We start from the raw sequence: 72089 nt of genomic DNA on the forward strand, positions 1-72089 counted from the left end.
TTATACATATGTTGATGATGCATACAAAACACATTTATTTTGCGTTTTTTTGTGCGTTTTGTATGCGTCATCAACATATGTATAAAGTAGATAATGTCGCCCACACTTTTTAGTTGAAAACAACAAAATTGACATACTCACCTTGATCCCGCTCCCGTGGCGTCCTGTGTCAATGCAGGCCTGCTCTCTTCTGAGCAGGTCTGCTGGGGCTGAGTGTCGCCATCGCGCCGCTTGCGTCGCTGAAAGGCGCTGATTGGCAGGGCAGAATGAGATGCCCCGTCAATCAGCTCCCTTCAACAATGGAAGCGGTGCGATGACGTCATCGTGCCGCTACCATCGTTGATTGGCAGGGCAGAATGACTTCCTCCGCGCCGATTGAAAGGCGCCGATTGGCGGGACAACTCATTCTCTCCTGCCAATCAGCGTCATTGTAAGGCGCTGAATGGTCGGGCACGGAATGTACCCGCCCATTCAGTGCTTATGCATGTAATTGTACCTGCCTTCTATAGACGCAGGTACAATTAGTGCAAGAGGGGATGGCGGCGGCTGGTTTCAGTTGCACCGCCGCCCCCTCAGAGAGGCAGCAGGGCGGACGGTGTGGCCCTATTCCCTCTCAGCCCGCCCCTCCGACCGAATTAGCGGCGCTAGCGCGCTGCAATGTGTTTTTTTTTAAAATGATGTGTGGTTCGGGCGGTCATGGGCCTAATCTCCGGCTTTTTTACTGGGCCCATATGTAGCACAAGGTCCCAAAATTGCATCATCTCTGCTGCCTCTACAGGGGACCACCTAGCAAATGATGACGTGGGGTTTTGGGCTAAAAAATTGCTGGGCGCATAAATTTGTCTGGGCCACCAGAAGTCTGCAGTCTGAAACCAAATTCCTGAGCTGCTTATGAAATTTTCATAATTCTCAGGGGATGGGTTCCACATGGTATCACTCATTTGAGAGGTTGACTCAGCTGATGTTCAGGGGTGCCTTTGCAGGGGTTCCTCATCACTGGATGAGGATGATGAGGAGGAGAACAAGAGGAATGGGGCAATATCCTCTTCTCTCTCGCTGGCCGAATCATTGTCAGAGGCCAGGATGGCGTATGCCTCCTGGGCTGAATAGACCCTTTGGGGTGATTGGAACATTTTTATTACGGGGGTATGTAGTGCTTCAACACGTGTAATACTCAATTTATTTTTATAGAGGTGGCTATGTGTGTTGTACTGTTACGTGTGTATATGAAATTTCAAAGGAAAAAAAAAAAGGAAAAGAAGAGAAGAAAAAGAAGAAAGGAATAAGATAAAAATTAGGAGAAAGAAATTTACTGAACGTCTTAATATAAAACTGTAAAAAATTCCTGACTACCTGACACTAACAAATTAACCCTAACACTGGAAAACAACTGTAAAAAAAAATCGTCACTACACTATAAAAAATTTAGTGGCCAATGTCCGTCACTAACTGACGCTAACTATAACTCAATTTATACTAAAACTGTCACTACGCTATAAAAAATGAAGTGACCGAACTTCAGTTAAAGAAAAACCTGAATGTCCGTCACTAACTGACACTAACTATAATGCTTTAAATTGACTCTAAAACTAGAAAAAATAGATAGCTAAAACTCCTGCTTTTTTTAGAAAATGGACATCAGTAAACAAACATCAGTAAACGTCCGCTACTCTAACGCCCACCTATGCAGGTACTAACTACACCTAAGTATACGTTTTTTTTATATTTTTTTTTACAGGTTTGAGGAAAAAAAAAAAAGGGCAAAAAAAACCTGCATCAACAAATTACCACTGAGGCTGATTATAGACTGAGCACTCAGTGGCCGCAGGGCTCACACAAAAAGATGGTGCTTAAAAAAAAAAAAGGGAAAAAAATAAAAAATCTGCGCCAAAAACTGAGCACAGATGCCAACAGTGATGTCGGTCACTGATCAGTGCTCAGCAGCCGCAGGGTGCACACAGTGAATTGGTGCAGTCAATTTAGGTACAAAACTAGTGCAACTGCTAAAAAAATATAAAAAATCAGCAGCAGTACAGAGGATGATGATGACGACACTCAGTGAGTGATTCCCCCGAACCCTGGACTGCTATGGACTCCAGCTTAGGATCCCGATGGACCGATTAAGGTTAGCACCCGGGGTTTGGGAACCTAAGGGATCTCTCCCGTGAGAGGTATTAGCTTAGGCATATTATAGGGTAAGAAGAAGTTTTAACTCCCCGATCTCGCCCCTTGCCTCCTTGTATTTTCCAGGAAGTGGAATTCTTCTCTCTGCACCTGGCCTCTGTAGGGACAGGAAGAACACTGGCGAGTGGGTGGTGGGAGGGGCCTTTTAACCTCTGTCTTCCTGTCCCTATAGAGGTTAGTAGGGCAACCTCCTGTCGTGCTGTCATGAGGGACGTCTTGGAAAAATTCTTTATCCTCAATATGGAGGTGAGGTGTGATCAAAATAAAATGAAAGTTGAGAAATCGCATGGCTGGTCACCTGTATATTTGTCTCAAGTGTACAGCACAATATACAATGTTCACTGTCTAAAAACAATGGGGAAAATGGTAGTTTCTTGAAATGTGTGTGCCTGAGCTAGGGGAACTTATTTTATTTTAAATCAGTATAAAGAAAAACATAACATTTAATTTGAGTCGATTTTATTCATTAAACAGTTGTCATTAGCATAGCAGTTGAAGTTAGCATATATTTCATAAGCTGTGTCTACCACCAGGTCTAGAAAACATGACACACCAATCAGATATAACAATGACTTTCCATATACAGAGTATTACTACTATATTATTAAAACAAAGCCAGAAATTCAACTGAAGAAGGAAGACACCGTAGTCTGGTTCAATATATCCGCTTGCAGTGTGATTAGAATATCACAATACTCCGAACCCTAAAGTAAAAAGATGGGAAAATAATTATAGATTGTACATCTATGTAACAATTGATGTTACTATTGTTAGAGGGGTTCTCTGGGTGTTTACCAATGAAGTTATTATTGAAGAGAGCATCTGATGTTTTAATACCGTATAATACATACAAGTGCTTCTCAATAAATTTGAATATCATGAAAAAGTTAATTTATTTCAGTAATTCTATTCAAAAAGTGGAGCTCTTATATTATATAGATTCATTACACACAGAGTGATCTATTTCCAGCATTTGTTTCTTTTAATGTTGAAGATTATGACTAACAGTTAATGAAAACCCAAAATTTAGTCTCTGAGAAAATTTCAATATTATATAAGCCCAATTTCAAAGCTATTTTTAATACTGAAATGCTGTCTTACTGAAAAGTCTGTACAGTATATGCACTCAATACTTGGTCAAGCTCCTTTTGCATGAATTACTGCATCAATGCAGTGTGGCATGGAGGCGATCATCCTGTGGGACTGCTGAGGGGTTATGGAAGCCCAGGTTGCTTTGATAGTGACCTTCAGCTCGTCTGCATTGTTGGGTCTGGTGTCTCTCATCTTCCTCTTGACAATACCCAATAGACCTAGGTTTAGGTCAGGTGAGTTTGCTGGCCAATCAAGCAGAGTGATACTGTGGTTATTAAACCAGGTATTTGTACTTTTGGCAGTGTGGGCAGGTGCCAAGTCCTGCTGGAAAATGCAATCAGCATCTCCATAAAGCTTGTCAGCAGAGGGAAGCATGAAGTGCTCTAAAATTCCTGGTAGACGGCTGCGTTGACTCTGGACTTGATGTAACACAGCGGACCAACACCAGCTCCCCAAACCATCACTGTCTGTGGAAACTTCACACTGGACCGCAAGCAACTTGGATTAATGCCTCTCCACTCTTCCTCCAGAATCTGGGACCTTGTTTTCCAAATGAAATGCAAAATTTACTTTCATCTGAAAACAGGACTTTGGACCGCTGAGCAACAGACCAGTCCTTTTTCTCCTTAGCCCAGGTAAGGCGCTTCTGACATTATTCTTGGGTTATGAGTGTCTCGACTGCGACAGTTGTAGCCCATGTCCTGCATACGTCTGTGTGTGGTGGCTCTTGAAGCACTGACTCAAGCCGCAGTCCACTCGCTGTGAATCTCCCCCAGATTCTTGAATGGCCTTTTCTTGATGATCCTGGCTGTGGTTATCCCTGTTGCTTGTGCACCTTTTCTACCACACTTTTTCCTTCCACTCAACTATCCATTAATATGCTTGGCTACAGCTGTTAGGGATCTGCCAGGTACTACGTCTAGGTATACTCCTGGGATTAATCAATCCACACCTGAGGCCAGACCTGTTCGACTGACACCATCTCCCACCAACCAGGGTGGCAGGCTCAGGAGTGGGAGAGCCTATCGCGGCCTGGCAGTCGGAGTTAGCTCCGCCCCCTGTCCTTTACTACCTGCCGTGTTCTCCTCCTCAGTGCTTGTAATTCTTTTGGATTCCTGGCCCCACTGCTGCTTGCTCCAGCCTGCTTCTGCCGTGCTTCTGCCTTGCTGCTGTTCTGCTTAACCTGCTTTGCTTTGCCTCTGGCTTGCTTCCTCCTCCGTGCTCACTTGGGTATACTCCACTTTATCCTGGCCCTGACTACTCATTCACCGCTCCGTTTCCTCGCGGCGTTCCGTGGGCTACTGCCCCTTCCCTTGCGTGTTCCCTGTTTATTCTCCCGTGCACTTAGACAGCGTAGGTACCGCCGCCCAGTTGTACCCCGTTGCCTAGGGCGGGTCGTTGCAAGTAGGCAGGGACAGGGCGGTGGGTAGATTAGGGCTCACTTTCCCTTCACCTCCTTCCTGCCATTACATAATTACAAGCCCATACCTAGTCTACCCTTGAGACCCTGACCCAGCAGATGCAGGGCCTCTCCCTACAGGTCCAGGCCCTGGCCCAGAGGGTCAACCAGGGTGACGCTGCCTTAGTAGTTCCCCTCACCTCACCTCTAGAACCCGACCTCAAGTTACCTGACCGGTTCTCAGGGGACCGTAAGACGTTTCTCTCCTTCCGGGAGAGTTGCAGACTGTATCTCCGCCTAAAACCCCACTCCTCAGGTTCCGAGAACCAGCGGGTGGGTATCATCATATCCCGACTCCAGGAAGGGCCCCAAGAGTGGGCCTTCTCCTTGGCTCCTGACGCCCCTGAACTTTCCTCTGTTGATCGTTTTTTCTCTGCCCTCTGACTCATTTACGACGAGACTGACAGGACTGCTTTAGCCGAGAGTCAGCTGGTGACCTTACGTCAGGGTAGGAGACCGGATGAGGAATACTGCTCTGATTTTAGAAAGTGGTGCGTAGCTTCTCGGTGGAACGATCCGGCCCTAAGGTGCCAGTTTAGGTTAGGATTATCTGACGCCCTGAAGGATCTGCTGGTTAGCTACCCCTCTTCTGACTCCCTTGACCAGGTTATGGCCCTAGCAGTACGACTTGACCGACGTCTCAGGGAACGTCAGCTTGAACGCTTCCATGTGCTCCCCTCTGACTTTTCTGCGATCCCCCCCGAGGTCCCGTCTCCTCGCCCCTCCACGGAGGACTTGGAGGTACCTATGCAACTCGGGGCCTCCATGTCCCCTCGACAACGTAGGGAGTTTCGCAGAATGAATGGTCTCTGCTTCTACTGTGGGGACGACAAGCATCTTCTGAACACCTGTCCCAGGCGCAAGAATAAAAAGCCGGAAAACTTCCGCGCCTAAGTGATCATCGGGGAGGTCACTTGGGCGCACAGGTATTTCCCGTTAATGTGAAACGCAATAAAATTTTGCTTCCCTTTCAGGTCTCGTTTGCTGGCCGGTCTGCCACGGGCAGTGCTTTCGTGGATTCTGGCTCATCTGCTAATATCATGTCTGTGGAATTTGCTATGTCTCTAAAGATGCCATTTATTGATTTACCTTATCCTATCCCTGTAGTAGGTATCGACTCAACTCCCCTTGCTAATGGTTATTTTACTCAGCATACTCCTGTTTTTGAACTCCTGGTTGGCTCCATGCATTTGGAGCAGTGCTCTGTACTGGTGATGCAGGGATTATCGTCTGATCTGGTATTAGGTCTTCCCTGGTTGCAGTTGCATAATCCCACGTTTGATTGGAATACTGGGGATCTCACCAAATGGGGTAGTGAATGTCTTATGTCATGTCTTTCTGTTAACTCTATTTCTCCCCGGGAGGAGGTAAACACGCTTCCTGAGTTTGTTCAGGACTTCGCCGATGTGTTTTCTAAGGAGGCCTCCGAGGTGTTGCCCCCCCATAGAGATTACGATTGCGCCATCGATTTGGTGCCTGGTGCCAAGCTTCCTAAGGGTAGGATATTTAATCTTTCATGTCCTGAACGTGAAGCTATGAGGGTGTATATCCAAGAATGCCTGGCCAAGGGTTTCATTCGCCCCTCGACTTCTCCTGTAGGTGCTGGCTTCTTCTTCGTGGGGAAGAAGGATGGTGGTCTTAGGCCGTGCATTGATTATCGTAACCTGAATAAGGTCACCGTAAGGAACCAGTACCCACTTCCTTTGATTCCGGATCTTTTTAATCAGGTTCAGGGAGCCCAATGGTTTTCTAAGTTCGATCTACGGGGGGCATATAACCTTATCCGCATCAAAGAGGGGGATGAGTGGAAAACTGCGTTCAACACACCCGAGGGTCATTTCGAATACCTGGTCATGCCCTTTGGGTTGTGTAATGCCCCTGCTGTCTTCCAGAATTTTATTAATGAAATCCTGAGAGATTACCTGGGTAATTTTCTTGTTGTGTACCTTGATGACATACTGGTGTTTTCCAAGGACTGGTCCTCCCACGTGGAGCATGTCAGGAAGGTGCTCCAGGTCCTTCGGGAGAATAATCTGTTTGCTAAGACTGAAAAATGTGTCTTTGGGGTACAGGAGATACCATTTTTAGGGCAAATCCTCACTCCTCATGAATTCCGCATGGACCCTGCCAAGGTTCAGGCTGTGGCGGAATGGGTCCAACCTGCGTCCCTTAAGGCGTTACAGTGTTTTTTAGGGTTCGCCAACTATTACAGGAGATTTATTGCCAACTTCTCGGTCGTCGCTAAGCCTCTTACGGACCTTACTCGCAAGGGTGATGATGTCCTCCGTTGGCCCCCTGAGGCCTTTGAGACCCTCAAGAAGTGCTTTATCTCGGCCCCCGTGCTGATTCAGCCCAACCAAGAGGAGCCATTTATTGTGGAGGTTGACGCATCCGAGGTGGGAGTGGGGGCCGTCTTGTCCCAGGGTACCAGCTCCCTCACCCATCTCCGCCCCTGTGCTTACTTCTCTAGGAAGTTTTCGCCCACGGAGAGTAACTATGATATTGGCAACCGCAAACTTCTAGCCATTAAATGGGCTTTTGAAGAGTGGCGGCACTTCCTGGAGGGGGCCAGACACCAGGTAATGGTCCTTACGGATCACAAAAATCTGGTTTTCCTAGAATCGGCCCGGAGGCTTAATCCTAGACAAGCTCGGTGGGCACTATTCTTTACCAGATTTAATTTCTTGGTTACCTATAGGGCTGGGTCCAAGAATATTAAGGCTGATGCCCTGTCACGTAGTTTCATGGCCAATCCTCCTTCCGAGAAGGATCCTGCTGGTATTTTACCCCCTGGTATAATCGTTTCTGCCACGGATTCTGATTTAGCTTCTGATATCGCGGCTGATCAGGGTGCAGCTCCCGGGAACGTCCCTGGGGACAAACTGTTTGTTCCCCTGCAATACCGGCAAAGGGTACTCAGGGAAAACCATGACTCCGCTCTATCTTGTCATCCTGGCATCTTGTGCACCAAACACCTCATTACCAGAAACTATTGGTGGCCTGGGTTGCCTAAAGACGTTAGGGCTTACGTCGCCGCTTGTGAGGTTTGCGCTAGGTCCAAAACCCCTAGGTCCCGACCTGCGGGCCTACTACGTTCCTTGCCCATTCCCCAGAGACCTTGGACCCATATCTCCATGGATTTTATCACCGATTTGCCTCCATCTCAGGGCAAGTCAGTGGTGTGGGTGGTAGTAGACCACTTCAGCAAGATGTGCCACTTTGTGCCCCTTAAGAAGCTACCTAACGCCAAGACGTTAGCTTCTTTGTTTGTGAAACACATCCTGCGTCTCCATGGGGCCCCAGTCAATATCGTTTCTGACAGAGGGGTACAATTTGTTTCCTTATTTTGGAGAGCCTTTTGTAAAAAGTTGGAGATTGATCCGTCCTTCTCCTCCGCCTTCCATCCCGAAACTTATGACCAAACGGAAAGGACTAACCAATCCCTGGAACAATATTTAAGGTGTTTCATCTCTGACTGTCAATTCGATTGGGTCTCATTCCTTCCCCTTGCTGAATTTTCCCTGAATAACCGGGTCAGTAACTCGTCAGGGGTCTCCCCGTTTTTCTGTAATTTCGGGTTTAACCCAAGGTTCTCCTCCGTTTCCCCTGGTTGTTCCAATAATCCTGAGGTAGAGGATGTTCATCGGGAACTGTGCACTGTCTGGGCCCAGGTTCAGAAGAACCTAGAGGCGTCCCAGAGCGCACAAAAGATTCAGGCGGATAGTAGACGTTCTGCTAACCCCCGGTTTGTCGTCGGGGATTTGGTCTGGTTGTCGTCCAGGAACTTGCGCCTTAAGGTCCCGTCCAGGAAGTTTGCTCCCCGATTTATTGGACCTTATAAGATCATTGAAGTCCTCAACCCTGTATCCTTCCGTCTGGAGCTGCCCCCATCCTTTCGCATACATGACGTCTTCCATGCCTCCCTCCTTAAACGCTGCTCCCCGTCCTGGTCCCCCTCGAGGAAAACCTCCTATTCCTGTTCTCACCCCTGAGGGGGTGGAATTCGAGGTGGCCAAGATTATGGACAGTAGGATGGTCCAGGGCTCCCTCCAGTACCTGGTCCATTGGAGAGGATACGGGCCGGAGGAGAGGACTTGGGTACCTGCCCGTGATGTTCACGCTGGGGTATTGATCAGGAGGTTCCACCTTCTCTTCCCTACTAAACCGGGTCCTCTTAGTAAGGGTCCGGTGGCCCCTCATAAAAGGGGGAGTACTGTTAGGGATCTGCCAGGTACTACGTCTAGGTATACTCCTGGGATTAATCAATCCACACCTGAGGCCAGACCTGTTCGACTGACACCATCTCCCACCAACCAGGGTGGCAGGCTCAGGAGTGGGAGAGCCTATCGCGGCCTGGTCAGTCGGAGTTAGCTCCGCCCCCTGTCCTTTATTACCTGCCGTGTTCTCCTCCTCAGTGCTTGTAATTCTTTTGGATTCCTGGCCCCACTGCTGCTTGCTCCAGCCTGCTTCTGCCGTGCTTCTGCCTTGCTGCTGTTCTGCTTAACCTGCTTTGCTTTGCCTCTGGCTTGCTTCCTCCTCCGTGCTCACTTGGGTATACTCCACTTTATCCTGGTCCTGACTACTCATTCACCGCTCCGTTTCCTTGCGGCGTTCCGTGGGCTACTGCCCCTTCCCTTGCGTGTTCCCTGTTTGTTCTCCCGTGCACTTAGACAGCGTAGGGACCGCCGCCCAGTTGTACCCCGTCGCCTAGGGCGGGTCGTTGCAAGTAGGCAGGGACAGGGCGGTGGGTAGATTAGGGCTCACTTTCCCTTCACCTCCTTCCTGCCATTACAACAGCGCTCTGTGAACAGCCAGCTTCTTTAGCAGTGTCCTTTTGTGGCTTACCCTCATTAACTGTTAGCCATAATCTTCAACATTAAAAGAAAAAAATGCTGGAAATAGATCACTGTGTGTAATGAATCTATATAATATATGATTTTCACTTTTTGAATTGAATTACTTAAAGAGGCTCTGTCACCAGATTTTGCAACCCCTATCTGCTATTACAGCAGATAGGCGCTGCAATGTAGATTACAGTAACGTTTTTATTTTTAAAAAACGAGCATTTTTGGCCAAGTTATGGCTATTTTTGTATTTATGCAAATGAGGCTTGCAAAAGTACAACTGGGCGTGTTGAAAAGTAAAAGTACAACTGGGCGTGTATTATGTGCGTACATCGGGGCGTGTTTACTACTTTTACTAGCTGGGCGTTCTGATGAGAAGTATCATCCACTTCTCTTCACAACGCCCAGCTTCTGGCAGTGCAGACACAGCCGTGTTCTCGAGAGATCACGCTGTGACGTCATTTCCCCAGGTCCTGCATCGTGTCAGACGAGCGAGGACACATCGGCACCAGAGGCTACAGATGATTCTGCAGCAGCATCGGCGTTTGCAGGTAAATCGATGTAGCTACTTACCTGCAAACGCTGATGCTGCTGCAGAATCAACTGTAGCCTCTGGTGCCGATGTGGCCGACACGATGCAGGACCTGGGAGTGACGTCACAGATCTGCACTGCCAGAAGCTGGGCGTTCTGAAGAGAAGTGGATGATACTTCTCATCAGAACGCCCAGCTAGTAAAAGTAGGAAACACGCCCCATGTACGCACATAATACACGCCCAGTTGTACTTTTACTTTTCAACACGCCCAGTTGTACTTTTGCAAGCCTCATTTGCATAAATACAAAAATGGCCATAACTTGGCCAAAAATGCTCGTTTTTTTAAAATGAAAAACGTTACTGTAATCTACATTGCAGCGCCTATCTGCTGCAATAGCAGATAGGGGTTGCAAAATCTGGTGACAGAGCCTCTTTAAATAAATTAACTTATTGATGATATTCAAATTCATTGAGAAGGACCTGTACACATTAGTTTGATCATCCATAAACAAGGAATGATATCTAGGTTTGTTGTATCTCGAGACACGCTCTTGGAAACTGACCAACGCAGGAGTTACAGTTAGGTCCACAATTATTTGGACAGTGACACAATCTTCATGATTTGGGCTCCGCATGCCACCACATTTGATTTGAAATGAAACAACTGAGATGCAATTGAAGTGTAGACTTTCAGGTTTAATTCAAGGGGTTGAACAAAAATATCCTGTGAAACATTTAGGCATTGCAACCATTTTTCTACACAGCCTCCTCACTTCAGGGGCTCAAAAGTAATTGGACAAATTAACATTACCATAAATAAAATGGTTTCTTTTAATACTTTGTAAAGAATCCTTTGCAGGCAATGACTGCCTGAAGTCTGGAACCCATGAACATCACCAAACGCTGGGTTTCCTCCTTTGTGATGCTTTGCCAGACCTTTACTGCAGCTGTCTTCAGTTGTTGCTTGTTTGTGGGTCTTTCTGCCTAAAGTATTGTCTTAAGCGAGTAAAATGCATGTTTGATTGAGATCTAGTGATTGACTTGGCCATTGCAGAATATTCCACTTCTTTGCCTTAAAAAACTCCTGGGATGCTTTCGCAGTATGTTTTGGGTCATTGTCCATCTGTACTGTGAAGCGACGGTCAATCAACCTTGCTGCATTTGGTTGAATCTGAGCAGAAAGTATATCCCTGAACACTTCAGAATTCATCCGGCTGCTTTTGTCTTCAGTCACATCATCAATAAACACTAGTGACTCAGTGCCTTTGGCAGCCATGCATGCCCATCAGGGGCGTAACTAGGAAAGACTGGGCCCCATAGCAAACTTTTGACTAGGGCCCCCCCTCTGCTGGGTATCACGCAACCCCCCCCCCTTTGTAGATAGTGCCTCCCTATAGATTCCACCACACAGCGCCCCCCTATAGATAGCACCATACACAGCCCCCTGCATATAACGCCATACAGCCCCCCTGTAGATAACGCCATACAGACCCCCTCTGTAGATAACGCCATACAGCCCCCCTGTAGATAACGCCATACAGTCCCCCCTATAGAGAATGCCATACAGCCCCCCCTTTAGAAAATGCCATACAGAACCCCTCTGTAGATAACGCAATGTACCCCCCCCTCCAAAAAAAACGGCCTATAGTTTGTCCTACAAAAGACATGCATCCCCTATCCACAGGATAGGGGATACATGTGTGATCGCTGGCAGCGATAAGGAGAATGGGGGACCGAAAGTCCCCCGAAGTTCTCCATGACTAACCTCGGACTTCCGGCGTCTGCGCAGTTCAATAAAAATGAAAGGAGCGCTAGTCACGCATGCGCACAAGCGCGACCGGCGCTCCATTCATTTCTACGGAGCTGCCGACACAGACCCCGGAAGTCCGAGGTTTGTCATGGAGAACTTAGGGGGGACTTTCGGTCCCCCGTTCTCCTCATCGCTGCCAGCGATCACACATGTATCCCCTATCCTGTGATTAGGGGATACATGTCTTATGTAGGAACAACCCCTTCAGTGGCGTCGTGCTGTAGCAGCCATAGCGGCTGCTAGCGGAGCCTGCTGCCATGGGAGGGGGCCGTGCCGGCGGGTGGCACGGGCCCCCTCATGCTGCAGGCCCTGTAGAAGTCGCTACGGCTGCTATAGCGGTAGTTACGCCACTGCGTATAGGTTTGTACGGCGTAAAACTACAGCTCCCAGCATGGCCTGAACAATGATAAGGATATGCTGGGAGATGCGGTTTCACAAAAAAAATCCTATCACCATCATCTCGCTGCAGATCATACAGTGACTACATTACTGATTAGAGGCAGAATAAACATTTACATTAAGTGACTCACCGGTGACGTCTCAGATTCTAGTTCTTTTCTTCTCCCTCCGGTTCAGACATCTATGATGGATTTCTACCGGCCATGACCCATTTCTGCAGTTTTCCGTTCAGATGTCTTCAGCTTCTCACTTTTAAAACATTTCTGCACCTGTAAACAAAGTTAAAATTCTCAACACATCTAAATATAACTGTCACAAACACACAACGTGGCCCCTGTAGATAGTGACCTACATAGAAGCCCCTATAGATAGTGCCCACATATGGACTCCAGAGCTGCAAGGCAATAGTGCTAACCACTGAGCCACGGTGCTGCCCTACATATAGCTTCCCCTATAGTTCTTGCTCCACGTATAGCCCACCTCTGTACATAGTGTCTCACATATAGCTCCCCCTGTATATAGTGTCCCACATATAGCCCACCCCTGTAGACTGTGCACTACATATAGCCACCCTGTTGCTAGTGCCCCACAGGTAACCCACCCCTGTATATAGTGGCCCACATATAGACCCCCCTGTATATAGTGGCCCACATATAGACCCCCCCCTGTATATAGTGGCCCACATATAGAGCCCCCTGTATATAATGGCTCACATATAGAGCCCCCTGTATATAGTGGCCAACATATAGACCCCCCCTGTATATAGTGGCCCACATATAGAGCCCCCTGTATATAATGGCCCACATATAGAGCCCCCTGTATATAGTGGCCCACACCCCCACATATAGACCCCCCCTGTAGCTACTGCCCCACATATAGACCCCCCTGTAGCTACTGCCCCACATATAGAACCCTATATATAATAGCCCACATAAAGATGACCCCCCCCCCCCCCCACTATAGATAATGCCATTCACATTTTTATGAGGGGGAAAAAACAAAAACTTGACATACTCACATTCTCCGGTTCCCACGCTGTTCACTGGCGATGCAGACATGCTCTCTTCTGAGCATGTCTGCAGGAGCTGAACGAGCGTCCTCCAATGACGCTGATTGGCGGGGCAGAATGACTTGCCCCGCCAATCAGCACCTTCTAAGCATGGAAGCGGCGCGATGATGTCATCGCGCCGCTAGCCAATCAGTGTCATTGTAAGGCACTGGATGGTCAGGCACGGAACATGCCCGGCCATTCAGTGCTAATACATGTATTTGGCTGCCGCTAGCACTGGGGCCCCCTCCGGTGCTAGCGACACCTACAGGCATGAGAGGGCCTGTGTAAGTCTCGGCGTCGCGGGCCCCACAGTAGCGACGCTACCGCTGTAGTAGCCATAACGGCTGCTAGCGGCGCCACCGGGCCCCCTCAAGCCCCGGGCCCCGTAGCAGCCGCTACTGCTGCTACCGCGGTAGTTACGCCACTGATGCCCATGCCATCACACTGCCTCCACCATGTTTTACAGAGGATGTGGTGTGCTTTGGATCATGAGCCGTTCCAAGCCCTCTTTATACTTTCTTTCTCCCATCATTCTGGTACAGGTTGATCTTAGTTTCATTTCTCCAAAAAATGCTGTTCGAGAACTGGGCTGGCTTCTTGATTAATGGTTTGCACCTTGTGGTGAACCCTTTTATATTTGCTTTCCTGAAGTCTTCTCTTTATGGTAGACTTAGATACTGATACACCTACTTCCAGGAGAGAGTTCTTTACTTGGGTAGTTGTTGTGAAGGGGTTTTTCTACACCATGGAAAGGATTCTGAGATCATCCACCACTGTTGTCTTCTGTGGATGTTCAGGCCTTTTGGAGTTCACAAGTTCACCAGTGCACTCTTTTTTTTTCAAGAATGTACCAAATTGTTGATTTGGCCACTCCTAACATTTGTGCTATCTCTCTGATGGATTTCTTCATTTTTTTCCAGCCTAATGATGGTCTGTTTCACTTGCATTGAGAGCTCCTTTAACCTCATGTTGTGGATTTACAGCAACAGCTTCCATACGCACACGCCACACCCGGAATCAACCCCAGACAATTTACCTGCTTAATTGATGATGGATTTGCCCATGCAGCCCATTAAATAGCTTTTGAGATAATTGTCCAATTACCTTTGGTCCCTTGAAAAAGAGGCAGCTACATATTAAAGAGCTGTAATTCCTAATCCCTTCCTCAAATTAGGATGTGAATACCCTCAAATTAAATCTGAGAGTATGCACTTTCAGCCCATATTGATTATATAACTGTATATTCAATATGTTTTGGTAAACCGCTAAAATGCCAAAACTTGTGTCACTGTCCAAATAATTCTATATATATATATATATATATATATATATATATATATATATATATATTTCAATATTTACAGCATATGCATGTACTTACCCTTTCCCACTGCGCAACAGTTCAAATGCTTCATTGATTTTGTCGAGGGTTAACTTCTTGCTAACCAAATAGTCAATATTGATTTTTTTATTCATATAATCTAGTACCAGTTCTGTGACATCGGGACCCTTATAGCCTAGGCAAAAAATATTGTTTTTAGTCATGTATTCTGGAGTAATGATTAACACTAGAATATATACGATTTATGCCTATTGCTACATTTTGAAGCTCCCACATAGGCATTTTTTTCCATGTAAAGGAAACTTGCATACCGCGATACTGGCAATAGCCAAATGTTTAAAAATGTTTTGGCGTTTTTTCCCCGCCTTCCAAGATCCATTTAATCTATTTTATTTCGACATAGCCGTATGAGGGCTTGGTTTTTTGTGGGCAATTTTTTTAAAATTTATTGGCCCCATTAATTATAGCTTAACCCCTTAACGCTCTATGACCTACTATTAGGTCACGCTAACTAGAGCGTTCACACTATGTGACCTAATAGTAGGTCTTGGGAATAACCGCCCTTCCGCTCCCCCTCTCTGCACTTTTATGAGCTGTGACAACTGTTGTCTCGTACAGCAGTTGCCGCAGCTCCTTCAGCGGGAACCGATCGTGGTGTCCCCGCTGATTAATCCCTTAGAAGCCGCGTTCAATAGCGATCGCGGCTTCTTAGGGGTTAAACCACCATCGACGTTCCGCTACATGACAGCGGGCGGCCATGGTTGCTACGGCATCCGGAGGCCTAACAATGGCCTCCGGCTATGCCATCTACGGAAGCCTAGTAAGTCCTGACAAAGTCAGGACCCACTATGCTTGCTGTCAGCGAGTAGCACTCGTAGCACAGTGTATTAGAATTGCAATCAGGGCCTACTGCCCTCAAGTCTCCTAGTGGGACAAAATAAAAAAAGTAAAAATAAGTTGTATAAAAATAAAAAAATAAAAGTTCCCTTAGCAGACCCTTTTTATTAAAAATATAAATAAAATAAATAAACTATACATAATTGGTATCCCTGCGTCCATAACAACCTGAACTACAAAAGTATTTCATTATTTATCCCGCACGGTGAATGCCGTAAAAAATAATAATAATAAACCATACCAGAATCACAATTTCTTGGTCACTTCACCTTCCAAAAAATGGAATAAAAAAGAGATTAAAAAGTTGCATGTACCTAAACATGGTACTGATCGAAACTACAGTTCTTAACGCAAAAAACCAAGCCATCACACGGCTTTCTTGATGGAAAAATAAAAAAGTTATGGCTCTTAGAATATGGCAACACCAAAAGTAAATGATTTTTTGTAAAAAGTATTTTATCGTGCAAACGCCATAAGACATAAAAAAACTATAAACATATGGTATCGCCATAATCGTATCGCCACGCAGAATAAAGTGAATATGTCATTTATAGTGCACAGTGAACGTTGTAAAAAAAAGGAATAAAAAACCATAGCATAATTGCTATTTTAAAGCCACCATGCCTCCTAAAAAATATAATAAATGCTCATAAAAAAGTCGCATGCACCCCATGAAAACTACATTGAATTCCTCAAGGGGTCTAGTTTCCAAAATGGTGTCACTTTTAAGGGGTTTCCCCTGTACTGGTACCTCAGAAGCTCTGCAAATGCGTCATGGCGCCCCGGAAACCAATCCAGCAAAATCTACATGCCAAATCGCGCTCCTGCCTTTCTGAGCCCTGCCGTTTGTCCAACCAGCAGTTTTTTTTTAACACATGTGGGTTATTGCCGTAATCGGAAGAAATTGCTTTTCAAATGTTGGGGTGTTTATTCTCCTGTATTCCTTGTAAAAATTTAAATTTTGTAACTTTTATCGTAAAAATATGTTATTTTCAATTTCACAGCCTAATTTCACAAAATGCAGCAAAAAAAAACAAAAAACGTATGGTCTAAATGCTCACGATACCCCTCGATAAATTCCTTGAGAGGTGTAGTTTGCCAAGTGGGGTCACTTTGGGGGTTTCCACTGTTTTGGCACCACAAGTCCTCTTCAAACCGGACATGGTCCTAAAATATAATCTAACAAAAAGGAGGCCTCAAAATCCACTAGGTGCTCCTTTGCTTTGGAGGCCGGTGCTTCAGTCCATTACCACACTAGAGCCACATGTGTGATATCTCTAAAAACTGAAGAATCTGGGAAATAAGTATTGAGATGAGTTTCTCTGGTAAACCCTTCTGTTTTACAGAAAAAAATGGAATAAATAGAATTTTCTGACAAAAAAAAAATTGAAATTTGTAAATTTCACCTCTACTCTGCTTAAATTCCTGTGAAACACCTAAAGGGGTGTTTTATGGGGGTTTCTAATATATAGGCCCCGCAAAGCCACTTCAGAACTGAACTGGTACCTAAAAGAAAGTGGCTTTTGAAATTTTATTCAAAATATGAGAAATTGCTGCTTATGTTATAAGCCTTGTAACATCCTAGAAAAATAAAGGAATGTTCAAAAAAATGATGCCAACATATAGTAGACATATGGGAAATGTGAACTAGTAACTATTTAGGGTGGCATAACCCTCTGTCTTAAAAGCAGATGCATTTAAATTCAGAAAAATTAAATTTTTTCCAAATTTTCTCAAAATTTTGCTATTTTTCACAAATAAACACTTAATATATTGACCAAATTTTACCACTAACATAAAGCCCAATGTCTGACGAGAAAACAATCTCAGAATCGCTTGGATAGGTTGTGTGGGGACCGAAAATTAATAGCAGCCTACTCACTGTAGTATGTGAGTATACTGCTAATATACATTCTGATCCCCCCGCACTGTACGCTATGTAATCGCTGTACTACTGCTACATAGCGTACAGAGGGGCCGGTCACATGACGACGAGTCGTGTCGTCATGAAGTTAGACTGTGCCACTAAATTTCTGGTCCGCGGCCAGCGCTGTAAAAATCTATTAACCCCTTAAGGACGCAGCCTAGTTTTGGCCTTAAGGCTCAGAGCCCATTTTTCAAATCTGACATATTTCACTTTATGTGGTAATAACGTCGGAATGCTTAAACCTATCCAAGCGATTCTGAGATTGTTTTCTCGTGACACTTTGGGCTTCATGTTCGTGGTAAAATTTGGTCGATATATTCAGTGTTTATTGGTGAAAAATTGCAAAATTTAGAGAAAATTTAGAAAAAATTGCATTTTTCAGAATTTAAATGCATCTGCTTGTAAAACAGACGGTTATACCACCCAAAATAGTTACTAGTTCACATTTCCCATATGTCTACTTTAGATTGGCATCGTTTTTTGAACATTCTTTTATTTTTCTTGGACGTTACAAGGCTTAGAACATAAACAGCAATTTCTCATATTTTTAAGAAAATTTCAAAAGCCTTTTTTTTAAGGTACCTCTTGAGTTCTGAAGTGGCTTTGAGGGGCCTATGTATTAGAAACCCCCATAAAACACCCCATTTTAAAAACTAGACCCCTCAAAGTATTCAAAACAGCATTTAGAAAGTTTTTTAACCCTTCAGGCATTTCACAGGAATTAAAGCAAAGTGGAGGTGAAATTTGCAAATTTCATTTTTCTTGCTGAATTTCAATATTATTCCATTTTTTTCTGTAACACAGAAGGTTTTACCAGAGAAATACTACTAAATATGTATTGTCCAGATTCTGCAGTTTTTAGAAATGTCCCACATGTGGCTCTAGTGCGCTCGTGGAATAAAACACAAGCCCCAGAAGCAAAGAAGCACCTAGTGCATTTTGAGGCCTCTTTTTTATTAGAATATATTTTAGGCAGCATGCCAGGTTTGAAGAGGTGTTGAGGTATGAAAGCAATGGAAACCCACCAGAAGTGACCCCATTTTGGAAACTAGACCCCTCAAGGAATTCATTTATGGTTGTTGTTATCATTTTGACCACACCGTTTTTTCACAGCACCTATTTGAATTGGGCTGTGAAATTAAAAAAATGATATTTTTTCTATTAAGATGTAATTTTTGTTCAAAATTTCTTATTTTCACAAGGAATAAAACACCCCATTTTGTTGCCCAATTTGTCCTTAGTGCGGCAATACCCCATTTGTGGTGATAAACTGCCGTTTGGGCCCATGGGAGGACTCAGAAGGAAAGGAGCGCTATGTGTTTGTTGGAGTCCAGATTTTGCTGGATTGGTTTTCGGGTTCCATGTCGCATTTGCAGAGCCCCAGAGGTATGAAAGCAATGGAAACCCACCAGAAGTGACCCCATTTTGGAAACTAGACCCCTCAAGGAATTCATTTATGGTTGTTGTTATCATTTTGACCACACCGTTTTTTCACAGCACCTATTTGAATTGGGCTGTGAAATTAAAAAAATGATATTTTTTCCATTAAGATGTAATTTTTGTTCAAAATTTCTTATTTTCACAAGGAATAAAACACCCCATTTTGTTGCCCAATTTGTCCTTAGTGCGGCAATACCCCATTTGTGGTGATAAACTGCCGTTTGGGCCCATGGGAGGACTCAGAAGGAAAGGAGCGCTATGTGTTTGTTGGAGTCCAGATTTTGCTGGATTGGTTTTCGGGTTCCATGTCGCATTTGCAGAGCCCCAGAGGTATGAAAGCAATGGAAACCCACCAGAAGTGACCCCATTTTGGAAACTAGACCCCTCAAGGAATTCATTTATGGTTGTTGTTATCATTTTGACCACACCGTTTTTTCACAGCACCTATTTGAATTGGGCTGTGAAATTAAAAAAATGATATTTTTTCCATTAAGATGTAATTTTTGTTCAAAATTTCTTATTTTCACAAGGAATAAAACACCCCATTTTGTTGCCCAATTTGTCCTTAGTGCGGCAATACCCCATTTGTGGTGATAAACTGCCGTTTGGGCCCATGGGAGGACTCAGAAGGAAAGGAGCGCTATGTGTTTGTTGGAGTCCAGATTTTGCTGGATTGGTTTTCGGGTTCCATGTCGCATTTGCAGAGCCCCAGAGGTATGAAAGCAATGGAAACACACCAAAAGTGACCCCATTTTGGAAACTAGACCCCTCAAGGAATTCATTTATGGTTGTTGTTATCATTTTGACCACACCGTTTTTTCACAGCACCTATTTGAATTGGGCTGTGAAATTAAAAAAATGATATTTTTTCCATTAAGATGTAATTTTTGTTCAAAATTTCTTATTTTCACAAGGAATAAAACACCCCATTTTGTTGCCCAATTTGTCCTTAGTGCGGCAATACCCCATTTGTGGTGATAAACTGTCGTTTGGGCCCATGGGAGGACTCAGAAGGAAAGGAGCGCTATGTGTTTGTTGGAGTCCAAATTTTGCTGGATTGGTTTTCGGGTTCCATGTCGCATTTGCAGAGCCCCAGAGGTATGAAAGCAATGGAAACCCACCAAAAGTGACCCCATTTTGGAAACTAGACCCCTCAAGGAATTCATTTATGGTTGTTGTTATCATTTTGACCACACCGTTTTTTCACAGCACCTATTTGAATTGGGCTGTGAAATTAAAAAAATGATATTTTTTCCATTAAGATGTAATTTTTGTTCAAAATTTCTTATTTTCACAAGGAATAAAACACCCCATTTTGTTGCCCAATTTGTCCTGAGTGCGGCAATACCCCATTTGTGGTGATAAACTGCCGTTTGGGCCCATGGGAGGACTCAGAAGGAAAGGAGCGCTATGTGTTTGTTGGAGTCCAGATTTTGCTGGATTGGTTTTCGGGTTCCATGTCGCATTTGCAGAGCCCCAGAGGTATGAAAGCAATGGAAACCCACCAAAAGTGACCCCATTTTGGAAACTAGACCCCTCAAGGAATTCATTTATGGTTGTTGTTAGCATTTTGACCACACCGTTTTTTCACAGCACCTATTTGAATTGGGCTGTGAATTAAAAAAATGATATTTTTTCCATTAAGATGTAATTTTTGTTCAAAATTTCTTATTTTCTCAAGGAATAAAACACCCCATTTTGTTGTCCAATTTGTCCTGAGTGCGGCAATACCCCATTTGTGGTGATAAACTGCCGTTTGGGCCCATGGGAGGACTCAGAAGGAAAGGAGCGCTATGTGTTTGTTGGAGTCCAGATTTTGCTGGATTGGTTTTCGGGTTCCATGTCGCATTTGCAGAGCCCCAGAGGTATGAAAGCAATGGAAACCCACCAAAAGTGACCCCATTTTGGAAACTAGACCCCTCAAGGAATTCATTTATGGTTGTTGTTAGCATTTTGACCACACCGTTTTTTCACAGCACCTATTTGAATTGGGCTGTGAATTAAAAAAATGATATTTTTTCCATTAAGATGTAATTTTTGTTCAAAATTTCTTATTTTCTCAAGGAATAAAACACCCCATTTTGTTGCCCAATTTGTCCTGAGTGCGGCAATACCCCATTTGTGGTGATAAACTGATGTTTGGGCCCATGGCAGGACTCAGAAGGAAAGGACCACCATTTGGCCTACTGGAGCTTTTCTTGTGCTAAGTCATGTATGCAGAAGCCCCTGAGGTACCAGTACAGTTGAAACCCCCGAGAAGTGACCCCATTTTAAAAACTACACCCCTTAAGACATTCATCTAGTGGTGTAGTGAGCATTTTGACCCCACAGTTATTGTGTAAAAGGTAATGCGCAGCAGATGGTGCAAAGTGAGATTTGCAATTTCCTATACATATATGCCATTTCAGTGTCTGATATATTGTGCCCAGCATGTGCCACTGGAGACATACACCCCATAAATTGTAATGTGGGTTCTCCCGGGTACGGCAATACCCTACATGTGGCTGTTATTAGCTGCCTGGGCACACGACAGGGCTCAGAAGGGAAGGACCACCATTTAGCCTACTGGAGCTTTTCTGGTGCTAAGTCATGTAGGCAGAACCCCTGAGGTACCAGTACAGTTGAAACCCCCGAGAAGTGACCCCATTTTAAAAACTACACCCCTTAAGACATTCATCTAGTGGTGTAGTGAGCATTTTGACCCCACAGTTATTGTGTAAAAGGTAATGCGCAGCAGATGGTGCAAAGTGAGATTTGCAATTTCCTATACATATATGCCATTTCAGTGTCTGATATATTGTGCCCAGCATGTGCCACTGGAGACATACACCCCATAAATTGTAATGTGGGTTCTCCCGGGTACGGCAATACCCTACATGTGGCTGTTATTAGCTGCCTGGGCACACGACAGGGCTCAGAAGGGAAGGACCACCATTTAGCCTACTGGAGCTTTTCTGGTGCTAAGTCATGTAGGCAGAAGCCCCTGAGGTACCAGTACAGTTGAAACCCCCGAGAAGTGACCCCATTTTAAAAACTACACCCCTTAAGACATTCATCTAGTGGTGTAGTGAGCATTTTGACCCCACAGTTATTGTGTAAAAGGTAATGCGCAGCAGATGGTGCAAAGTGAGATTTGCAATTTCCTATGCATATATGCCATTTCAGTGTCTGATATATTGTGCCCAGCATGTGCCACTGGAGACATACACCCCATAAATTGTAATGTGGGTTCTCCCGGGTACGGCAATACCCTACATGTGGCTGTTATTTGCTGCTTGGGCACATGGCAGGGCTCAAAAGGGAAAGATGAGGGGAATAAGCTGTGCGGAGTGCATCAGGGTAAATTAAAAATCAAGGGATGTATGGTAAATTTTAAAACAATCTTTCATACAGAGCCCTGGTTTTTCGGGACACGTGTCGCATTGGTATGTTGTGTCCTTCCTTATCCCCCTCTTATAGCACACTTTGCACCTCTTTTGACTTTTTCCCTTCTTGCCAGTTTGGGGAACTTCTCCTGGAAAGTGTTGCCCTGGTACGATGCGTGTGGCCCCGCTTCCAGAAGTACTGGGTGCCCCTCCTTCCTGGTCGCCAAAAATTAGGTTCTTTATAACCACCTCTTGAAATTCCAGGAAAGTTCCCCTCTGGCCTGCACATCGACGTAGCACGTACGCATTGTACAATGCCATCTGTATGATGTGCACGACCAGCTTCTTATACCACACCCTCGATTTCCGCGTAGCGCTGTAGGGCTTCAGGACTTGATCTGACAAGTCCACCCCTCCCATGTACCTATTGTAGTCCAGGATGCAATCTGGTTTGGGGGTCTCTGTACTGGTACCTCGTACAGGTACATGGGTACTGGTGTGGCCGTGTATTGTTGTCAATACAAGGACATCTCTCTTGTCCTTGTACTTGACACACAATATGTTGCTACTAGAATGTGCCCTGCTCTCACCCCTTCTGAGTGTTTGCCCAAGCAGTGTTTTAGGGAGGCCTCTAAGATTTTTTCTAGCAGTGCCGCATGCCGCAGTCCTTCTGGAAGCGAGGCACTTGAAGAGCGGGACGCTGGTATAAAAATTATCCAGGTAGAGGTGGTAACCCTGGTCCAGCAGTGGGTGCACCAAATCCCACACAATTTTTGCGTTAATTCCCAGTAAGGGGGGGCATTCTGGGGGCTGAATACTGCTGTCCTTCCCTTCATATATCCTGAATTTATATGTATACCCTGATGCACTCTCGCACAGCTTATACAACTTCACGCCATACCTTGCCCTCTTACTTGGCAGGTACTGGCGGAATTGAAGCCTCCCTTTAAAATGTACCAGGGACTCATCAATGGAAATACACTTCTCGGGGGTGTATGCTTGGGCAAACCGGGCACTGATATGGTCTAATAAGGGTCTCAGTTTATATAAACGGTCAAAACTGGGGTCATCTCGGGGTGGGCACTGCTCATTATCGGCATAATGTAGGAAGCGAAGTATTGCCTCATAACGCATCCTGGACATGGCCATACGGTACATCGGGGTGTGGTATAGGATGTCCGTGCTCCAGTAGGTCCTAATGGATGGCTTTTTTAGAAGCCCCATGTTCAAGAGCAGTCCCCAGAACTTGCCCAACTCTGCTGCGTCTACAGGAGTCCACCTCTGGGATTGGGCATAAAATGAGTTGGGGTTCTTGGTGATATACTGTTGGGCATATAAATTAGTCTGGGTGACCATTAGCTCTATAAAGTTATCAGTGAAGAAGAACTTGAAAAAGTCCATCTCACTGAACCCTGCCGTGTTAAATTTGATCCCTGGGCTGCCCGTGTACTCAGGGATTTGGGGTTCATAATGGTCTGGTGTGGGCGTCCAAATGGGGTCACTTCGCTCAGGGGTATCACTTGTTGTGGGGTCACTTCTCTCAGGGATTTCTACTATGGTGGTGGTCCTGGGGCGTCTCCTAGGGGGTCCCTCCTCTTCATCGCTGGATGAGGAGGTAGACAAATAAAATAGTGTATCGCCATCCGACGAGTCTGTGTCGGAGGCCAGAAATGCATACGCCTCTTCAGCAGTAAATGTCCGTTGGGACATGCTTGTTGTGCTAAGACAAAATTTATATACAGCAAAAAAATAAATCCCTAACTGGGAGCAATAGGATAGCACAAATGTGTTTTGTTTTTAGAGAGCAAGTGGACTTCCCTGACACTAAAGCTAACTAGGGCGAGGGTTCCTAACACTAAACCTAACTAAATTTTATGTGGACTTCCCTAACGCTAAACCTTACTACGGCGACGATTCCCTGACACTAAACCTATCTAGATTATTTCAAGCTTCCCTGACACTAAACCTAACTACGGTGACGGGTGCCTGACACTAAACCTATCTAATTATTCCGAGCTTCCCTGACGCTAAACCTAACTACGGTGATGGATCCCTAACGCTAAGCCTATCTACGGTGACCGATTCCTGACGCTAAATTCCCTGACACTATACCTAACTACGCTTTTTGACGGTTCCCTGACACTAACTAACCCTAATACTAAACTAACCAGTTAAATTTTCAAAATTGGCTAAACTAACTATTTTTTTTTGTTTCTTTTTTTTCTTTTTATATTTTTTTTTTTGTTTTATGTTTTATATAGAAAAAAATGAAAAAAAAATCCCCAGGGACCAAGAAATGTGGTCCTGAAGACTGAAAAGTGGTCAGTGATAGGAGATCACTGACCAAAAAACGTGGGTAGAACTCAAAGAGGAAGGGAACAGGAGTGGGTAGTGGATGGGGTGGTGGGAAGCAAAAAAAACGTTGTTTTAGAAACTTTTTTTCACTTTTTTTCACTTCTTTTCTCTCTGACTCTCTGCTCACAACCGATCTCAACGCCTCGCTAACTCCAACAGGGCGTTCAGGGCGGTTGCAGCAGGATGTGAGGTCAGAGAGAGGAAGTGACGAGAATGATCGCTGCTATTGGCTAGTTACTCACTGACTAGCCAATAGCGGCGATCGGCGAGGCGGGACCATAGTAAATGGTCCCGGCCCATTATGCTGTGATAGCCTGCTGTCAGAAACAGCAGCTATCACAGCTCATGAACGCGCCGAGCGCGCGCACCGCTGTGCTCAATGAGACCGATCGCTGATATTGGCTAGTTACTCACTGACTAGCCAATAGCGGCGATCGGCGAGGCGGGACCATAGTAAATGGTCCCGGCACATTATGCTGTGATAGCATGCTGTCAGAAACAGCAGCTTTCACAGCTCAGGAACGCCGGGCTCGAGCACTGCTGTGCTGAATGAGACCGATCGCTGCTATTGGCTAGTTACTCACTGACTAGCCAATAGCGGCGATCGGCGAGGCGGGACCATAGTAAATTGTCCCGTCCCATTATGCCGTGATAGCCTGCTGTCAGAAACAGCAGCTATCACAGCGCATGAACGCGCCGGGCGCGCGCACCGCTGTTCTAACTGCAAGACGTACTATTACGGCATGGAGCGCGAACGATAGAGCTGCCATGACGTAATAGTACGTCAAGGAGCGGGAAGGGGTTAAAATATCATAACCAGCGCAACATAATCAGAGCAACCCCTTTAAGTAGAATGGGAAAATAAACCAGCAATTTCCCTATAGTTCTTTGGTCTTTGATTTCATGGGGCCCCGTAGATAAATTACATGTTAACTTTATTCTGCAGGTCAATACGATTACGGTGATGTCAGTTTTTCATCGTCTTTTTTTATGCTTTATTACTTTTTTTAAATTATAACAATTTCTGGAGACCCTTCTTTATTTTTCCATCGATGGAGCGTTGTGAGGGCTTGTTTTTTGTGGGGCGAGCTGTAGCTTTTATTGGTACCATGTTAGGATAAATGCGATTTTATAACTTTCATTTTAGGGGAGATGAGATGACAAATAAATAATTTTTTTTTCACGCCATTCACATTGTGGGATAAATAACGTTATATTGTAATAGTTTGGACTTTTACGTAAGCAGCAAAAGTAATTATGTTTTTTTATTGTTTACATTATATTATGGAAAAATTGGAAATTGGGAGTTTTTAGAACCCTTCATATATTTTGTTTTGAATATAATAAAAACTTTATTAAATCTATTTTCCTTTTTTTTTAGTCCTGCTTGGGTATTTGAACATGTGATTCTTTTATCGCTGGTACGATATACTGCACTACTTATGCATGGCAGGGCTTAATAGGAGTACTAACATGGCAGACATGGCATGACAATTTATCAGGACAGATGGGATGACAGAGGGGGCCTCCCTTTCCCTAAAACCTTGCCATTGACCGCGTCATCGTGATCAAAGTAATCTCTGATCCTGGCGATTGGGGTGAGCTGCAGAAGTAATATACAGCTGATGCCCGCAGCGTATAGAGCAGCTTGTGAGCCCGCCCCATACTCCCCCCTCCTGCTATGATGTACATATACGTCATGGGGCTGTAAAGGGTTAAAAAGCATAGTTTACTGTGCTTTTTAATTTAGTTGAGGCAACGGTATTCTGAAGTATACCATCCAAGCATATGCTACAAGGTCGGTCTTTTGGCTATTAAAATCTATCGGTGTATATGTCAGGAGATTTTATTTATTCAATTTAGAAGCCGAACATAAACCACGGACGTGGTATGAATAGAAGAGAATAAGAAATAAAGCATAAAGAAGTTTCAACATTTAACAAATATTTATTTTGTAAATTGTTAAAAAAATGAATTTAGGAAGTCAAAATGCATTTAAAAATGTTTTAGTTCTGAAAAGGAAAATCTGGAAAATTCACAGTTATTGACTTGACAACACTTCCAACTTACATGTACATAACTAATGTGGGGAGAAATATGGATAAAAAAATCCCACCCTGCAATGAAGCTCATGTGTTTAACTTAAAGAAGTTTTGCCATCAAGGGCAAACGCAGGAGTTTTTAAGGAGGGTTTCCAAATGTGTACTTTTTAAAGTTTTTTTCGCCATGTTCTTTCTACCATATAGATTGCGACATATCCACTAGTCTAACCCTTTAAATTAGAGGCTCTAATATAAAGGGCTAGGCTAGTGGATATTTGCATGTAAGGTGCAGGTAGATGAATGACAAATGACTAGGCAGTTGTGATGAACTCTTTCTTTACTGAAGTGAATGCAGCAAACTTTAAGGCCTCATGCACACGACCGTAGTGTTTTTCTGGTCCGCAAATTCCAGGACCGTGTTCCGTGAAATGTCCTCCGCAGTTCATCCGTATGTAATCCGCAGTTCATCCGTATGTAATCCGCAAAATGCGGATAAAAAAAAAAGCCTCGGTAAAACAGGATGACGACAGAACTCATTCCCGGTCGTCGCATAGTAACACTTCCGCAAATCCGCAAACTGCGGTTGACACACGGAGGTGTACCCGCATTTTCCACGGGCCCATTGACTTCTATGGTCATGTCCGCATCGAATTTGCGGGCCGTAATAAGACATGTCCTGAGTTTCTGCGGCACGGATTTGCGGACATGCGGAGACCCGTGAAAACACGGATAGTGTGTATGGGCCCATAGAAATGAATGGGTCCGCAATTCTCCCGTGGATTTGCGGGGGAATTGCGGACGCAAAAACACGTTCGTGTGCATGGGGCCTAACAGTGCCGCAGCAACAGCTTGAATGTTTATTTAGTCAGTCCTTTGTTTCCAGAAATAGTGACAACCATAACACTGCAATGCTTTGGGAAGCCACTCTTTGTATCACAACGGTCTCTTTCAATTAAACTGAGGATAAATATCAGAATAGTTCAACAGGACAACTCAGGCCTCAGAATATAGTCTGGGAGTTGGCTCCCTTTACCTTCCTCTGTACTATGCTCTCAAGACACCAGGTGCTCTTTTCTGTATGAACTCCGGACATTTTGCGATGCAGCCCCTGTTTCGCTGGAGACCTCACTCTGGCACTGAATCCCGCTTCGATCCCATGGTGTCTGGCCGCCTCATTTCCTTAGTTCTTGGTCTGTTTCTACTTAGGGTTCTCACTGGCCTGCTCCTCTATAGAAAGCTTCTCTGCAGACAGCTCACATAGGCCAACTCTGGAACAAATCTCCCCACATATGCACTGACTGGAAACACTTCACACACCCCCTTTCTGTCTGGGCCAAATGTCCTTCCTCGGAAATAGCCTCTCCAATTACAGTGCCTTCTTCTGCAGGTTCCAGATGAATAGTTATTTGTCGCCCCTTGGGTTCACTGCGGGTTACATACATGCAGACCACTACTGGTGCATAAAAACCAGTGGGTAGCAGGGGCATGGTGAAAAAGGGGATTAAATATTGTCCCTACAGCAAAGCAGGGACTTGTCCCTGTAAGTGTCCCTAGTATATCCTATAGAGGAGGAGTAAAAATATTATTTAAAGGCAAGAAATATGTAGTACGTAAATAATAGCAGCACTTCTCCAATAAGGTTTAATTTTAATTTGGATGTGCTACTAGTAGTACACTGTTCCCCGCCACACCCTGACAAGCTGCTCAGCTGCCATGCACAGACATCGGCCACCACCGGACCACAACAAGAGGAAGAGGAGAGACACAGGCTGCGGCTCTATGCAGCGCTCAAAAACAACTCCCATCTTGAGTAATGGCTGTAGCATCCATCCAGGAGACCGCTACAGATGTCACTCAAAATCAGAGGGGAGTAGTTGTGAAGCACTTACTGCTAAGAGCCGAGGTGACTTAAGTGTTAGGGAACACCCAGATGGCACATGCCGGATTAAAACTTCTATTTCAAACTTATGCTGCTACTAAAAAGGCTAAACAAAGGTATTTATAGGCCGGGTTCCCAAGTAGCATAATCGCTGCAGAATTTCCGCAACGGAACTGTGTGCGGAAATTCTGCAGCATTTTAAATAGCAGCAAAGTGGATGAGACATGAAGGCTCACAGGTGCCTAACCGATGAGCCAGGGACTGTTGCTGGGAAGGGGTTAACCTTAGGGCGAGTCTCCCTCCCCTCCCCTTCTCTGTGGGGGGAGTGTTAGGGCAGGAAAGGGGGTGTGGTTATGGTAATAGGGTAGGGATATAGGTCCTCGTACCTAGGGTGCGGCCTCTTTGGCTGAAAATTCCCTCCCTCCCTCATGTTATGTTGGTGTTTTTTGTATAAGTTGATCGGCTGTGTACTGTCAAAATGTATATATGTATATGTTTATATGTCTCTTTTACGTTTATAAAAAAAAAAAAAGAAAAAAAACATTTAAAAAAAAGAAACCCAAAAGTATGATGAATATGCAAAAAAAAAAGATGGGTTACAAGTGAATGCAAAAGAGAGGAGACGTTTGGTTACTGTGTATGGCACGTTGGTGTCTTGGTGATGTATTTGGTGTTATGGTTGTTTTATGTCACAGCGGGCGGTATTAGAAGGGGAGTTACCTACATGTCCTTGGGATAGGCAGGCATACAGGTTGGTTATTGACCTTTGTTAAGGTCATTTAGAGTTATAATTGTTGAAAATTTTTATTTAATTTTATATTGTATTAATAAAGCTGTGGCCGACCCCCGGGTCAACCCCACTTTCAAAGAAATGTATGTGTCGGTGGTTAATTGATTCCGAGATAATGGGGAGGAGACTAGTAGGGGTACATTGGGGCTATATGCATACAGTCTTAGAAAATCTCATGTCCACGCTGCGTTTTTTTTAAATGTTAATAAATTGATCTGCGGTAAATTTAATTCCACAGCATGAAAATGTATGCTGCATTTTTGTTGATTTTCTGTTGCGGGTTTTCCCCATTGAATTCAATGGGGATGCAAAACCCGCAACAGAAAGCCAAGTGTAGCGACTTTTGTGGCTTAATTGCAGCGATTACGCTGCTAAAATTGCAACTCTACAAAAAAAATCATACTTACCCAGAACGCTCTCCTTCTTCCTGCAAACCAGCCTCCTGGGATGACGTTTCATCCTATGTGACCACTGCAGCCAATTACAAGCTGCAGCGTCACATGGCCTGCAACGTCATCCAAGGAGGCCGGACTACGCGCAGAGAAGAGGGAGGGGGAAAGCATCAACGTTTTTTTTTTATTTTCAAGCACTGCTGAAATTCCGTCCGAGAAACTGCACCACAATGTGGAGTGATTTTTCGGACGGAATGTACTGTGGGTTCCAGGTCGGATACGCTGACCAGTTTTTACACAGTGTATCCAACCCGTGGGAACCTGGCCTTAACAGCTTCCCAAGGCCCTATCAAGCACTGTCAGTATCCCTTCAAAAAATAATTATACAGTACCGAAGGTGACGGGTTACTGGGCAACTGAAACCCCCCCCCCCTCACATGCCCCTGCCTATATTAGCCAGAGAGGAGAGTGATTAACAAAAGCAGTGGCTCTGGCACTGGCAGACTCGGGCCACCCTCGTAATATTTGAATGGCTATTTAACTGTTTGCCGAGGGTCTTGAGAGCTAGATCTGCAGTATTCAGACAGTTGAAACAACTCCTTTAACTAACAAAATTAAATCTAAAAAAAAACATGACTTTTTGATGTCTTTGAATTTTGCAATATCCTACCTCCAAATATAGATCCTTTCAATGTCCGCCCTGTGAGAAGCAAACCCGGATGCAATGAAAGTTTTTCCTTTGGAGCTGCTACACCAAGCACTACAGTAACTCCATTGCTGCAGTAAGTACATTCAAGAGCAGTCATCTAAAAGAAAATGAGATTAGTGTAAGAATTGATTTGACCTTTAAGAAATAGTTGTTCTTATCTTGTAATGGCCCCTGAAAAGAGATGAGCGAATCAATTCTAAGCTATTCTGATTCTATCCAAATTTCCAAAAAGTTTAGAATGGGGCAAAATCCGAAACTTTTGGGGTTCACGGTGCACAAATTGGCAAAAATGACAATCAACTTTTTACAGGTTAAAAAAGGAAGAGGGGAGAAGAGAACACACAAAAAACCCACCATGCTCACCAGGTCTCCTGTAGTGATGCATCTTTGCCAGCCTACTGAGAGGACATTGTTTTGCCCCATATGACCGCTGATGCGACACTTCCCTGGCGGCCTCCTGAGATAAAGTTGTTTTGTCTCATGTGACCGCTGCACAGGGCCACCAGGTACACATTGCAGCAGCAGTTATCTAAAGAGTTCAGCAAGGACGTGACAACCATGGAAGACCAGGGGTGGTGAGTAAGCTATTTTTTATTTTATTTTAGGGGTTAAGTCACAAGTGCCCCGAATGCCCTGTTTGACTCCATTGATGTTTTTAGGACTGTATCCAAGATGTGTACAGTCCTAGTAGACAGAGTCCGACATGGCAATTGGGGAACTTGCGATTCATGGCAAGGTTATTTGCACTGAATCTAATTGAATAATAGAATTGGCCCCAAAACAAATTTCGGGAAATTCGCTCATCTCTATCCATGAGTACAGAACATAAATACAAAGTATTCCACAACTATAGTATTCACTTCCACGTCACATTATTATTCTCTTACCATGGTTTCAGTGCGTCCTGCACATTCAATGGAAAAATCCACTCCTCCATTAGTCATCTCACAAATTACCTCCTGAATGGGTTTATCATAGTCCTTTGGACATATGCACTCAGTGGCTCCCAGTTGTTTGGCTATTGGAAATTTATCTTTATGTGAACCTATTCCAATGATTCGTGAGGCTCCTGCATCTTTGCATCCTATTATTGCTGAAAAGCCAACACCACCCAAGCCAAAAACAGCACAGGTAGAACCCTTTGTCACCTGAGAAGAGGGAAATAAGTAGATACTTTTAAACACAATGGTATTAGAAATGGATATTAATCAGGAGACAAAGAGTAAGTGGGTTCATGTTTTCTTCTTATATCACTTTAAATTTCTCGCATTACATCTTCAAAAAAATGGGCACATGGGGGGGGGGGGGGAATTCCAAATTCAAATAATAAAAGAAGCATAACTTACCTGTTAAATCCCGGCCGCTTCGGTACTCACCGCCAGTCTATGTTTACCGAGTTGCAGCGATAATGTCGCGTCGACACAGGTTAACGCTACAGCCAATCTCTGACCTCAGCAGTGGCTGCAGCGGTCACGTGTGTCGACATCGCTGCAGCACAGTAAACAGATGGATGGGGAGCACCAGAGTGACCGGGGATTTAAACAGCTAACTTAAGTGCTAATTGGATGCGGGGCAAAACGATAGTTCCATTCGGCAAGTGTTGAAGGACCCAAATGTCATAGTGCTCATGCACACTGTAGAGTCATGTGTATGGCAGCACACATCTAGCACACATCTAGCTAAATTAACCAATTATCCAGAGAAATTTACTGTCATAATCTGCTGATGTACAGGGGAGGGGGTTGTATCATGTAGCCTTCCCCAGCCTTCTTCTTTTCTTTCCCTGGGTTTCCTCCATACAGATACACATTATACGCCTAAATGAAATAAACAAAAACAAGCACGCATCGAGACATATACTGTACGGGACCCATAGGCTTCTATAGGGCAGCAGTTGTATGCTAAAAGAGTGCCCTGTTGGCATGTTTGTCCGGTTCACGCAGCTTACAAACCTTTTTATGAACCAACAATAATATATGAAAATTCCTACCCCAGCAGTGTTTACAGCTGCACCATATCCAGTTGCAAATCCACAGCCTATAAGACAAACTTCAGCAGGGGCGCGAGAATCCACTTTGGCAATACAAATGTCACTCACAACGGTGTATTCAGAAAATGTACTTGTGCTTGCAAAATGATAAATTTGTTTGCCTTTACAGGTGAACCTGCTTGTTCCATCAAACATCATTCCTGTTTTGGCAGCAAACCTATTAGGTAAGAACATAAAACATAGACAAATAACTAATAATTGGCTGAAAAATTTATATTTAAAAAGGGGTATTCAGGTTTCATCAAATGAAGCTTATTTATTGTACAATGAAAAAAGTTATAAAATGTTCTAATATACTTTCTATATCAATTCACCACGGTTCTCAAAATTTCTGCTTGTATTCATCAAATAAGATGCTTTATTGTTTATTTCAAAAGGATGAAAATCTTTCCTGCTCATGTAATGATCACTTGAGGTTCTTCAATCTTTGGAAGTAAATAACGCAGCTTCTCATTCAATAACAGGTTGTGAAAACCATGGAAAATTAAAACTTTATTTGCTGAAACCCTAATACCCCTTTAACAAAGTCCTAATATTTTAAAACCTTGTGAGAGCTCTAGAATCGCCTCAAGCATCTTTTTTTAATGCTTTTCTTAGGCTGGAATCACATATCTAGTTTTCACGGCCGTTTTTTGAGCCAAACAAAGGAGTGGATAAAATAGAAAGAAGCTTCTTTTATACTTATCCTTTCTCTTGGATCCGCTCCTGGCTGTGGCACAAACTTTAACAGAAACTGTGATTCCAGACATACTGTATGATTCTAATAGGTGGTGCCCCCCCCCCCCCTTGGGATTCATGGATACAAACAGGGGACAATGGAGCATTTGGACACTATTTCTTACTTTTTATAGAAAAAAGAGGGCTCAGCATTTCATCATAGAGATATAGTGGGTATTTGGACCACCAGATTATAAATCTTATTAGGGATGAAACAATGGTTCATGAATCTTTCTCCTAATTCTCTAATTATCTAAGAGCTCTGTTAAATGGCCGTTCCTGTATTTTAGCCAAGTCTGCACAACCAGTATATTATACTATTTTAAATCATACAGTAGCTTTTCACAGTATATATAAGGGCACAGCCAAAGTGCTTCGGTCTTCAGTCATCAAAAGACATAAATCAAGAAGAGTAAGGAACATTTATTAAAAAGCTAACATCAAGTGAACGTTGTATAAACATCTTATATAAAATAGACTTACTCATTTTTTTCACACAGGTTACCGTTTGGGCTTTTGCAAGCTCTGCACAATCCACATTGCGGGACAAACAGTGGGATAACTTTATCACCTATCAAAAAATAAAAAGGAAGTCTTATCATTTTCAGTCATTCTTAAATGGGTTTTCTAGTCAAACTCAGTTTTTGCATAAATTGCAACATGTAGAGTGCGTAATAAATTCCCCCCACAGAAATGCTGGCGCAAAACCTGCTGCCATCGGGAATTTCTGGGCCCCATACAGCCAAGTAGTCTGGGACTCCAAATTACCAATGGGGGCAATGGAAAGTATGGCACGTATGTTTATACGTGGTAACTGTTTTGGCACGGATGTCGACTACACTGAATGGACTATGGAGCAGGTAGTGACCGGCTGATGCCTTTGATTCAGCTAAAATAAATTGGCTGAATTGAAGAAAAAAGATGTACTCAGATTTTTGTTATGGTTGCGCAAACCTTATTCACATGCATTGGATGTGCATGGTCGACGGAATCCATGTCAAATTCGACACGTGTGGGGCTTAGGGTAAATTCAGATTTTGCAGCTGTTTAACCCTTTGCAATGTAATGGGTGAAATGTGCCCCGATTCCATAACCTCATAGGCATGCTGCAGATTTAAAAAACAAACAAAAAAACCAAAACAAACAGTAGAATGCTAAATTCCATGAAGGTTTTATTCTGCTGCATATGCATGGGGTTTTGAAAACCCCACTCACATGAATTGTAGTGTAATTTGCAGTGGATTTGCATTGCGCAATTTGCACTGAAAATCTGAGACAAATTAGCCATTTCTAAAGTGCCTAAGGGTCTATTCACACAATGCGATCCAATTTTTGCAAGAGTCGTTGAAAAAAAAACAACAAAACCTTCAATTGACTGTACTGTGAGAATATAGCCTGACGCTGTTTTCTTGTGTTGTACCATATATTTTATGCGATTTTCATAGTAACGGCACAAATGTGGCGCTCTTGCCTCAATTTTTAAGACTGCGCAAGTTTTGCTCCAATTATGATGGCAAGAAAACGTAAGGAAATTGAAAAAAGGGGTAAGGAAAGATGTGATGGAGCATGGAGAAGACCCACCCACCAGCCTGAAGGGTTCAACCGTCTATGTAGATGGACCTGACTGGTGGGTGGGCTTTCAGGCAGTGTCTGCTTTAATGCTGCTAATGCAGCATCTTTACCAACTCCTCTCACATAGATGTGATATGAGGGCCCGGCCCCTATACATCACCTACTGTACTCCACTATGCAGAATCTTTACCAACTCCTCTCACATAGATGTGATATGAGGGCCCGGCCCCTATACATCACCTACTGTACTCCACTATGCAGCATCTTTACCAACTCCTCTCACATAGATGTGATATGAGGGCCCGGCCCCTATACATCACCTACTGTACTCCACTATGCAGCATCTTTACCAACTCCTCTCACATAGATGTGATATGAGGGCCCGGCCCCTATACATCACCTACTGTACTCCACTATGCAGCATCTTTACCAACTCCTCTCACAAAGATGTGATATGGGGGCCCGGCCCCTATACATCACCTACTGTACTCCACTATGCAGCATCTTTACCAACTCCTCTCACATAGATGTGATATGAGGGCCCGACCCCTATACATCACCTACTGTACTCCACTATGCAGCATCTTTACCAACTCCTCTCACATAGATGTGATATGAGGGCCCGGCCCCTATACATCACCTACTGTACTCCACTATGCAGCATCTTTACCAACTCCTCTCACAAAGATGTGATATGGGGGCCCGGCCCCTATACATCACCTACTGTACTCCACTATGCAGCATCTTTACCCACTGCTCTCACTTAGATATGATATGGGAGGCCCGGCCCCTATACATCACCTACTGTACTCCACTATGCAGCATCTTTACCAACTCCTCTCACATAGATGTGATATGAGGGCCCGGCCACTATACATCACCTACTGTACTGCACTATGCAGCATCTTTACCAACTCCTCTCACATAGATATGTTATGGGGGGCCCGGCCCCTATACATCACCTACTGTACTCCACTATGACCAGCATTAGGAATTTGTAAACAGGGCCCATGCGTTCATTAATTCAAAGAAAGAAACGTGCCCCATTACATTGTAGGGCCTGTTCCTTTCTCCAAGCAACTAACGCTGAGGTCCTGAGTCGGGAGGGCCCCTTTTCAGCATTGTGGCCGGGCCCCTGACGGAAGTACCAGCCATGTCCTCACGGTCTAATTCAAAGGCCATACCACAATACAATTGTGTTTTGCACCGTAACCGCATAAAAAAACGCACCAAATTGTGGTAAAAACACATGCATGTAAATGAACCCTTAGCTATAATACAATGATTCCGATTACTTCAGACTCACCTGGTTTAACTTGTGTGACTCCATCACCTATACTTTCAACAATTCCAACAGCTTCATGACCCAAAATCACTGGGAACTTGGTTTCTACTATTCCATTAAGTGCACTGCTATCAGATCCGCAAATGCCAGAAGAAATAATCTGTGTAAAATGAGAAATACAAAATATTTCACAATGCTTAAAACCCTTTAGCACAGACTGGCCAAATACAGAAAAATGTTTGTTTGACATCACACTTTACAATATCTGAATCTTATTTGTAAAACTGTAAAATGAACGCACACCCTTAGGCCTCATGCACACGACTGTAGCGATGTGCACGGTCGTGATTTTCGGGTCGGCCGGCTGCAGACTGTCAGCCGCAAGCTGCCCGTAAATCGTGGGCCGTGCACATGGCCACGGCCATTATTTTTAATGAGCCCGGACCGCAGAACACGGCCGTAATAAGACACGTCCGTTCTTTCTGCGGAGCGGGCTCCCGGGCCGTGCACGGACCATAAAAACTACGGTCGTGTGCATGGCCCCATAGAAATGAATGGGGCCGCAATTCTCCCGTGGATTTTTGGGAGAATTGCGGCCGCAAAAGCACGTTCGTTTGCATGGGGCCTTAGGCCCCATGCACACGACCGTATCCGCAAATACTGACCGTAAATACGGTTCCGTATTGCTTTATAGTCATCAGCAAATCATCAGCAACGTATCCATTTCTGCTGAATGGTATCCGCAAATATGGTCCTTAGTGCATCCGTATTACATCCGTATATACGGATCCGCAAAAAAAGAGGCCTGGTTGATGGGAGATCCCCTTTGTGTCGCTTAGCAACACTTCTGTATTCGCGGATGGCTATCCATATTTGCGGACACACCTCCGAAGCCATCCGCAATTTTGGCTTCCACCATAGATTTCTATGGAAGAGTCCGTGCCGCAATTGCGGACCAAGAACGGGCATGCTCCATAATTTCCGGCACAGTTCTGCGGAACGGACACTCATCCGTAGCGATAGGGAAAGGTGTCCACGTTCAATGGAAGTGAATGGGTACGCAAAAACTGAGGTTTTTTACGGTCGTGTGCATGGGGCCTTAAAGAGTAACTAAATGTTTGAGAAACTTCTGACATGTCATAGTGATCTGTCAGATGTTTTGATTGGTGGGGGTTCGTGCACTGAGACCTCCACAATTTAGCTAAAACGAAGCTGCAGAAGCGCTCGTGTGAGCGCTCAGCCGCTTCGTGTCTGTTCGGCTTTTTCTTGAAAATCAATGTATCGGGGCAAAGGCTCAACAGAAAGTCTATGAGCCCGTACTCCGATACATCGGCTTTCCGGAAAAAGCTGAACAGAAACGAAGCGGCTGAACGGTCATACGAGCGCTTCTGGTGCTTCATTTTACCGATTATTGGGGGTCTCAGTGCTCAGACCCCTACCAATTAAAACTTCTGACGTAACTATGACATGTCAGAAGTTTGTCAAACGTTTAGTTACCCTTTAAATACTTTTTTTTTTACTCTATATACAAAATTCAGTACCGATTATTCTCTACATATAATAAAACTGTAACGTTTGCGTGTCTGTACATTTGCACAAAAAAATAATTGGGGGGGATGAAGGATAAGTGATAGAATGCATTAAGATCATTTTTGGAATTTTTGTCTGTTTGTTTGTGCACGCATCACGTAAAAACTACTGACCCAATTCGGATGGAGTTTTTAGAAAAACATAGGGGTCAACTTGAAGTAACATTTAGTTTTTATTTCTTCGCAATCGGTTGACTCAATCAGAAGAAATGCAAATTTAATATTTTCAAAAATTTATTTATATTGCATTAGTACAACAACAACAACAACAACAACAACAGCAAACACATGGAAACCATGGCAACCAATCACATTTTTACTTTCATTTTGTATTGTCTTGGAAAAATAGACACCAGTAGGTTGCTATGGGCAACTGCTCCAAATTTCATCTATACTGATTGTTATATAAGGGAGGTTGCAATCAATCAGATTGCTGCAAATTTTTCAAGCTGCCTCAGACAAATTACAGATGTGATCTGATTGGTTGCTAAGGACAACAACTCCAACTTTCGTCTATATTATTTTTTTTATGCATCGGAGGCACATATAACTACCAATCAGGTTTCTGCTTTCATTGTCCAAGCTGCCTCAGAAAAAAAGAACTGTAATCTGATTGGTTGTTATGGACAACAGCTCCAACATTTCTCTACATTGATGTTTACACATAGTAAGGAGATATAGCAACCAATCAGATCGCTGCCATCATTCACCTGCTGCCTCACAAGAATGGAAACTACAATCTGATTGGTTGCTATGGACAAAAGTTCCAACATTTGTTTATTTTAGTTCTTACACATAGAAGGGAGATAAAAATAGCCAATCAGGTTGCTGCTTTCATTCTCCTAGCTGCCTCACAAGAATCTAAACTATAATCTGATTGGTTGCTATGGACAACAGTTCCAACATTTGTCGGTATTGGATATTACATAGTTACATAGTTACATAGTTAGTACGGCTGAAAAAAGACACATGTCCATCAAGTTCAACCAAGGGAAGGGAAAAGGGAAGGAAAAATTTCTACACATAGGAGCTAATATTTTTTTGTGCTAGGAAATTATCTAACCCTTTTTTAAAGCCATCTACTGTCCCTGCTGTGACCAGCTCCTGCGGTAGACTATTCCATAGATTCACAGTTCTCACTGTAAAGAAGCCTTGTCGCCTCTGCAGCTTGAACCTTTTTTTTCTCCAGACGGAGGGAGTGCCCCCTTGTTTTTTGAGGGGGTTTTACAAGGAACAGGATTTCACCATATTTTTTGTATGTGCCATTAATATATTTATATAAGTTAATCATGTCCCCCCTTAGTCGTCTTTTTTCAAGGCTAAAAAGGTTTAATTCTTTCAATCTTTCCTCATAACTTAAATTCTCCATGCCCCTAATTAGCTTCGTTGCTCTTCTTTGTATTTTTTCCAACTCCAGGGCATCCTTTCTATGAACTGGAGCCAAGAACTGAACTGCATATTCTAGATGAGGCCTCACTAATGCTTTGTAAAGTGGTAATATTACATCCCTGTCCCGCGAGTCCATGCCTCTTTTAATACACGACAATATCCTGCTGGCCTTTGAAGCAGCTGATTGACACTGCATGCTGTTATTGAGTTTATGATTTACAAGTACACCCAGATCCTTCTCAACAAGTGAATCCGCCAGTGTAGCTCCCCCTAGGACATATGATGCATGCAGGTTGTTGGTACCCAGATGCATAACTTTACATTTATCTACATTAAACTTCATCTGCCAAGTGGACGCCCAAACACTTAGTTTGTTTAAATCTGCCTGTAATTCATGAACATCTTCCATAGACTGAACTATATTACATAGCTTGGTGTCATCTGCAAAAATAGAAATAGTGCTATTAATCCCATCCTCTATATCATTAATAAATAAGTTGAATAATAGTGGTCCCAGCACTGAACCCTGGGGTACACCACTTATAACTGGGGACCATTCAGAGTAGGAATCATTGACCACAACTCTCTGGATACGGTCCTTAAGCCAATTCTCAATCCAATTACAAACTATATTTTCTAAACCTATAGTCCTTAATTTACCCATTAGGCGTCTATGGGGGACAGTGTCAAATGCCTTTGCAAAGTCCAAAAACACTAAATCCACAGCGGCCCCTCTGTCTAGACTTCTGCTCACCTCTTCATAAAAACAGATTAGGTTAGTTTGACAACTTCTGTCCTTAGTAAAACCGTGCTGGCTGTCACTTATAATGCTATTTATTGTCACATAATCCTGTATATTACACATAGAAGAAAGATAAAGCAACCAATCCGCTCGCTGATTTCATGCACCTAGCTGCCTCAAAAACTGTAATCTGATTGGTTGTCTCAAAGGGCTCGGACAGCTGCCTCTCGGTCTCAAGAGAGTAAATGCCTTCCAGAAAAAGATCACATTTTTCTCAATATTGCAGACTACTTAGGTCTCAAGAATCTGAGGAAGATCATGAGGCGACACTTACTGCAGCTCAAGAACGTCAGGCCAGAACTCGCGCATCAGAAACTTCTACCCAGTGTGAGTCTCGGCTAAGTACACAGCGTGCTCGCATGGCGGCCTCTCAGTCTCTGGAGAGTAACGAGGAACGTGAAGCGCGACTATCTTCTGACCGGGAGCGAAAATGCATCGTCATGCGAGTCTGAAACTTTCACCAACAGAGAATCTCGCTTGCGTTGTCAGAGAGCTCACACAGCGGCCTCTCGAGAGCTTGAAAGTAGTGAAGAACGTGAAGCGCGATTAACCGCTGATCGCAAATGTCACAACTATGCCAGAGCTCTCGAAAACGAAGACCAATATCAACGACGATTGGAATCAGCTAGAGAGAATTATGAATGCATGCGCCAAGATAATGAAAGTTATTTATTGACTGAAAGGGAAAGAGTAGATGAAATACGGCAGGCAGAAACAGCAGAACAACGTCAATCATGCTTAGGCTGGGTTCACACGACCTATTTTCAGACGTAAACGAGGCGTATTATGCCTCGTTTTACGTCTGAAAATAGGGCTCCAATACGTCGGCAAACATCTGCCCATTCATTTGAATGGGTTTGCCGACGTACTGTGCCGACGACCTGTCATTTACGCGTCGTCGTTTGACAGCTGTAAATAGGGCGTGTGAACATACCTTAGGGCCAAACACGCAGCATCTCCGCACAGAACACGCAGCATAAATTGACATGCTGCGGAATTGAAAAACTCACCGCAGAACACTTTCCGCACTACTTTTGTGAATTTTTTTTGCAGCGTGGACATTTCTAAATCTCATTCACTTTGCTGCTATTGTAAATGCTGCGGAATTTCCGCACATAATTCCGTTGCAGAAATTCCGCAGCATTTACGCTACATGGGAACCCAGCCTAAGGCCTTGTTCACACAGTGCAGACTTGCTGCAGTTTTTGCATGCATTTTTTTAACTAAAGCCAGAATTGGATCAAGGAGAGCAGACCTATAAGGCCTAAGGCAGTGCAGACAATCCGTGATTTTCACGCAGCGTATGTCCGCTGCGTAAAACTCACGACATGTCCTATACTTGAGCGTTTTTCGCGCTTCACGCACCCATTGAAGTCAATGGGTGCGTGAAAATCGCGCACAGCACACGGAAGCACTTCCATGTGTCGCGCATGATTTGCGCTACAGTTGTTAAATAAATGAAGGAAAAAATAAAAGCACCTCTTGCATTGCAGTTTCTAAACCTCAAAACTGCGTGTCATAAGGATGGCATATGCGCGAAAATCACGCAGCCACGCACCAAACACTTATGACACACGGAACTGCAACGCGAGCAAAACGCTGCGTTTTTTGTGCGCGCAAAACGTACACGTTCGTGTGAATCTCGTCTAAAAGTGATCAAAAAGTTGAATGTACGTACCTAAAATCAATAAAATCTATGGCTTGCCCTGCCAAAAATAAGCCCTCACACGGCCCAATTGACCAAAAAATTTAAAGGTTATGACTTTTTAACAATTTTTTAACAAATATTTTTTTCTTTGTAAAAGTAGTAAAATATATTAAAAAAAACCTATATAAATTTGGTATCACCGTAATTATATTGAGCCACGGAATAAGTTGTCGTTTTTACCACATGGTGAGAGCCATAAAAACGAAACCTAAAAAACAATGGAGGAATCAGTTTTTTCCAATTTCAGCATGCAAATAATTTTATTTTCAGTTTCCCAGTACATGCTATGGTAATTTAAATGTAGTCAATAGAAACTTCAAATCCTCCCGCAAAAAATAAGCCCTCACACCACTATTGATAGAAAAATAAAAAAGTTATGAAAACGCAAAAAATTGAACAGTCCTGAAAGGGTTAATTAATTTCTAATGAAAAAACGTGTAACCACATATGGGGTATTGCTGTACTAGGAAGAAATTGCTTTACAAATGTTGGGGTGTTTTTTCTCCTTTATCACTTGGGAAAATGAAAAAATGTAACATTTTAGTGAAAATGTTGGTTTTCATTTTCACGGCCTAACTCCACTAAATTCTGCAAAAAAACCTGTGGGGTTAAAATGCTAACTATACCCCTAAAAAAAAATCCTTGAGGGGTGTAGTTTTCAAAATGGAGTCACTTTTGGGGGGTTTCCACTGTTTTGGCAACACAAGACCTCTTCGAACCTGACATGGTGCCTAAAATATATTCTAAAAAAAAAGAATGCCCCAAAATCCACTAGGTGCTCCTTTTTCTTCGGAAGCCTGTTTTTCAGTCTAATAGGACACTATGGCAACGTGTGGGATATTTCTGAAAACTGGGCAATAATTATTGAGTTGTGTTTCTCTGGTAAAACTTCCTGTGTTACTGAAAAAAAATTATTACAAATTAATTTTGCCCAAAAAAATTTAATTTGTAAATTTCACCTAGCTTTTTTCACCCAGGGTTTTTATCCATCTTATTTTAAATGTGTTATCAATAAAGCAAAAGTGATTTTACTACATCATGTGCCGGACCCATTTCACTTCTATAAATTTCACCTCTACTTTGCTTTAATTCCTGTGAAATGCCTAAAGGTTTAAGACACTTTCTGAATGCTGTTTTGAATACTTTGAGGGTGCAGTTTTTAAAATTGGATGATTTACGGGGATTTTATAACCTATAAGGCCCTAAAAAGCCACTTCAGAACTGAACTGGTCCCTGTAAAAATAGCCTTTTGAAATTTTCTTGAAAATGTAAGAAATTGCTGCTAAAGTTCTAAGCCTTGTAACGTCCTAGAAAAATAAAAGGACGTTCATAAAACGATACCAACATAAAGTAGACATATGGGAAATGTTATCTAGTAACTATTTTGTTTGCTATTACTATCTGTTTTACAGGAAATACATTTACATTTAAATGTTTGCACATTTTCTCCAAATTTTGGTGTTTTTCTTCAAATAAATATAGAATTTATCAACCAAATTTTTTCACTAACAAAGTACAATATGTCACGAGAAAAAAGTTCAGAATCGCTTGGATAAGTAAAAGTATTCCAAAGTTATTACCACATAAAGTAAACGCTGCATAATTTCTGTATGGAAATTCAGAAGTGTTTATTCTACGAGTAAACATGGCCTAAGGGTGTAGTCACACGTGGCAAAAATTTTCTGTGACTGATAATCAGTTCCATAAGGGGTTATTCACAAGAACGATTGCAAACTCGGACGTGAAAAGGAAAGTTTTTCATGTCCAAGATGCACTCGTGCGGGACCAATTTTCACGGATCCCTCATAGACTTGAGTCTATTGAGGGATCTGTAAAAATAGAAGAAAATAGGACATGTTCTATCCTTCAATGGACCCTTCACACGGTCCATTAAAACAACAGCTGTGTGAACGGCCCCATTGAAATACATGCATCCTTGTGAAGGCCATTGTTTTAACGGCCGTCACACTAACGTATACAACGTTCGTGTGAATAAGCCCTAAGTCTGAATTGACTTGCAGAAATCCATGCTGCAGAAACGACCCCATTCAGAAGTATGAAACGGATTTTCATTCGCAGATATTTCTGCCGCGTTTGACAGCGTGTGATTCCGCAGCATTTACATTAGCAGCAAAGTTTAATGGACGGAATGTGCTGCAGGTTCCAGGTCGGGTACGCTGCATAGTTTTACGCAGCATATCTAACCCGTGGGAACCCGACCTTAAGGCCTCATTTACACGAGCGTATTATACGCGCGTGCGACGCGCGTGCTTTTCACGCGTGTCGTACGCACCTATAATAGTCTATGGGGCTGTTTAGACGATGCGTGAATTTTGCGCAGCGTGAGTGCGTTGCGTAAAACTCACGACATGTTCTATATTCTTGCGTTTTTCACGCAACACGCACCCATTGACTTCAATGGGTGCGTGAAAACAACGCATGCCACACTGACGGTCCTGCGTTGCATGCGCGAAAATCACGCAAGAGCTGTCAAAAGGATGAATGTAAACAGAAAAGCACCACGTGCTTTTCTGGTTACAAACATCCAAACGGAGTGTCAAATTAGAGATGAGCGCACCGAACTTCACCGGGTTCGGCCGAACTCGTTTTAACCGAACCCGGCAAAAAATGTTCGGGTACGCGACGTCAGGAGACAGTCACTGCCCACGGTGCTGAAAGACTTAAACTGTTTCAGCACCATGGACAGTGACTTTCGATCACAATATACATATACGTGTAAAAAAAAAAAGAAGTTCTGACTTACCGATAACTCCCGGCTTCTTCCTCCAGTCCGACCTCCCGGGATGACAATTCAGGCCAAGTGACAGCTGCAGCCAATCACAGGCCAAGCACAGGCTGCAGCCAATCACAGGCTGCAGCGGTCTCATGGCCTGCCGCGTCATCCTGGGAGGTGGGGCCGGATGACAAGAGAGGGACGCGTCACCAAGGCAACGGCCGGGAGACCGGACTGGAGGAAGCAGGCAGTTCATGGTAAGTGTGAACGTCTTTTTTTATTCACAGGTTGGTGTAGATTGTGATCGGCATTCACTGTCGAGGGTGCTGAAAGAGTTACTGCCGATCAGTTAGCTCTTTCAGCACCTTGGACAGTGACGGCCGTCGACTACCTCATCTCTATGATGGCGGCTGCGCGAAAATCACGCAGCCGCGCATCATACACGGATGACACACGGAGCTGTCAATTGCCTTTTGCGCACGCAAAACGCAGCGTTTTTTTGCGTGCGCAAAACGCACACGCTCGTGTAAATGAGGCCTCAAAGGAATTATACTGCAGTTATTTTAAATTCACATCAGTATCTCATCAACAAAATGCAAATGGACAGTATGGCAATTACACCATAGCATGGTTACTACTATTGATATCAGGATTGCTGATCGTACAATAAGCAAAGTAAATATGTGCATTGTGTAAAGTCATTTATCAGAATATATTCGAAATCCTAAATTTGCACCATTTCATAGTCAATTACCCTTTAAAAAACGCTCAGCAGCAGGAAAAAAAAAATCTGGCACAATTCAATATTTGCCATTTCAGTTAGCTTCAGTTCATTTGAGGACACATCACATGAATCACTCTTTGTGTGCTGTTTTCAGGCTCTGTTTATGTTTAAAACTTCACTGTAGAAGCTAAAAGTCATTACTCTTCCATAATGTACAGCGAAAAGTAGATTTTACCCAGAGACGTGACTTGAAGTTCCTGGGTCCCAATGCAAAATCTGTAACAGACCACTCCCGACTACCATGCACCATTTATAAATACAGGTGTCTTACATATGTGGCAGAGGTTTTGAGCCTCTTCAGGTCCCATGGCCTTGTTACAACTACTACCTGTAATGTCCGTGGCTGCGGGCTGTGAGCTCCAACCTCCCCCTGACAGTCGCAAGCCACGAGTCGGCAAGCGCTGGACGCCAGCGCTCGTGTCCACTCTGCCGGATCCCGAAGGGCGCGTGCGCACGCTCGTGCCCGCTCTTAAAGGGGCAGCGTGCGCACCGGACCTCATGGACGAACTCTGACCCGTGAGTACCCTGGACTATAAGAGGGGTCCAGCCCCCTAGTTCTATGCCTGAGCGTTCTTGTGTTCCCTATAGTTTGTCTATGCAAATGGTCCCCTAGTGTTTCCTGCTCCCAGTGATTCTTGTTCCTGTTCCTGTAACCTGTATCCTGATCTAGTGCCGTGCTTAGCTGTAGTCGTGCTGTGCTGGATACCACGCCTGTCCTGCTTCTCCACACCTGACGTCTAACTGCTGCCTAATTCCTGCCAAGCTACTGTCCGTGCTGCCACGGGTACCCTATATAACTATAGACTCTGACCTGCGCCCTGTTGGCCAGCTGCCTTACCGCCAAGGCGGCACAGCCCAGTGGGTCCACAGACCCTTCGTGACACTACCTCTGTGTCACTGTACCCTGTAAGCTGTGCGGCCATGTGGCATAAAAGCCCTCCCCACTCAGCGAAAGTCTGCTGCCGTGCAGACTCACTGGGCTCCCCATTAACCCGTTCCCGACATTTGACGTATCCATACGCCAAAGTCGGGTAGGGGAAGTATGGAGCGGGCTCACGCAGTGAGCTCGCTCCATACGATGACGGTGTCGGCTGTATGTTACAGCCGACACTTCAGAGTAACTAGCGGTTTAGTTTAACTCGTTAAATGCTGCGGTCAATACTGACCGCAGCATTTATATCATCAGAAAGAGGGGGGCGATCCCCTCTAACAGCTCATCGCGCCCCCCGCAACGCAATTGCGGGGGGGGGGGGAGATGGTTGCTATGGCTGCCTGGGGGCTTAATGAACGCCCCAAGGTCGGCCATCTTTGCACACCTATTAAGCCCTGCCTCTTGACGGGCTTAATAGATGACTTTCAGAATCACGATATACTGCAATACATTAGTATTGCAGTATATCATACAAGCGATCTAACGATCGCTGGTTGAAGTCCCCTAGGGGGACCAATAAAAAAAGTAAAAATGAGTTAAATAAAAAAAATTTTGGTGTAAAAAAAAATAAAAAATATTAAAAGTTCCAAAAACCCCCCTTTTCCCATTTCCCCCATAGAGCATAGTAAAAAAAAAAAATACACATAATTGGTATCGCCGCGTCCGCAAAAGTCTGAACTATTACAATATATCATTATTTAACCCGCACGGTGAGCGCCGTAAAAAAAAAAAAATTGTAAACGCCAGAATCTCTATTTTTTTGTCACCTCATCTACCACAAAAAATTAAATAAAAAGCGATCAAACTGTCGCATGTACACCAAAATGGTATTATTAAAACTACAGCTTATGCCGCAAAAAATATGCCCTCATACAACTTAATCGATGGAAAAATAAAAAAGTTGGGGCTCTCATTTGGCGACACAGAATAAATTTTCTTTTTTACACTTAGGTTTTTACATGTAAAAGTAGTAAAATATAGAAAAAACTATATATATTTGGTATCGCCGTAATCGTATTGACCCACAGAATAAAGTTAACATGTTGTTTTAATTGCACAGTGAATTCCGTAAAAACGGCGTGCAAAAAAACATGGATGAATCGCTGTTTTTTTCATTTTCCACCCCACAAATATTTTTTTTCCCGTTTCCTAGTACGTTATATGGCAAAATAAATGGTGCTACGAAAAACTACAACTTGTCCTGCAAAAATCAAGCCCTCATAGTACTAAATCGATGGAAAAATAAAGACGCTATGGCTTCTGGAATGTGGAGAGGAAAAAACGAAAATGAAAATCTGAAAGCTGTTTACGACGGGAAGGGGTTAATGGATTATACCCACCTTAGACATTTATGACATATCCACGGGATATATAAATGTCTGATAGATGGGGGTCACAGCTCTGGTATACGACCAGAGGCTTTAATTTAAGGTCCTGGGCCCCAATTAAAATTTTGGAAAAGGGCCGTTTATCTGACATTTGCCATTTATAATACTGGTACTACTTATGGGGCAGAGCGCCATTTGGGGTTCTTCAGGAACCAGGGCCCGGCTGCAACTGCTACATCCTACCCCTATAGCTATGCCTGTGCATACGACTACAGTAGTTTACATCATCAAGGGGGTCCCATTGAGAGAAAACATATACCACGTAGTGTATATTTTTCTACTGTATGCGATAGCACAGTTAAAGGGTTATTCCCAATATATACTTTTATGTCCAAGTGTCTTGAAGCGTAAATTTATTAATATCTCTAAATATCTTCTTTCTGTAGCGCAGCGTTTTGCAGCTATGGACCCTACTCCGTCTTGTTTGTTACGGTGGTCATTCCTATGGAAACGACCACCTCCACAGTTTACAATCTCCTGTTGCGCTTGCGCAGTTCCCCCTGCCTCTGGTGGCTAGATTCCCAGATTCCCTTTGAGGCTGCAATCCCCTGCTGGTCATATTATTTGTAAAAGATGGCTCCAGGGCTTGCACAGTAGCCGTTTACAATCAGCACAGAGGTCGTTGTGAGCCCGATGATGCTATCAGAAGTTTATGATAGCAGCATCTGGAGCGAGCACAGAGATGTTGGCGAAGAGTGAGATGGGTAAGCAACATGCCCACATTTCAGGAAATGCCTGGGTACGAATTGCAGGGAAAACAAAAGGTGCCATGAGAAGTATTGAGAGGTGAATGACTACAAAGGGTGCAAAATACTACTTTTTTCATATATAAATTAATTGCCTAAATAAATAATTAATTAATAAAGGAGTTGGGAATAACCCTTTAACTTCGCTATTCTATACAGTAAAATAAATTTAAAAAAAGTATACTAACATACCTTCCCGAAATATGCTAAAAGGACACTTTGTACACGTCGGGTCAATGGGGCTCTATGGATACGTTCAGCACATGTGCCAGCCCTTTTCCCGGTGTATATCGCTTTCAAACCGCTTACATAGTGTTTAAATGTGGTGTGAACTCACTGTGTGGGAAAAGAACCCAGCTCTCTAACTCAGATCTATTCTTGTTTTATCCATAAATGACAACTGAAAAGCCATACTTCCTTCTACTGACATAATAGAAAACTTGTTTTTTAATATATATTGGAGTATAAATATATTTCTTCAACTGGTTGCTGACATCCACTGTATTTATACAGCCTATATTTGGAGGTTCAGATAGCATCAGCTCGGGGTGGTGCACGGATGGAGGCCCAACCCAATTCCGAATTAGAAAAAAGTATCCGGCACACAAACTGAAGTTGAGATTTTTAATTTTTATTTATCTTAATGCCAGTGGTGGAGTGCCCTTGACTGCCGGCTGTATAAATACAGAAAAAAGTATCTGGCACGTAAACGGTAGTTGAGATTTTTTAATTTATCTTAATGGCAGTGGCGGAGTGTAACGTTTCAGACTTAATGACCTTCTTCCGGCATTGAGTTGTTCTGGGGACTGTTGTGTGAGCGCTAGGTCTAGTGAAAGTGGCTGGCCGCTGATTATGGCGCCAGCCGCTTTCACTAGACCTAGCGCTCACACAACAGTCCCCAGCACAACTCAGTGGCTGAAGAAGGTCATTAAGACCGAAATGTTACACTCCGCCACTGGCATTAAGATAAATAAAAAAATCTCAACTACCGTTTGTGTGGCGGATACTTTTTTCTGTATTTATACAGCCGGAAGTCAAGGGCCTTAAAACCCGCACCATAGTGTATCGATGGTGCGGATTTTAGCCGACTGCCCTAGCGATCGGGCAGCTAAATGTTGGGTGCCCAGCAGTCAGTATTTTTTTACTATTATTTTCAAACTACAAGCCTAAAAATGCTAAAATAGCAAAAAGGATGTGTATAAACATGATAAAAAAAGAAACCTGCATAGTCTATGAAAAAGATTTGCAAAAATCACGTTGCTAATCTAACAAATTAAAAAATGATAGCCATGTAACTAACGCATGCTAAAAAATGGCTAAACGATGTCTAGTCCTGAACAAGTTTATACAGATTTACATAAAACGTTTGTTTTATCCATAAAGGGTAACTGAAAAGCCATACTTCCTTCTACTGACATAATAGAAAACTTGTTTTTTAATATATATTGGAGTATAAATATATTTCTTTAACTGGTTGTTAAGGGGTGTAATAAATTGTGAAATAAATGGTGCTCAAGACAAAAAAAAATCCTGAAATATAAGCAGAATTATTAAAATTCTTTTAGACCCCTCTTGTCTCCCATACCACCAGTTTTGGTGCCATTTTCAGGGTAAAGAGGGACAGATCTACACAGCTCAGCCAGTGTGTACGTTAATGTGCTACAACAGGATTAGACTGCCTGAATCTAATTATATCTCTTCCTAAATTGGAGCCTGGGGGTCTGAATGTTACTCTACCAGGAGGAGTGAAACGACAAGTACCAGCATATTGTGCACTACTCGGGAGCAGTTATTTGTTTACGTAAGTTTGATGGTTATGTCACTGTTGTGTGCAAAAACTCCAGCGTGAACTTGCTTTTTCCACCTGCGCATCCTGCAAGTCTGTACTACTGAGTGCATAATGGGGGGGAATATGGCATCCAAAAAGAGTGCAGCTGGGCGACACCTCATCCTTTACAAAATTTCAGCCCATCGCCAAGAAGCCTGTTGGGGCAGGGTTTGGGATAAAAGCAACAGCATACATTAATACGTGATCTACTCAGAGCTTATGTACACGGTAGAGCCCTGTGCAACACCTTTAGCAATGCCAAATCGAGAATATTTTAGTACGTATAGAGTACGATGAAGCATGCCACGTATGACATTGAAGGCATACAGAGATACAGGCCCCATGCACACGACCGTATTTTTATTTATCCAGAAATACTGTCCGTAAATACGGATCCGTAGGCATCCATATTTCATCCATGTATACGGAAGTTTGTCTATAAATACGGTCCGTATTGCTTCCGTATTCCATCCGTATATACGGATGGGTAAAGCAGAGGGAGGATGCAAATTATGTAATCAGCATGTTGCATAGCAACGCTTCCGTAAATACGGACGGCATACGGATGCACATCCATATACTGTCCATATTTACGGAAGCTCCCATAGACTTCTTGACGTAATTACTGACAAGAATAGGACAGATTCTATAATTTTTTCAGCACGAACACACATCAGTAAAAATACTGTAAGGTGTTCGTGACCAATAGAAATGAATGGGTCCGTAATTACACTAGAAGCCTGCCATTCTACGGAAGCCCTATTATAGTTTCTTCCAAAATGGAGATGTGATACAGCCGTGTACATGATACCTTACCCATAGAATGCTACAATTTGTCCATGTCTATGAGAATACTGAACTTTTTCAAGGGGAGGCGAAAGTATAGTACATATGCGCTTATTATACACTGATTCCTCTCAGTATCAACCACTGTTGAAACACTGTGTGAGAAGTTTATACAGATTTTTTACGGGATGTTTCCCATTAAAATGTTCAGAGAACTACGAAATATTTTTTTTTTAAAAATACTACAAATCCTTTTTATGCAACACATTTTATGCACATAAAAAAAGGGTATTTATATATACATATACCACATATACACACTTAATTGAAAGACAAATATAAACACAAAAAAAGTCTCAGAATGCAATGAGGCAAAAACTAAAATTCTCTGTGTCCTCAAGGTCAGAATGAGCTGCGTCCTAAGGTGGTTATTAATGTTATTAATATGTAATTTGTTTGCACAATTAGATACTGTTGATTTTCGAAGTAATGGATCGCTGCTCTACTAAACAACTCTTTATCGTGTCCAATTTAAATAATTGATACCAGCATGAAATTATGGAAAGATCTGGAATATCAAATATGTGCACTGTACTGTTTTTGCTTCATTTAGAGACTGTGTCAGTTACCAGTTTGTTTTATTATTATTTTTCTTTTGTTAACCATAAGTGCATGTTCCAATATATCCTTAGGCCAGGATAACACAGTTTTGAAACAGTTTTTGGCTCAATTTTCTCAGCCAAAACCAGAAGTGGATCCAATAGGAAGGAAATGTATAAAGAAAAGACTGATGCATCTCCTTTCTTTTGCGTCCACTCTTGTGTTTGGCTGAAAAACAAACTGAGACAAAAACTGCACCAAAACTATGTGTGTGATCTTGGCCTTAAACCAGTTTCACCTGAGATACTTAAATACTTAAAAGTACATCCACATATTTGCATAATGTACATTACAGCATTTTCCCAGCAAGACATATGAGACATTTGAATTTTAGTTCTGTTACCTTTACTCTAACTTCATGAGCCTTTGGTGGAGCCACTTCAATATCTTCAATGCTTAGGGGCTTATAAGGTTCCCAAGCAACAGCAGCCTTGCATTTAATAACCTTCAAAACACAACCATTATTTTAGATGATGTTTCATATAATTATCTTAATGTTATGATGTACATGGACAATGCCCATAAATTAATGACTAGTTATGTCAGCACAGAAATCTTATGTAACCGTTTTCCCTGTGGACATTTTCGTAAATACGCGGCTGCCACTATTAGCAGTATAAGATCTTATCCACCAGTTACAACTCTCAGCATGCTCTAGCAGCTTCTACCTGTCCGGGCACATTGGGAGTTCTAGTTTTGTCAAAAACTTACATTTAATGTTATTCACAAGTATTTATGAAGATATCATATTATTTGAAAATATATACGGTAAGTAAATCCAAAAGTAATATTTCACTTACAAATAATTGACAAAAAAAAATAACAACGCTTTCCTATATTTTATCCATGTCATATCATAAATGTAATATATTGTGCATACCAAACAAGTTTCTTTCTATTTAGTCTTTTATTCATTAGCATAACGCAAAGTACAACATTAGCATAGCCCTCAGAATGGGCAGAATTATGGAATTAATTCGGCAAGCTCTATAAAGCGGCCTTGAAGCTGGTAATAAATAAAGTATATTAGGTTACAGCATTTACAAACGCCTGATTAAAACAATGTTATTTCCTACATCAAGGCTATATTTTTTCTTCCAGACTTGTAAATCTGGCAATTCTCTCTTTCTCTATATATGTAATTTTAAAATGTTTATACATGGGAAAGTTTTAAATTAGTGTTACCTCGAACCTAACAATTCAATTATCTGCATGTAACCCATATAATAAAAAATATATATATATTATTAAAAGGCAAATAACTATCCTAGGAAAGAGCAGCATGCCAGACAGTATAGCAGTAATAAAATGGCGATGGTATACCTTTCCGGCAGTGTTCATGGTGATGCCAGTTGCAGTGTTTGTTATTTCTGCGTAATGTTCTGCACTCTGATTCTGTTCAGTTTTATGCTTGCAGTTTCCCGTGTGAGTACGTGCCACTCCCCAAACTTTTACCTCAACCCCAAGTACTGTGTCCTAGGCAGCCTTTTAATTTCCTCTGCTTGTTTAATATTTTGGCAATGTTCATTTCCACTGTACGCAAAGTGTGTCATTCTGGGCTTCATGCTGATAATACATTGTTTGCCAAGAATATTTCATCAGCTGCATTATTATTATTTGAAGGGTAAATTAGTGAATATAACATTTGACATAAGGCTTGTAGCAGTGGGCATGTAAGGTGGACCTGGGTGGCTTACAGTCCCCTGTTCTGGCGATGGTATGAAGCAGGAGATTGGTTGCCAACTGAACTTTACTTTGCCGGAATTTCAGCACAACCGTCTAAAGCAGGGAAAATACAGACAGTTTGTCTCAAAATGAGAGGAACCAGCCTTAGACATGATTTAGGCACGTAGATAATTGCTGAATAGTTGGCTTGCTTGTCCTGGACAGTGCCAAGCGCGGTCATCCCTGATAAAGGCCTGACAATTTGGAAGGCTGTACCCACCGCCACTCACACAAATATTACATACAACCATGGGCTCCTGTCCATCACCAGCAACTCACTCCAGGTCCAAAGACCGCACAGCTTGCCACACAGGTCTCCAACTCTCTACAGCAGCTCTCTCTCAGTATAGCACAGTCCAGGTTCACTCCCAATCTTCCACTTAAACACTGAACTCTGGCTTGGCGGTAACACCACCAATTTTGTAGCACAAGCACCTTCCCCAGCGTCAGAACGCAACATAGCCATGCTACATCGTTATAGCGCAAAAACACAGACCTCTCTTGCCTTTGATCCTCCTGTCCGAAACAGGAGCAACAGTAGCAGCGGCAGCTCCCGCTTCCTCCCTAGCATCCCACAGCACCTTTGTTGGAAAAGCGGGCCTCTAACTCGTAAAAACGTCGGGCTGAACCTCTGACTCCACTGGCCACTAGGCCCTAGTAATACAGGCACCCCAAGTCCCCTTTGGTCCATGATCAGGGTGAACTTGGTTAGCTCCCCAGCCTGCAAGTACTCAAGGCATTCAGACATGCCAGGCCATAGCAGGGATCATCAGTGTATAAATATTACCTGAACGATCTTGTTCACGGAGTCGATGCCAAAACCTCTCAATTTGTCAAAACACGGCACAGTGTATTTCACTCTCTGCTCCATTTCATCTTGATTTTCATCAACACAGCTTGTCACACAGCTCTCCAACGAGCCACACACATTACAGCAGCTTTTAGTATAGCGCAGTCCAGATTTACTCCCAATCTTCCCCCTGAACACTGACTTGGTAGCAGTGTCGGACTGGAGTACCTTGGGCCCACCAGAGGAAATTTATTTTGGGGCCCACCATTAAGCTATATAGAACTAATGCAAGACCACTCTTAATTGTGTAGTAGAACAAAGACCAATGTGTTACAGATTGGCAAATGCAGCCTTTAAAATGGCATCTGGTCCATATATCCTGGCACAAAAAGAGCACCTGTTTGAAAACAGTCAATAAACGCAACAATATGAAATATGTACACAACGCCTTCAGTGGACAGATCAACTAGCCAAGTGCCACCTAGTAGAGGGATAAAGAAGACAGAAGCAACACCACAACATATAAGTTCAACAAGACTTGACAGATGACGAAAATACATTGCCACAAGGGGCGTGAAACACAATGACAACAGTAAATACACGTTTTCTCTTTTCATTTTGGGAATGCATTACCCACATATTACAGCTGCACAAAGGCCCAGTAGGTAAGGCGGCCCACTGTTACTTTAAGGCCGGGTTCCCACGGTCGGATACGTTGCGTAAAAACTGTGCAGCGTAACCGACCTGGAACACACAGCACCTTCCATAGGAAAAACCGCACCTCATTTTCGTGCGATTTTTCGATCTGAATTACCCCCCCTCTTCTCTGCACCTAGTCCGGCCTCCCGAGATGACGTTGCAGCCCATGTGGTGCTGCAGCCTGTGATTGGCTGCAGCAGTCACATGGGATGCAACGTCATCCCAGGAGGCCGGACTGCAGGACGAAGGAGTGAGGTTTGGGTAGGTATGATTTTATTTTTCTGCCGTAAAAGTCGCAACACATGGCTTTCTATTGTGGGTTTTGTATCCCCATTGAATTCAAACATTTAAATTTAGATTTAAATTCTGTACCGCAGGTCAATTTATTAACGTTTGCGCTGCAGGTTTTTTCTGCGGATTTTGTAAATCTCATCCACTTTGCTCCTATGTAAATGGTGCGGAATTTCCGCACAGAATTCCATTGCGGAATTTCCACAGCGTTTATGCTACATGGGAACCCGGCCTAAAAGCAGCTATTAGCTTTCTATTATTTATTAGATTTCATGTAAGAGACTGAGCTAGTGCATTTAATAGCTCACAATTACTGGTGAATGGTTAGACAGAGGAGATACAGTGAGCTAATGCAGAGCAAGACGCTTATATACTGTTCTTGCACAGGGGCCCTATGCCATCTGTGTCTGCCTCTGGCTTGTAGTCAGAATCTGAGCAACAACGTTTGGAACGTTGCAGCTCATGTGGCAAATCTGAGCAACAGTGGGCTTAATTGCCTACCCAAAAACTATAACATTACAATGATATACATTAGGGTATGTGCACACGTAGTGTTTTCAGCCGTTTTTCGGGCCGTAAACGTCCTGAAAAACGGCTGAAAAATCGAAGGCAGAACGCCTCCAAATATCTGCCCATTGATTTCAATGTGAAAAACAGCATTCTGTTCCGACAGGCCGTGAAAAAAACGGCTGCGAAAAAGAAGTGCATGTCACTTCTTCAGCCGTTTCTGGAGCTGTTTTTCCATAGACTCTATAAAAAAACAGCTCCAAAAACGACCGTAAAAAATGCCGTAGTTAGGTTTAATGTCAGGGAAGTTAACGTAAAATCTAGTTAGGTTTAGTGTTAGGAACCCTTGCCCAAGTTAGGTTTAGTGTCAGGAAAGTCCACTCATTCTATAAAAACAAAAAAACAAAAAGAAAATAAATATATATATAAAAAAAAACAAGTTTAGATAGAGCAGCATCTTAGCTAGTATTAGGGTTTGTTAGTGTCAGGGAATCGTTCTATAAAAACCAAAAAATAAAGTTTTAGGTAGCAGTCTATTGCTTTGTTCTTGTCAAGCACACACGTTCTGTCTGTGCAAGAGAACACATTTTGATATATACACTACCGTTCAAAAGTTTGGGGTCACCCAGACAATTTTGTGTTTGTGTTTTCCATGAAAACTCACACATATATTTATCGAATGAGTTGCAAAATGACTAGAAAATATAGTCAAGACATTGACAAGGTTAGAAATAATGATTTTTATTTGAAATAATAATTTTCTCCTTCAAACTTTGCTTTAGTCAAAGAATACTCCATTTGCAGCAATTACAGCATTGCAGACCTTTGCCGTTCTAGCTGTTAATTTGCTGAGGTAATCTGGAGAAATTTCACCCCATGCTTCCAGAAGCCCCTCCCACAAGTTTGATTGGCTTCATGGGCACTTCTTGCGTACCATACGGTCAAGCTGCTCCCACAACCGCTCTATGGGGTTGAGATCTGGTGACTGCGCTGGATACTCCATTACAGATAGAATACCAGCTGCCTGCTTCTTCCCTAAATAGTTCTTGCATAATTTGGAGGTGTGCTTTGGGTCATTGTCCTGTTGTAGGATGAAATTGGCTCCAATCAAGCGCTGTCCACAGGGTATGGCATGGCGTTGCAAAATGGAGTGATAGCCTTCCTTATTCAAAATCCCATTTACCTTGTACAAATCTCCCACTTTACCAGCACCAAAGCAACCCCAGACCATCACATTACCTCGACCATGCTTGACAGATGGCGTCAGGCACTCTTCCAGCATCTTTTCAGTTGTTCTGCGTCTCACAAATGTTCTTCTGTGTGATCCAAACACCTCAAACTTCGATTCGTCTGTCCATAACACTTTTTTCCAATCTTCCTCTGTCCAATGTCTGTGTGCTTTTGCCCATATTAATCTTTTCCTTTTATTAGCCAATCTCAGATATGGCTTTTTCTTTGCCACTCTGCCCTGAAGGCCTGCATCCCAGAGTCGCCTCTTCACTGTAGACGTTGACACTGGCGTTTTGCGGGTACTATTTAATGAAGCTGCCAGTTGAGGACCTGTGAGGCGTCTATTTCTCAAACTAGAGACTCTAATGTACTTGTCTTGTTGCTCAGTTGTGCAGCGGGGCCTCCCACTTCTCTTTCTACTCTGGTTAGAGCCTGTGTGTGCTGTCTTCTGAAGGGAGTAGTACACACCGTTGTAGGAAATCTTCAGTTTTTCGGCAATTTCTCGCATGGAATAGCCTTCGTTTCTAAGATCGAGAATAGACTGTCAAGTTTCACATGAAAGCTCTCTTTTTCTAGCCATTTTGAGAGTTTAATCGAACCCACAAATGTAATGCTCCAGATTCTCAACTAGCTCAAAGGAAGGTCAGTTTTATAGCTCCTCTAAACAGCAAAATTGTTTACAGCGGTGCTAACATAATTGCACAAGGGTTTTCAAGTGTTTTCTAATCATCCATTAGCCTTCTAACACAGTTAGCAAACACAATGTACCATTAGAACACTGGAGTGATGGTTGCTGGAAATGGGCCTCTATACACCTATGTAGATATTGCATTAAAAACCAGACGTTTGCAGCTAGAATAGTCATTTAGCACATTAACAATGTATAGAGTGTATTTCTGATTAATTTAATGTTATCTTCATTGAAAAAAACTGTGCTTCTCTTTCAAAAATAAGGAAATTTCTAAGTGACCCTAAACTTTTGAACGGTAGTGTATATATATATATATATATATATATATATATATATATATATATATATATATATATATATATATATATATATATATATATATACACATATATATATATATATATATATATATATATATATATACACACATATACACACACACACACACACATACACACACATATACATACACGCGCACAAATTACAGTTAGGTCCAGAATTATTTGGACGGTGACACAAATTTTGGCATTTTAGCTGTTTACCAAAACATATTGAATATACAGTTATATAATCAATATGGGCTTTAAGTGCAGACTCTCAGCTTTAATTTGAGGGTATTCACATCCTAATTTGAGGAAGGGTTTAGGAATTACAGCTCTTTAATGTGTAGCTGCCTCTTTTTAAAGGGACCAAAGGTAATTGGACAATTATCTTAAACGCTATTTAATGGGCTGCATGGGCTATTCCCTCATTTATCCATCATCAATTAAGCAGGTAAAAGGTCTGGAGTTGATTCCAGGTGTGGCATTTGCATTTGGAAGCTGTTGCTGTGAACCCACAACATGAGGTCAAAGGAGCTCTCAATGCAAGTGAAACAGACCATCGTTAGGCTGAAAAAAATAAAGAAATCCATCAGAGAGAAAGAGCACAAATGTTAAGAGTGGCTAAATCAACAGTTTGATACTATCTTGAAAAAAAAAGAGCGCACTGGTGATCTCGTGAACTACAATAGGCGTGGACGTCCACGAAGGACAACAGTGGTGGATGATCGCAGAATCCTTTCCATGGTGAAGAAAAACCGCTTCACAACATCTACCCAAGTGAAGAACACTCTCCTGGAAGTAGGTGTATCAGTATCTAAGTCTATCATAAAGAGAGGACTTCATGAGAGCAAATACAGAGGGTTCACCACAAGGTGCAAACAATTAATCAGCCTCGAAAATAGAAAGGCCAGATTAGACTTTGCCAAACAACATGTAAAGAAGCCAGCCCAGTTCTGGAACAGTATTCTTTGGACAGATGAAACTAAGATCAACCTGTTCCAAAATGATGGGAGGAAGAAAGTATGGAGAAGGCTTGGAACGGCTCATGATCCAAACCAACCACATCCTCTGTAAAACATGGTGGAGGCAGTGTGATGGCATGGGCAAGCATGGCTGCCAAAGGCACTGGGTCACTAGTGTTTATTGATGTTGTGACTGAAGACAGAAACAGCCCGATGAATACTGAATTGTTAAGGGATATACTTTCTGCTCAGATTCAACCAAATGCAGCAAGGTTGATTGGACGTCGTTTCACAGTACAGTTGGACAATGACCGAAAACATACTGTGAAAGCAACCCAGGAGTTTTTGTAAGGCAAAGAAGTGGAATATTCTGCAATGGCCAAGTCAATCTCCCGGTCTCAACCCGATCGAGCATGCATTTCACTTGCTTAAGACAAAATTTAAGGCATAAAGACCCACAAACAAGCAACAACTGAAGACAGCTGCAGTTAAGGCCTGGCAAAGCATCACAAAGAAGGAAACCCAGGGGGCAGAGCGTGACCGCAGAGAGTGATGGCAGCTTAGTTCTTCAGCTCCTCACACACACGACCCAGGATCACTGAAATAGCAAGGCACAACGACCGAAATGGTCAAAATTGGCAAGAACGATACAAGGGAACAACAGGGGATGTTGAAAACCCACAAAGGTCAAGCCGATCTGGACACATTCTTAAAAATGAAACCGTCTCAGAGCCAGGCCCGCCAACCTAAAATGGCGCCGCACGCCATCCCAGAGACAAGACCGGAAGACGACTCTGAGGAGGTTAGTGATCAGGAGACTGCTTCTACTGCCTTGCGCAGTGAGAAAGCCCTGATTTCTCGGGCTTACCTTAAGAAAACTATCTTGTAAGCACTTACGCCGATGATGAAGGACCTCTCAGACATCAAGGCGGACGTCCGCCATATTGGCAACCGCGTGGAGCATTTGGAGTCTATGGTCAGGGACTCGGTCAGCTTCTATGACTCATTGAGCCACAAGGTACAACAGCAAGAGCTTCAACTCAATCGTGCGATGACTCTCCTGGAAGATCAGGAAAATAGAAGCAGGCGAAAGAACGTCAGATTCATCGGCATACCTGAATCCTTTTTCATCTGAGGCATTACACGCGGTGGCTATGCAGATATTTGCGGACCTGCCGGGTCAAGAACGAGCTTCCGCCATTGTTATTGAGAGGATTCACAAAGCATTGCGTCCTGCACCGAAAGGGTCAGCCCCTCCTAGAGACGTTGTCTGTGGATTACTTAGCCTGGTGGACACATCAGCCATCTTACAAGCTAACAAAGCACGTGCAGATATTTTGTTGAAAGGTGTGAAGGTTCAGCTATTTCAAGATGTAGCGGCATCCACTCTGTCGAAGCGCAGAATGATGCGTCCCTTACTTTTCAAACTACAGGACATGCGGATCTCATATAATTTGGTCTAGCCATATTGAAAAATGGTAAAAGACTCGTAATACATACACCCGAAGATTTGCAAGATGCCTAGGAAAAACTGGGTATTGCTCCTATGGATATTCCCTCTTGGATGCCTGCTCATACAGACCTACATCTGCCGAATCTACCACAGCTCACTCCATGGGTGACGGCGGGAAAGCTGAGATCTCCTAGGCCCAAGAAAGCTCAAGCAAGAATTGAAGATAAGGACTATACTTGAGTAAAACCTTCCTTTGTTGATATCTCATGTGGTTCATTTAATGTCTATGCATTATTGTTGCGTAAAAAAAATAAGGGTATACCCTAGTTGCTTGGGAATTCCCTCATATAATGCATAAGATTTTCTTCTTCATTCTGATATTATATTGTGCCTTAACAATATGTATATTGATATAGTTGTTCTAGGTCAGGTATCAGTTCAGGGTAAATGTTTGTCCGTTCCCCACACTCTTTATCACAGTCTTGGTTCAGTAGTGGTTACCCTAATGCTATATTCATGATGTTTTTACCACGATAACTGGTGACGTGCTATACTTGAACCAGGTAAATTTGCTTTCCCCCAGGGTCTGATAGTCGAGGGCTTCCTGACAGAGGTTTGATTCTTGGTCTCTGGCTGCATTCTCTTTTTGTTATGTACATAAGTTCTTTTTCCCTGTATGTCCTCTGTGTTACCTCGCTTTCCCACCCCCTTTTATTCATGACAATCTCTAAAATATTACTGACAACTCTGCGATATTATGGCTGAAATTAATATAGTTTCGTATAATGTAATTGGTTTGAACTCCCTTAATAAGCGGAACCATGTATTGACGCTGTTAAAAAAAGAGAAGGCCTCTATAGTGTTTTTTAAGAAACACATTTTAAAGAAGAAAAGATACCAAATTGCCAACTCATTACTTCAATAAATGGTTCCACTCTGGTTCGGATAGCTCTGCATCGCGAGGAGTATCCATTGCATTACATAAAGGGATACCTTTCTCTCTTATTGCACAATATTGCTCCACTGATGGTAGAGCGGTAGACGACGCAGATTTAGGACGCAAAAAAAGAGTGGCGAAATTTCAGGTTTTCTTCTATCCCCCCCAAAAAAAGTTAATAAAAGTTAATGAATAAATTATATGTACCCCAAAATGGTGCTATTAAAAAGTACAACTTGTTCCGCAAAAAACAAGACCGTATACAGCTATGTCGACGCAAAAATAAAAAAGTTATAGCTCTTCGAATGTGACAATGGAAAAACGTAAAAAATGGCTTGGTCATTAGGGCCCAGAATGCAAGCAGGGGGAAGGGGTTATAAAAAAAAAAGGAAAAATCCTTCGTCTCCCGACTTAAGGGGGCTGGTGGCGCTTTGTGCACCTCCACATCTGATATAGCCAAGGAGTAACACTTCATTCTATTCCTCCCTTTATAATATGAAAGAAGATGTGTCTGGCTCAATGTGCTCAGAGGGGCACACAAATATTAAAACTTTTGGAGTCAATTGATTTACCTGTTCTATCCCTAGAGGAGTCGGAAGCGCTTATGCGACCTATCACTATTGAAGAGATTAAAGGGAATGTGGCGCTAGAATTTTTTTTTTTTCCAGTTAAACAGTTAGGGTATGTTCACACGACAGCGTCCGTAACGGCTGAAATTACGGGGATGTTTCCGCCTGAAAACATCCCCGTAATTTCAGCCGTAACGGCATGTGCAGGCGCTTGAACGCCGCGTCAATTACGGACGTAATTGGCGCTGCTATTCATTGGAGTCAATGAATAACGGCTCCAATTATGGCCAAAGAAGTGACAGGTCACTTCTTTGACGCGGGCGTCTATTTACACGCCGTCATTTGACAGCGGCGCGTAAATATACGCCTCGTGTGAACATACAAATTGAATATTGCTTTCAATGGGCAGATGTTTGTCAACGCTATTGAGGCGCTATTTTCGGACGTAATTCGGGGCAAAAACGCCCGAATTACATCCGTAATTAGTGTGTGTGCACATACCCTAAGTATATAAGTGATTACACATTGTTTTAATTTTTTTAATTTTTTCACAAGTCAGGAAATATTATAAATTAGATTCTAATTTATAACATTTCCATGTGCTGGTCACTAGAGGGAGTAATTCCCAAAATTGCAGCATTGGCAATGTGGTAAAGCAACCTCATTGCTTTATGCTGCAAATTTGGGGTAGACACACTCGCTCTAGTGTCCTCACACAATCCCCCCTCCCTTATTCTGGCTAGTGCCAGGAGAAGGAGAGGTTGAATCTTCAAACCTCCTACACTGTGTGCCGCCATTTTCTGAGCGAATGCACAGTGTAGGAGGATTAGATGCAGTGGTAATCAGACAGTATAACACGAACATAGACGAACATAATACACGCATCACATACACAAGCATAACTTACCTGCTCCTGCTGCCGCTGCCGCCTCCGCTCCTATACCTTGCGTCTTCGCTGCCTTGAACATATAGCCGGAAACCGCGACCGAAAGTCGTCATCTTACTGTCCGGCCACATGAAAATTCACTCTGCCAAAGACCTTCCTTTTGGTCTGTGTGGGAGCGGCGCATGCAATGCTTGAATGGAACGGCTCCCGTTTGCATTCTTTATGGGGATGTATGTGCCGTATTCCATCTCTGTATGTGTCGTTAATCGACACATACAGAGATGAAAAAAAAATGGCAGCCCCCATAGAGAAGTAAAAGTAAGAAAAAAGTAAAAAGTACAACACAAGAACACAAATAAATAAAATGTATTTTAATATCATACTAAAAGCAATATTATATAAAAATAAATTTTTTCGTGACACCTTCCCTTTAAAAGTGTTGTTTCTTCCTTCCCACTGGATAAAAGTCTAGGCCCAGACGGCTTCCATCTTACCTATTACAGAAAATGTCAGTATATAAACAAAACCACACCTAACTCACATGTGTAATGCACTCTTAGGGTATGTTCACACGCAGAGTCAAAAACATCTCAAAATACGGAGCTGTTTTCAAGAGAAAACAGCTCCTGATTTTCAGACGTTTTTTGTGCCACTCGCGATGTTCGCTTCGTTTTTTACGGCTGTTTTTGGAGCTTTTTTCAATAGAGTCTATGGAAAACAGCTCCAAAATGTCCCAAGAAGTGTCCTGCACTTCTTTTTCGCAGTAGTTTTTTTACGCGTAAAAAAAACGCAGCGAAAAATGCTTAGTCGGAACAGAACGCCGTTTTCCCATTGAAATCAATGGGCAGATGTTTGGAAGCATTCTGCTTCCGATTTTTCAGGCGTTTATGGCCCAAAAAATGTCAGAAAATAGGCAGTGTGAACATACCCTTACAGGGCGCTCCTTTTTTGAGACAATCCTTGGAAGTGTTCATAACCATAATACCGAAAGAGGGGAAAGATGCTTCTCTTTGTGCTAGTTATAGACCGATTTCTTTACTAAACCTTGATCTAAAGATTTGGGCTAAACTTCTGGCGCTTCGAACTGGTAACTTTCTACCTAAACTCATCAATCCCGATCAGATGGGGTTCGTGGGGGGGAGGGCAGACCTGACGCTATGAGATTGCTGAATTCTATCCACTATGCTAACCACTCTAAAACACCATTGATACTAGTGGGAACGGATGTTGAAAAAGCTTTCGACGGAGTGGCTTGTGATTTCATGAAACATGTATAAGCCCTTATTCACACGACAGGGTTTCCCGGCTGGGTGACGGCCGTTCATAAATCGGCCGTCAAACGTCTGCAGTAGGAACAATAGACCCCTAATGGGGCTATTCACACAAACAATTTTTTGACGGCCCGGGAAACCTGGGCGTCAAAAAATGGGACATGCCCTATTTTCGGCCGTTTACCCGGCCGCCCGGCTGCCATAGAAGTCTATGGGGCCGGGTAATACACGGCCATCACCGGAATGTGTCCCGAGTGATGGCCATGTATTCCGTCGCTCACGTTATGTCTCCTCCTCCTCCTCCTCCTCACAGTGCAGAGTGCATGTGAGGAGGAGGGTCTTTTTTTGCTCCCTGTAGGAGGATTGGGGATTGGGGATTCTGCTACAGAAGAAGTGAGTGACTACACTGTCCATATATGGACACAGCGACGTCACTCACTTCTGAAGCGGAATCCCCGACCCTGTGGCTGGGGATTCCGCTACAGGAGAAGTGAGTGACTACACTGTCCATATATGGACACAGCGACGTCACTCACTTCTGAAGCGGAATCCCCGACCCTATGGCCGGGGATTCCGCTACAATAGAAGTGAGTGACTATACTGTCCATATATGGACACAGTGACGTCACTCACTTCTGAAGCGGAATCACCGACTCTGTGGCCGGGGATTCCGCTACAGAAGAAGTCAGTGACTACACTGTCCATATATGGACATTGAAGTCAATGACTTCTCCTGGAAGGGGGGGATGGGTGCAACCTACAGGGGGCTGTGTGGCATTACCTACAGGGGACTTGGTGGCATTACATACAGGGAGCTTGGTGGCATTTCCTGCCGGGGGCTGGGTGGCAGAACCTGCCGGGGGCTGGGTGGCATTACCTGAAGAGGGCTGGGTGGCATTACCTACAGAGGGCTAGGTGGCATTACATACAGGGGGCTGGGTGGCATTATCTGCCGGGGGCTGGGTGGCATTACCTGAAGAGGGCTGGGTGGCATTACCTGCAGAGGGCTGGGTGGCATTACCTGCAGAGGGCTGGGTGGCATTACTTACAGGGGGCTGGGTGGCATTACCTGCAGGGGTCTGGGTGGCATTACCTACAGGGGGCTGGGTGGCATTACCTGCAGGGGGCTGTGTGGCATTACCTACAGGGGGCTGGGTGGCATTACCTGCAGGGAGCTGGGTGGCATTACCTGCAGGGGGCTGGGTGGCATTACCTACCAGGGGGGCTGTGGCATTATCTACAGAGGGCTGTGTGTGGCAACAAATTGAAATGAAATTAATCCGATTTTAAAATGGACAGGGAAAAAAATAGATGCAAAACGGGTCAAAATCGGGCGTTAAGAACGGCAACACGGCCCGGAACGGAATAGGAACGGATGCAAAATGGATGCAAAACGGCCGGGAAAACGGCCGACACTCGGACCCTGTCGTGTGAATGAGGCTTAAGGCTGGGTTCACACAGAGTTTTTTGACAAGTTTTTTGACGCAGAAACTGCACCGCAAAACTCGTCAAAAACGGCCCGAAAATGCCTCCCATTGATTTCAAGGGAGGCGGAGGAGTCTTTTTCCCGCGAGCGGTAAAACCGTCTCATGGGAGAGAGAAGAGACATGCCCTATCTTAGGGCGTTTACGCCTCTGACCTCCCATTGACATCAATGGGAGGCAGAGAAAGCGTATATCGCTGAGTTTTATGCCCGCGGCGCTCAATGGCCGCGGGCGAAAAACGCCGCAAAAATCGGCGAGCAGGGAGAGGAAAATCTGCCTCAAACTTCCAAATGGAATTTTGAGGCAGAATTTCCACCTGCAAAAAACTCTGTGTAAACCCAGCCTTAGACAAGTTTCTTTTTCTGCAGCAATTTGTAACAGCAATATTCTCGCTATATAATGAGCCATACGCTCGGATACGGGTTAATTGTGTTTTGTCCTCCTCCTTCTCCATAGCGAATGGAACCAGACAGGGTTGCCCACTGTCACCTACTCTCTTTGTTTTGACACTCCTACAAAAGATCAGGTATGATTCTGTAATTAAAGGTCTGCAGATAGGGGAGCATACACACTTGGTGGCTGCCTTTGCAGATGACATACTTCTACTGGTCACTAACCCACAACAGGCCTTGCCAAGGCTCCAAAATATTTTTGACGAATATGGGGGTATCTCTAATTTCAAAATAAATTATATAAAGTCTGAAATACTTAACATATTCCTGTCATCTACTGTTGCACAGGGTTTAAAAAACAACTCTCCCTTTTCCTGGCCCATTCACTCTATTAAATATTTAGGAGTTCAAATACCTAGTCAGCTGCCGGATCTTTATAACCTAAATTAGCAACCGCTTTTCAAAAAATAGTCAATGCAACTTACTTCTTACCACATACCCTTCATGTCCTGGATGGGACGGAAAAACCTCTTACAGAAGTATATATTGCCGATTCTCTTATATGTGGTGTCCATGGTCCCGATTCACCTTCAAAAAAGTTTCTTTCTAACAGTGAAACGTCTTTTTTCATCCTTTTTGTGGAATTAGCGTAGGCCGCGCTTGTCCTATAAAATGGTATCACAGAGGAGGGATGGAGGACGATTAGGGCTGCCGGATGTGGAGGTGTACTACAGGGCCATCCATTTACAGAGATGGTCTGATTTGATATCTCCAGGGGAATTAAATTGGTGCATGTCAGCAGAGACAATGGCTCTGTGGGGGGGGGGGGGGGGGGGGATTCCTTGAGATTATTATGGCTACCAGATCATAGGGATTTAAAATCCATTAAAAATCCTCTTTTGAAAGGCACTCTATCGGTTTGGAGTTCCTATAAGCATTCAGCTAATACTTGCCTGACATCTTCGCCAATAATGCCAGCCTCTTTGATACCAAACTCGGCCGGGTAAGTGGGCCGCATATAGAAAAAATGGGAAGTTGACGGGCCGCATTACTTTCAAATTTGATACAATACAAAATTATTGTTAATCAATTAGTTATTTGAACTACTATCGCGTAGCTTCATGGCCAGCCCTCCTTCGGAGGAAGATCCTGCTTGTATTTTGCCTCCAGGTATAATCATTTCCTCTATTGATTCTGATTTAGTCTCTGAAATTGCGGCTGATCAAGGTTCAGCTCCCGGGAACCTTCCTGAGAACAAGCTGTTTGTTCCCCTGCAATTCCGGCTAAGGGTACTTAAGGAAAATCATGACTCCGCACTATCTGGTCATCCAGGCATCCTGGGTACCAAGCACCTCATTGCCAGAAACTATTGGTGGCCTGGTTTGCCTAAAGACGTTAAGGCCTACGTCGCCGCTTGTGCGGTTTGTGCTAGGTCCAAGACTCCCAGGTCCCGACCAGCGGGCTTGCTACGTTCTTTGCCCATTCCCCAGAGACCTTGGACCCATATCTCCAGGGATTTTATCACCGATTTGCCTCCATCTCAAGGCAAGTCGGTGGTGTGGGTTGTAGTAGACCGCTTCAGTAAGATGTGCCACTTTGTGCCCCTCAAAAAACTACCCAATGCTAAGACGTTAGCTACCTTGTTTGTCAAACACATCCTGCGTCTCCATGGGGTCCCTGTCAATATTGTTTCTGATAGAGGTGTACAATTTGTTTCTTTGTTTTGGAGAGCCTTCTGTAAAAAGTTGGAGATTGATCTGTCCTTCTCCTCTGCCTTCCATCCTGAAACTAATCGCCAAACCGAGAGGACTAATCAGTCTCTAGAACAATATTAAAGGTGTTTTATCTCTGACTGTCAATATGATTGGGTCTCATTCATTCCCCTCGCCAAATTTTCCCTTAATAACCGGGTCAGTAACTCGTCAGGGGTCTCCCCCTTTTTCTGTAATTTTGGGTTTAATCCACGGTTCTCCTCCGTTTCACCTGGTAGTTCCACAATCCCGAGGTAGAGGTCGTTCATCGGGAACTGTGCACAGTCTGGGCCCAGGTTCAGAAGAACCTAGAGGCGTCCCAGAGCATACAAAAAACTCAGGCAGATAGAAGACGTTCTGCTAACCCCTTGTTTATGGTCGGGGATCTGGTGTGGCTATCGTCTAAGAACTTGCACCTTAAAGTCCCGTCCAAGAAGTCTGCTCCCCGTTTATAGGGCCGTACAAGGTCATTGAAGTCCTCAATCCTGTCTCCTTCCGACTGTAGTTGCCCCCATCTTTTCAAGTACACAACGTGTTTCATGCCTACCTCCTTAAACGCTGCTCCCCGTACTTGGCTCCCTCGAGGAAACCTCCTGTCCCCGTTCTCACCCCTGAGGGGGTAGAATTCGAGGTGGCCAAGATTGTGGACAGCAGGATGGTCCAAGGCTCCCTCCAGTACCTGGTCCATTGGAGAGGATACGGGCCTGAGGAGAGGACTTGGGTACCCGCCCGGGATGTTCACGCTGGGGTATTGGTCAGGAGGTTCCACCTTCGTTTCCCCAATAAACCAGGTCCATCTAGAAAGGGTCCGGTGGCCCCTCATAAAAGGGGGGGTACTGTTAAGGATCTGCCAGGCACAGCTTCTGTATCCACGCCCATAGGTAATCAGTCTGCACCTGCTTCTATGTCTGTGAGACTGACTCCATCTTCCACCACTCAGGATGGCAGGCTTAGGAGTGGGAGAGCCTATCACAGCCTGGCCAGACGGAGCTAGCTCCCGCCCTCTGTCTATTTATACCTGCCTTTCCTGTTCCTCCTTGCTTGTGATTCTTCTCTGTTGGTTTCCTGGCCCTGCTGCAGCTTCTTGAACTACTTGTCCCTGCTCCGTATTGACCCTGGCTTACTGACTACTCTTCTGCTCTGCGTTTGGTACCACGTACACTCCTGGTTTGACTCGTCTTGTTCACTAATCTCCTGCTCTGCGTTTGGCACCTCGTACTCTCCTGGTTTCACTCGGCTCGTTTACTACTCTTGTTGCTCACGGTGTTGCCGTGGGCAACTGCCCCGTTTCCCTTTGTTCTGTGTTTCTGTAATGACCGGGGGTAGGGAAACGGACAAGTGAGCCCTAATCTACCCGCCACTCTGTCCCTGCCTACTTGCAACGACCCGCCCTAGGCGACGGGGTACAACTGGGCGGCGGTCCCTGCACTCAGTAAGTGCACGACAAACACGACAAACATACAAGGGAATACAAGCAAGGGAAAGGGGCAGTTGCCCACGGCAACACCGTGAGCAACCAGAGTGGTGAACGAGCCGAGTCAAGCCAGGAGTGTGCGAGGTACCAAACGAAGAGCAGAAGAGTAGTCAGTAAGCCAGGGTCTGTATGGAGCAGGAACAAAATAGAAGGAGCTGTAGCTGGGCCAGGAAACCACATGAAAGAGAATAACAAGCAAGGAGGAACAGGAACTGCAGGTATAAATAGACAGAGGGCGGGAGCTAGCCGAGTCTGGCCAGGCTGCGATAGGCTCTCCCACTCCTAAGCCTGCCAGCCTGAGTGGTGGAAGCTGGAGTCAGTCTCAGGGATGTAGATTCAGGTGCTGACTGATTAATTAAGGGAGTTAACCCCGAAGCTGTGCCTGGCAGATCCTTTACAGTACCCCCCCTTTTATGAGGGGCCACCGGACCCTTTCTAAGTGGACCTGGCTTACTGGGGAAACGCAGGTGGAACCTCCTGACCAATACCCCAGCGTGAACATCCCGGGCGGGTACCCAAGTCCTCTCCTCGGGCCCGTAACCTCTCCAATGGACCAGGTACTGGAGGGAGCCTTGGACCATCTTGCTGTCCACAATCCTGGCCACCTCGAATTCCACCCCCTCAGGGGTGAGGACGGGAACAGGAGGTCTCCTCGAGGGAGCCAAGGACGGGGAGCAGCGTTTAAGGAGGGAGGCATGAAACACGTCGTGTATACGAAAAGACGGGGGTAACTCCAGCCGGAAGGAGACAGGATTGAGGACCTCAATGACCTTATACGGCCCAATAAACCGGGGAGCAAACTTCTTGGACGGAACCTTGAGACGCAAGTTCCTAGACGACAACCACACCAGATCCCCGACCATAAACAGGGGGTTAGCAGAACGTTTTCTATCAGCCTGAGTTTTTTGTACGCTCTGGGACGCCTCTAGGTTCTTCTGAACCTGGGCCCAGACTGTGCACAGTTCCCGATGAACGACCTCTACCTCGGGATTGTTGGAACTACCAGGTGAAACGGAGGAGAACCGTGGATTAAACCCAAAATTACAGAAAAAGGGAGAGACCCCTGACGAGTTACTGACCCGGTTATTAAGGGAAAATTCGGCGAGGGGAATGAATGAGACCCAATCATATTGACAGTCAGAGACAAAACACCTTAAGTATTGTTCTAGAGATTGATTAGTCCTCTCCGTTTGACCATTGCATTCAGGATGGAAGGCAGAGGAGAAGGACAGATCAATCCCCAACTTCATACAGAAGGCTCTCCAAAACAATGAAACAAATTGTACCCCTCTGTCCGAAACAATATTGACAGGGACCCCATGGAGACGCATGATGTGTTTGACAAACAAGGTAGCCAACGTCTTGGCGTTGGGTAGTTTCTTGAGGGGCACAAAGTGGCACATCTTACTGAAGCGGTCTACCACCACCCACACCACCGACTTGCCTTGGGATGGAGGCAAATCGGTGATAAAATCCATGGAGATATGGGTCCAAGGTCTCTGGGGAATGGGCAACGAACGCAGTAAGCCCGCTGGTCGGGACCTGGGAGTCTTGGACCTAGCACAAACCTCACAAGCGGCGACGTAGGCCTTAACGTCTTTAGGCAACCCAGGCCACCAATAATTTCTGGTAATGAGGTGTTTGGTACCCAGGATGCCTGGATGACCAGATAGTGCGGAGTCATGATTTTCCCTAAGTACCCTTAGCCGGAATTGCAGGGGAACAAACAGCTTGTTCTCAGGAAGGTTCCCGGGAGCTGAACCTTGATCAGCAGCAATTTCAGAGACTAAATCAGAATCGATCGAGGAAATGATTATACCTGGAGGCAAAATACAAGCAGTATCTTTCTCCGAAGGAGGGCTGGCCATGAAGCTACGCGACAGTGCATCAGCCTTAATATTTTTAGACCCAGCCCTATAGGTAATCAAAAAATTGAATCTGGTAAAAAATAACGCCCATCGAGCTTGTCTAGGGTTTAGCCTCCGGGCAGATTCTAGGAAAACCAGATTCTTGTGGTCGGTAAGGACCGTTACCTGGTGTCTAGCCCCCTCCAGGAAGTGGCGCCACTCTTCAAATGCCCATTTAATGGCTAAGAGTTCGCGGTTGCCAATATCATAGTTACTCTCAGTTGGCGAAAACTTCCTGGAGAAGTAGGCACAGGGGCGGAGATGGGTGAGGGACCTGGTACCCTGGGACAAGACAGCCCCCACTCCCACCTCAGATGCGTCAACTTCCACGATAAATGGCTCCATTTGGTTGGGCTGAACCAGCACCGGGGCCGAGATAAAGCACTTCTTAAGGACCTCAAAAGCCTGGACAGCCTCAGGAGGCCAGTGGAGGAGATCAGCACCTTTGCGAGTGAGGTCCGTAAGAGGCTTAGCGATGACCGAGAAGTTAGCAATAAATCTCCTGTAATAATTAGCGAACCCCAAAAAACACTGTAACGCCTTCAGGGAGGCAGGTTGGACCCATTCCGCCACAGCCTGAACCTTGGCGGGATCCATGCGGAATTCATGAGGAGTGAGGATTTGACCCAAAAATGGTATCTCCTGTACCCCAAACACACATTTTTCGGTTTTGGCAAACAGTTTGTTTTCCCGAAGGACCTGGAGCACCTTCCTGACATGCTCAATGTGGGAGGACCAGTCCTTGGAAAACACCAGTATGTCATCAAGGTACACTACAAGAAATATCCCCAGGTAATTTCTCAAAATCTCATTTATGAAATTCTGGAAGACCGCAGGGGCATTACACAACCCAAAGGGCATGACGAGGTATTCGAAATGGCCTTCGGGCGTGTTAAACGCAGTCTTCCACTCATCCCCCTCTTTGATGCGAATAAGGTTATACGCCCCCCGTAGATCCAATTTAGAGAACCATTGGGCCCCCTGAACCTGATTAAAGAGATCAGGAATCAAAGGAAGGGGATACTGGTTCCTTACCGTGACATTATTCAGGCTACGGTAGTCAATGCATGGCCTAAGACCACCATCCTTCTTCCCCACGAAGAAGAAGCCAGCACCTACCGGAGAAGAAGAGGGACAAGAAAGATTAAATATCCTACCCTTAGGAAGCTTAGCTCCTGGTACCAATTCGATAGCGCAATCGTATTCTCTATGAGGAGGTAACACTTCGAAGGCCTCCCTAGAGAAAACATCAGCGAAGTCCTGCACA

At 43.9% G+C, this 72089-nt stretch overlaps 1 protein-coding gene across 1 annotated transcript; it reads right to left on the minus strand.

Annotated features, from left to right (window-relative positions):
* Positions 1-2663: 2663 nt before the first annotated feature.
* On the minus strand, positions 2664-52858 carry LOC142738577 (NADP-dependent alcohol dehydrogenase-like). Its single transcript, XM_075849768.1, has 9 exons — positions 52804-52858; positions 51824-51925; positions 36157-36295; positions 33762-33849; positions 32502-32718; positions 31399-31659; positions 30473-30608; positions 14755-14890; positions 2664-2888 (listed from the first exon to the last, which is right to left on the minus strand). The coding sequence occupies exons 1-9, from the start codon at positions 52819-52821 to the stop codon at positions 2864-2866; spliced, it is 1122 nt and encodes a 373-aa protein (XP_075705883.1). The 5' UTR covers positions 52822-52858; the 3' UTR covers positions 2664-2863.
* Positions 52859-72089: the final 19231 nt, after the last annotated feature.

The sequence above is a fragment of the Rhinoderma darwinii genome, chromosome 1 (assembly GCF_050947455.1).
Source record: "Rhinoderma darwinii isolate aRhiDar2 chromosome 1, aRhiDar2.hap1, whole genome shotgun sequence".
NCBI lineage: Eukaryota > Metazoa > Chordata > Amphibia > Anura > Rhinodermatidae > Rhinoderma > Rhinoderma darwinii.

What these genes read in the sequence shown, in the direction of transcription:
- LOC142738577 (XM_075849768.1), bottom strand. An exon ending in AGTCACACAAGTTAAACCAG is followed by an intron (nt 33,850 to 36,156) that starts GTGAGTCTGAAG and finishes ATTTTTTGATAG; the next exon opens with GTGATAAAGTTATCCCACTG. An exon ending in CAGCTGTAAACACTGCTGGG is followed by an intron (nt 31,660 to 32,501) that starts GTAGGAATTTTC and finishes CCCTCTTCTCAG; the next exon opens with GTGACAAAGGGTTCTACCTG.